The following is a 67,857-nucleotide window of genomic DNA, read 5'->3' as shown; positions in this document are numbered from 1 at the left end:
AAAAGGTAATCCATGATTGTGCACACCTGCGCGTAGTGAATCACGATTGGCTTTTGTGCTCGTTTACCTTCAGCCCTGATTTAAAATGTGTTCATATTTATGTGGAAATTAATTGGCTAACCATTGTGTGCATCGACTTTTGAATTGGTCACTATTGGCTAAAGATTTTTTGAAGCCAAATTGGTCATGACATTTTTTTTAATTTATTTTTTTTCCAAACCATGCCCTTAAAGGTTGTCACGGATTAATGACTATAAGAAAAAATTTGAAATAGGCTAAGAGCGGTGTCAGGAGCTCATGGAAGTACTGAAAATAATCTGACGAGTCTGTTTACTTTTAAAGGGGGGTAATGAGGCCAAACAGACCGATAAACTGAAGATTGTCAAACAATGCAGGAATGCTTTTAGGCGTATTTTCTTTACCTGTTGGCTTTTCATGTGTTTTGGAGTAAAAATCTGACACAGTGGGATTCACAACACTTTTGTGAGTAATAACATCACCATATTTGTGGGGTATTGTGAGCTGACTCCCAGGAGACGTTATAAATTATATTTCCTGTTTTTATAGTTTTTGGGTATCTTGTTTTAGCCCGATCATGATGTTTCTCTGATAATTATATTTTGGAATGGTCAGCATATCTTGAAATCCAAGAGTTTAAGCTTTCCAATTATATGTAGCATGACGGATTTCAATGACTTTGCCGGAATGTTAAGGGGTTGAGGTATTTGTGAGTTGGTTCAGATATACAGGACTGTATAGAAATAACAAAAAAAGAAACTATCATTGACCTGAGAAAGGTGTCATTCCTTTCCAGTCGAGCTATCCAATCAATCCGGCCTAAAAATGTTTAACAAACTTTAACAATGTTTGACCATTTGAGCACAAATGATAACCAATAGTGAAATGTTGTGATTGATTATCTGTGATGGCAGCTGATTTTTCGCAGTCACAATAAGAGAAGGTGTGACGCCTCACAGAATACTTTCAAACAATAGCTTGGATTCGTTTGAGATTAATAAATAAGGCAAATTAATATTTTCATTCAGACAACTTTTCCCATACAAACTTGGAGTCGGTTTGGAAAAAACCCGCAGACTTTAGACAAGTTTTCTTTTGGTGTTTGTTCCAAATTCTCTTGAGTTCCTTCCCTATCACCGTTGCAAGCAAGCACTGCGGTTCACACTTGGGTTATGAGGCGCAGAAATGCAGCGTTCAAAAATGTGCCGTTTCACACGCGAGCAGCTATGCGTCATTCCCCAGAGTCGGTCTGGTTGCGGTAAGCGGACATCAAGCTTCTTTTTGTGTTACCTTCCATTGACTTGCTACGGTCCACGATCAATTTGCACGTGTTGAAAACTATGGTGGCTCACGGCCCGGCTAATACGAGCCACAAACGCGTATCGTTTGCATATCAGGAGCTAAGCCTGATCGCTGCCATGTGCCTCCGAAACTGCGGCCTAAAACTTGTTATTGAGTCTTCCCGGGAGTTCAAAACCCTCCGGCCAGTCTTCCGAGTTTGATGAAGAAAGAGCAACAGATGACCTCATTTCTATCTCCGAGCTTGTACAATGTGTCATTTATCATCACTCTTACGGCCGTCATGTAACTGAGTTTTTGAACTACACCATATCCTCAGAGCATTTGCTACCCAACCCGTTACCAAGACATGCCAGCGGGTCACGCTTTCATGCATTCACACATGCATGTACTTATGCACACATGATCAGAAAATGGAAAAATCTTCTCAACACTGACCATTCACATCTGTCAACACCGCAGGCATCATAAATGTAGCATTTTCTTTGCAACATTTTCTAAAAGACAAAGAAGCCAGCCTCTCTAAACCTTGAGAGAGGGCTCTGTTCTTTGGAATGACAGCTAACAAATTGGCAAAGATGGTATCAAGTGCCTTGACAATACAAAAACAGAATAAAAGTATTGAACATGATGATTTGAAATTTTCTTCCGAAGAGGGGATCTTTAGACTGCAGCAACTTGCTCCCGGCAAACTTTTGAAGTAAATCTTAAATATGATTACTGGTTAGCTACTCTTTGGAGGTTAATACAGACAATGTATTGGGGCGATTTTGTGAATGCTTGCCCTCTAGAGTAGGCAGATCAATCCAAGTATCGATTTTAGCGATACTGAGCTAATATTTGGATCGGCTTGATGCTTACTATTGTTTTGTAATCAATACTGTCTTCCTAATTTTAATGTTTTTTTTTTGTTTTGTTTTTTTCAAAAGCTGACCATGTGCCTTATAATACATTCATCCATCCAATATCTGCATTGCTTATCCTCATTAGCGTTGCAGAGGTCCTAGAGCCAATCCCAGCTATCTTCGGGCAGTGGGCAAGGGACACCCTGAACTGTTTGCCAGCCAGTCGCAGGGCACACAGAAACAGACAACTCACTCGCTCATTCACACTTAGGGACAATTTGGACCGGCCAATCAACCTGCCATGCATGTTGGAAAGTGGGAGGAAACCGGAGTGCCCGGAGGTAACCCATGCAAGCACGGGAAGAACATACTAAATCCACACAGTAGGGTTTGATCCCATGACCTCAGAACTGTGCCGCACACGGGCTAACCACTGCACTACTGTGCTGCCCCCAGATAATACAGTGCACCTTATATATGGATCAATAGTAAGTTTTAAATTTAATTCAATTCAATTCAAAGTGTGTATCGTCAAATGCGCAGTAAAGAACCAAGGTTCCCTGAACGATCAAATTCTTACTTTGCTGTCCACACAGTTGCCAGCAGAAAAGAAAATAGAAACTAAGAAATGGCATGACGCATTTGAGTGATTGGTGACATCGTACTGACACAGTGTCCGTAAGTGTCTGAGACACGTATTTGCTTCTTTGCGAGCCGTCGGAATGTTAAAGGGTTAATAGGTTTGACTGAACTATCTGACTGTTCTGTTGTCGTTCCCACTGTAGTGCCTTATAGTCCGGTGCACCTTATGTATGGAAAATATATGACAAACAACTATTTTTGGGGGGTACTATAATAATGTTGTTAGTGGGGTTGAAAGACTATTCATACATTCATTATAACTTTCAAATTTGATCCAATTGTGGTTATTCTTTATTTGCACTATTCATTTAATTTTCTAAATATTGTGCAATGAAAGGTACCGTACCGGACTACAAGGGGCATCTGTTTACAATTTAACCTTCAAAAATACCTCCTTGTGAAAGATTCATGTATGGAACAATTTTCCATCAAACTAGGAGATAAAAACAGAACACAAAAACGTAATACATAGAACATGAATATTCGGGTAATCTTTTCACAACTAAAATTAATCCTGTTCATAAACTTGTTCAAAAATGGTCACTGTATGTAAAAACATTTGTTTATAATGATGCATTTCCAGATGTAGTTATCGTATCTCTGGCTCTGTAAAGGCGCACTGATAAGGCCCACTTTCAATTTTTGGGCAGATTAGGGGTTTTGGGGTTTGCCTTTTAGTCCAGAAAATGTTATTTTAATTGTCTTGCTGACCATGTTATGCATGTTACATTGCTGCTTTTTTGGTTTGACTCTTTTGACTTTTGTTCTGATACAGTTGTTGTCATTAAAGTATTTTATTTTTATACTGTTAAAGGTTTGTACATTGAATTTTTTACACAACTTGTAGTTTGACTTGATTTTCAAAATATTGTTCGTTAATGGTATCACAGTTTTTATGATGGCTTTGCTATATTTGTATTTTGTTCCATACTAGCTTATTTTGGTTTGACTCTCTTTACTTTTGTTCTGGAACAGTTTTAATACCCATCCATCCATTTGAGAGAAAAGTCTGTAATCCATCCATTATCTGCACTGTTTATCCTCAGTAGGGTCGCAGGGGTGCTGGAGCCCATCTCAGCTATCCTCGGGCAGTGGGCAGGGGACACCCTGAACTGGTTTCCAACCAGTCACAGGGCACACAGGGACCGACAACTCACTTGCTCATTCGCACCGAGGGAAAATTTGGATCGGCCAATAAGCCTGACATGCATGTTTTTTGGAATAATTTCTACACCCAAAAGTAACTTAAAGATCAATCGATATTAAAGAGTAGATTAATTTGATAATTGAATCAATTTAATCCTTTGACGGAATCACTATCAGTGACATGATTTGTGAATGGTGAGGCAAATAAATGAACTTACATCTTAATCATCATTTGATTGGCATTGTAAGAGACGAGTATATAATCTGTAGCATAGAAAACATGTTTTATTGTCCTACCATAACTCCTAAATGAAGTCTATTTGTTGCTACTTTTGAATAAAAGGATGAATAGATAGGTGATCATTCATTTAAAAAAAAGTCCATGCAACGAAAAGAGAAATACTGGATGACTTGACTTGACTTGGCTTTTTTGCTTATACCATCACTAATTCTATTGTTTGGGGAGGAACTATACGCCAAATCAGAATCCTTTGTCTCACTATCGCCCTCTGCCATCTGGCAAAATAACTGCGTGCCTCACTTTGCATCTCCAGAGGCTTAGCACGTTAATGCATCATATACTAATTGTATTGATGATATTCATAATGTAATGTTCAAATTTGTGATAAAGAATGAGAAAAAATTTTATAACTGAGTGAATATAAACATTTGATATCCATCCCTCCGTTATCTGCACGGCTTATCCTCAGTAACGTTGTGGGGGTGCTGGAGCCCATTCCAGTGGGCAGGGGACACCCTGATCCGGTTGCCAGCCAGTCGCAGTATAAACATTTGATGTAGTTTTACTGTCATGTTTCCAAGATGAGGCTGTGCCTCACCTGCCTCCCCTGACTGGACGCCCCATAGGGCCCGGTCACACAGCGGCTGAATCACGGCCAGAAATTTCTGCCTGTGAGGCAGACGCTATTGGACGCTTTGAGATCGCCATAGAGACGAGATACAGCAGTGCTTTACACGCGGTCGGAAATTCGCACGCGGGTGGCAGCGCGAAAAAGTTTTGCACTGCTCAATTCTTTAGCGCGCGGGTACACAGCCTATCACGGGCGAATCGAGGCTGAACCATGGCCAGAAATTTCTGTCCGTGAAGCAGACGCTGTTGGGCGCTGTTGGACGCTTTGAGACCGCCATATAGACGAGATACAGCAGTGCTTTACTCGCGGTCGGAAATTCACACGCGGCTGGCCGCGCGAAAAAGTTTTGAGCTGCTCAAAACATTGAGCACGTGTTAACCGCGGGCGGCACACGAGGTAATGACGCGGAAATGACGCGGAACGACGTGCTCTGGCTGCGGCCAGGGCGTGGTTACACATGGGTAGGACGGGAAATTTCAGCGGGTAATCGTGGGTGGAGCATGGTAATAGCATGTTCTGCGCCTTTATCGCGGTGTTATTACGTGAAATTAGCGTGTTACGCGTGTGACGGTCAAACGCCTTTCTCCGCGTATATACAGCGCGATTTGCCGAGAACACGTCAGTTGTGCTCGAGATGTCAAAGGGTGAACATGGATCCCCGTCACCGTAGTGACCTCGTCTTAATCCATTTTTATTTCTTGACATTTCTTTTAATTTCATAACAAGATAATAAAATAAAAATGAAAAACTATTACAATAATAACATATTGGCTTCTTCGGTGCCATAGCTTGAAATCTTGATCTTTACGGGACTGTGTCTTGAGCGGTTATGATTTCTACAGCCCGGTGTTATGCCGAGAAATACATCCCTGCCGAGATTTGCATCCCCTTGCTACTACAACCACTTTTACCTCGTTTTATCTCACTTTTATATCACTTTTAGGGAATGTAATGGCGAACATATAACCAAAACCACTTCGTTTTGCATTTGTTGGGAATGTAATACAACTTAAACCATTCCGTCTTTGTTTTTGTTGTGAACGTAATCGAACAGTAATGCACACCGTATATAAAATCCTCCCCCCCTCGCGTGAACGCGCATTCTGCTGCGCTTCCAAAAAAGCGATCGTATTCTATATAAAACGCTTATTAAAACAATAAAGCGAGCTAATTATAACAATTGGGAGATCCTAGTCTATATAACGCGTTTATTTAAACAATCAAGTGCGATCGTATTCTACAAAATGCGTTTGTTAACGCTGATAAAAAAGTCACCAACGTCAATGCACGCTTCCAACAAAAGCGATCGCAGCATAATGCGCGTTCACGCGAGGGGGGGTGGGGGTTGCGTAGGAGTCGTATTTGGGCACAACACCGGCTCGGGAGCTTTTATACCCGTGGTCCACACGAGAAAATGACGCGGAAATGACGCGATGAGGAAGCGGAACAGTCGCCGGCGTCTGTTTTGCGGGCATACCACCGATGAACAGCGGGTTGGCCAATTTTGCGCATTTTCCATCGCGGGCAACCACGGGCAAAAAAAAAACGCAACATTTTAGCCGTGATTCAGCCGCAAACGGCTGTGTGAACAAGAGACCAATACATAAAAAAACAAGGCCAGTTTTTCAATGAAAAGGCTTCCTTGAAAAGCTGCCAGAAAACTGTAATATGAACGTTTTGTATACCTCTAGTATTCTAAACAAAGATGAACTCAACTTTCGCGCTCTGAATCAATGTTTTGGATAAGTCCAAACACAGTTTAGACTCTCTTATTCATCTTTTGGATTAAGGATCATGTGTTTTTGACTTGTCTCTTTTAATTGAGTTTTTGAGATTTAAAAAAGAGTCCTTTATTGTGTTCTTTTTTTTAATTCAAAAGACAAACACACACCGGGCCAACTCTTTCGCCGGGCTTTGGCAGGGTGCTCTCTTCACTTTCAAACTGTACTGCTCCCATCTGAGCTTCACCACATTTACACTGACAAGGTTGATTTGAGGTACAGCATTTCGCGACACACCCATAACTTTGACATTGTTTTTAAGAATCATTTCCTTTTTTGATTGAAGTATCTATGTTGCACTGCTTTGCTCAGATTTTCCTGGCCTCACTTTTTGAGTGGGTATTACTATTTTCAACTTTGCATAATGGCTCGCATCCTTGTGTTCCCATTGCCCGATACCTTCTCCCTGTTCAGTCAACCAGCGCTGTTCCAATTGTTTTTGACGTCTCATTTTATTGTGATTAGTGTGTTTTGTTGCCTTTTTTCCTGATATAAAGGGGTCCCAAGAAAGTTAGTGATAAGGAAAACAGTGTCAATAACGCTCGAAATACAAAAATGTGTAGTTGTGTCCGTTTAAAGGTAAAGTACAGGGTTCACAAATGTTTTATTTTTATCATTATTAACGAAATTGTAATGTTCATCATCGTCACATTTGAATAAGTATCATTTTTCGGGTACATGTTTTATGAACCACTTAACGTTCCGCTGGTCCGCTGGTGGGCCGTCAGACTTTTGAGAAAAAAAAGACGTGTTGTCATGATGTCATCAGTCCCTGAAATATGTCCTGCCACATATCATTGAAAAGCTTAAACTCTTATGATTCAAGATTTCAAAAATACTTATCAGAGAAACATCACGATCAGTCTGAAGATACCCAAAAACTATAAAGCCGGGAAAACTCACAGATAACATGCTCTGATTTTCAGCTGATTATACGATTCTCTGCATACATGGTCTAGTTACATTCACGACAGTCCAGTAAATCCAACTGTGTAAAATATCCATCCATCTATTATCTGCTCCACTTAGCCTCAGCAGGGTCGGGCAGGAGGGGGTATTGTTGCTGGAGCCCATCTAAGTTATCTCCGGGCAGTAGGCGAAGGATAGCCTGAACTGGTGGCTAGCCAGTTGCAGGGCACACAGAGACAGACAATCATTCACTCGCTCATTCGCACCTCGGGACAATTTGTACTGCCCTAGAATCTGACATGCGTGTTTTGGGGATGTAGAGGAAACCGGACTCCAAGCACGAGTAGAACATGCAAACTCCACACAGGAAGGCTGAATCTCTGCACTGCGGGGATGCGCGCTACCCACCCAGCCCCTGTGCCGCCCTGTGTAAAATATTTACAACAAAACGCACAATAATGTCAGCAGATCCCCCTAAAAGCATTTCTGCATCGTTTGAAGATCCTTGTTGTAATCCGTTCGTTTCTCCCCATAATTCCCTTTTAGAAATAAACAAACACGTGAGGTGATTTTTAATATGGCCTTTAGCCTTCGACCTTTCGATTGACACCACTTAACCAATTGCAAGCTTTTTTCAGGCTCTTTAGCCTGTGTTAACCTATAACCTGTATTGAAAAAATCTACACGCATAACTTTGGCTCTAATTATCATCAGCCGGTAGTGACGAGTTCAAATTATGATTGCCATTTTGTTTAGTCAATGACATTTGAATTTCCCTTCGGGGATGAACAAAGTATCTATCTATCTATCTATCTATCTATTTCCAACATAAATGTATGCATATTTACAAAGTGTATTCAAATCAGAGCCGAAAATAAACATACGTAATGAAACTCAATATTTACGCGCAATTGTGCACAATCAGTGATTGACTTCACGAAAGAGAAGTCAAACATTTACAACTCTTTTGCCATGTCTAAGAATTGGCCAAATTAAAAAACACGATTGCAGAGGTTTTGGAGCTGTAAAATGGTCATCTTCAAATGGCCACATTTGGAAACGCAATGACATACATTTAGAGAAATGTTTAATTTTTAATGTTTAATTTTTTCAGATTGTGATCAAATTTGACTCAGGACAAGATAGGGCTTCATGCTATTGTCCCAGCTGTTTTTGAGCTAAGTTGCCCATGCTAAAGTCTTCTGCAGGCATGTGATTGTAGAAAAAAAAAATATTCAGGCGAAAATATAAACCTTTTATTTCTGTGTGTTCCAACTTAGATTACTGAATGTTGGTGGCACTTGCAGTAATCATTTCAGCGTATTCTTTCGACAATATTCTAGGTATAGGAAATAATAAATCAAAGGTTGTTTATCTACCTTTTGTACTCTGGTACATTTCTGAGTTCATACCTTTCTACATTAGGGTGTACTGACTCCAGTGCTTTTATCAGAATAGTTTTTGCAAAACATCCTGTATTTAAGTACTGAACCCTACTAATTTTGACATCCTTGATTTAGTCAAATAATATAAAAATTGACTTCGGATGTTACGTACCCATGGCACTGACCTTGTTGAGTTTGTACAAGAGTGTTTTTCTCAACTCAAAGTGTTCACATTACTTGATGCTGGAAACACAAAGTGAACAACAAAAGTAATGAAACAACAACCCAAGTGGGTGGCAGAAATAAAAGCCAGACTACTCGCTAATGTCTGAAAATGTCATAAATTTAACATAATTACTTCACAGTAATTAAAATATGAAAGGGTGGAGTTATTTTTAGAATGTACACATGTAAAAGGAAAGTCCAGACAATATATTCCGGTTTTAAAGAAATGGGTTGGAGGTGGTGTCTGAAAGTTAGGAGCTGGTTGTCTTGGCAACCACACCATTTAAAAAAGAAGTCACAATCATTTTTGAAGGGTGAGGTGATATTTGGGTAAAGTGCGTGTGGCGTCTCGTAAAGTTAACTCTCTCAACGTACAAATCGCACATATTTATGATCCTCGGTGATTCATAAGAGTGAGAGAGAGTGTGCAATAAAGCCAATTCGCTGATACCCTTTCATCCTAAAACTTTAACCCAAAAAATCTTCAGAAAAAAAGTAAGAACATTTAAAAAATCTGTCTGATTTCTTACAGGGTGCAATTGGTCAGTAGGACGTTTGACTTTTGATTTCTACAAATGGATTACTGACTTTTGATAATATAATTTATTTATAAGACTTTTACGCGATGTGCTCTCAACCGGTGGATGGGACTCTAATGTTGGTTTTGGACCTGTTTTCAGTGGTTTTCAGGACTTTCCCTTGTCAAAATAAAGAAGGATAAATGGACGGTCAATGACACTCCTTAACAGTAGAAGGCAATATTGCCCTGATCAATCTCTTCTTTATGTTCAGTCAATCAGCGCCATCCCAATTGTGTTTGAGCGGGACCATATCTCATTTTGTTACGATTTTGTCTGTTTTACTAATGGGTCCGAAAAAAGTTAGTAGTAGGGGAAGGAAAAGTTAAAAAGGTAACAATAACAAACACATCAAAGAAGGAAATTTTTACGAAATACAAAATATTGTACGTGTCACCATTGAAGCGCGGCTTTAAGGTACAGTAAAGGGTTTAAAAATGCTATTTTTCCAGCTTTTTTACCATATTGATTTTTATCATCTACACATTTAAGCAACTAGCATTGTATAGGTACACGATTTTTTTAACATTTTTGGGTATGAACTCCTTCATTTTGTGGCTATTTTAAAGCAGTCGTAGGGGTCGCTTGGAGGCTTATATGTGTCTTAAAGCGATACTTCGAGTCATTTTAGTTTTGCTAGCCATTTTGATTTTTTAAAAAGGTAAATATATTTTACTGTCTCTGCTCCAAAGTGCGCAATCCTTTCATTCAATAAATTTGAAGAGAAATTTAACATGGGCCGAATGAATAAAAGCATTTCAATATATCTTTTTTTTCAGGGCTATGCTTAATTATTCAGTCTACATTTGTTGCCTACCCTATAAATTCTAATCACGGATGATAAGTTACATTTTTAAGCACAGCACATTTATTCATAAACAATGGAAAATTCATTTTTTATATTTAGCATTGAAACTTTTTTTCAACAGTTGAATTAATACAGCTTTACATCTGAACCAACTCACTATAAACATCACAGATATAAACTCAAATGGGAGCTTTGAATAAAAACATGTTTGCATCAGTATCATACTCCTTTCAAATAAATAAAAAAGGCAAACAAAAAAGGGGTCTTAGCAGTGAACAGGCAATAACATCAGCTCAAACTACTTGGCCGAGCCTACTTAAGCTGAGAAAACACCGCACAATATAGTCTTTAACATGAAACCAGACTAGGCGTCAGGTCTTTTAGACTTTTGCTTCTCTCCAGTGGCGGAAATGAGCATTTGGTTTGTATCTATTTAAAAAAATCTGAACTTTTGATAAAAATGAGCTAAAGACTTGTTTTTTTCACAAATTCAGAAATATACGGCATGCCGGATCAACGGGCTGGATCTGACTCGCGGGCAATATGTTCGACATGCCTGGATTAGATCCTTTACTCAGGTAGAAACATTGGATTTAATTTATTTTGTATTTCTTGCTAGAAAATGTTCTATGTGGTGAAAATATTTGAGAAAACATTGAACGTTTTCTTTGCAATCAGACAGAGGCCAAATGTTGATGTAGTAAAGAGATTTAACGACTTTGGTCACACAGTTGATTCATGCGAGATGGATGACAGCATTTTATCAGAACATCTGCAAAGCCCTCGGTTGGACAATTGGGCTTGTGCGACCGAATAAATCCATGAACTTTTTCTAACACTGCGCAGTGAGTGTCATCCAAAAATATCACATAAAACAAAATCTTTCTAATAAAGCTCTGCTGTCCCCGAGGCCCGTGTTGGGGGCTTCAGCTCATAGAAAGGTAATACTCGGAAACCCTTCAAGAGTTCCGTTGACTCCGGGTGAGGGTAACAGCTAATTGTTCCGTGTGAGTTCTCGATAAAAATCGCGATGAGCTCATGAATCAAGCACGGAACCTATGCATCCGGCCCCTTCTCTCCACGAAGTTCATGGACTATGATTTATGGCTGGACAGTGGCCTGAACAAAAGGTGTTGGATTCAATCAAATACATGGGAGAACATCTGGAAAGCCCATTTGCTCCAAATCCCAGTGTGGACTCATTTGATAGCGATGGCTAAGGCAAACCCACGTTCAGCACGCTCGCAATCTGACGTTTGAACCTGGCTTTTGTGCTTTTGACATCAATCAATACTAATGATCATCTCTTAAAGTGCCAGGTGAGCAAGAAAAGCCTGTAAATGGGGCACCTCCCTCTGTCTTAATATTTCCCAGATGGAGGCTACTTGGACTGGGAGCCAGAGTAACTCCTAATTAGCTAAATTATAAAAGCCTTGATAAGACCAAACATCGACTCTTAGCCTGCAGCTGGCAGGTGTGGACGATATTGCAAATATTGCTGTCGGTCCGATCCAAGTAAATGGATGGTTGTATCGATACGGATTTGATAAAAGATAATTGAATAATTGAACCCTCCCCCCTTTGAGTTAGTTTAAAATTATGATAAGCACAGCACAAAGATTTTGTGGACTAAAACAGTTTCATTATTTTCTAATTACTACATTGCAAACTTTAACGGTATACAAAAAAAAGAAAAAAAATTCAAGTGTTTCATAATAAAAGCCAAGACAGTCAAAACAAAAAAGCAGCAATGCAATGAAAGTATGAATATTGTAAAACAATGTCAACTAGAGAACTAAAATAACCTTCATTGCACAATATTTGGAAAATAAAGTCAGGGATGCTAATAAAGTGTCCATCGTCTCTCATTGGCTCTGTTGCCCAAGTGACAACAGATTTACAGGTTTTTGTTAACAGTAACATGTTTACATTTTTGGTTGCAACTAGTTTCTTTTTGCAAAGTGAGCTTTTTTTTCCTGTTGTGTTTATGTAAATGTGTGGTGTTTCCACAGTAACGGACTACGTCACCACATGGATTACACCTGGCATAGTCTTTTTACTGCGTTTCCTGTTTTCATACATCATTTTTAGCATCTTGTAGGAGTCTGCGCACATATATGGCCCTCTCTTCTGCTCAGGTAGAATGCAGCAGCAGGCCAGCTATGGATAGGTGCTGAAAGTGTTCCTGTCAGTCAGGCATAAACTGAGAGTGTCCGATGGTGCTGGGTGAGGGAGGCTGCGCTGACTATATAGAAATCGATGCTTTGAGGAAATTGGTGGGGGAGCGAAATATCGATCCTAGGACAATAGTATCTATCCGATCCAAATACTTGCTTAGTATCGATATTTGGATAGATCTGCCCACCCCCTAACAGCTGGGGTGAGATCAGTCATTTCTGTCCGAAATAATTGGAGGGGAGTAAAGGGGAGGACAATGGCCACAACTATTACCCTTATAAGGACATCGTAAAACTAAAAACAAAGAAGACAAAAGTCCTGTAAGCTAACTGTACAGATTTAACACTTAAAACAATTCAAAGAAGCTTATGCCATGTTTTACAAAATGTTACTATGAACCAAAAACATTTTTCAAGTAAACACAATAAATCTCATACTTACATACAATTATTGTCCAAAGAAACAACAAAAGAGGATTTGCAATGAGCATATGAAAGTTGCCGTCTAAGCAGACGTTGACGTTCTGCACTTTCCGTCTTTGGTTTCCTTTTTAGGGACAAACAATTAACATATTAACCACATGAGTTTACTCAAAGACAACATTATATGTTTCTCAAAAGCAAAACAGTTACCATTTAAAGTATTATTTAATTCTTCTGTAACAATGCATTTCCAGTTTTATCTATCATCTTTTTGAAATATGAGTCTCACCGCATTATGAGGCGCACTTTAAATTTCTGGCTGATTTGCGGTTTTTAGGTGCGCTTTATATACCAGAAAATACAGTAGAAACCTTTTACCTTTCATACCTGACCCATAAACAACTAGCACGTGGTCTACTTTTCATTTAACAGAATTACCTCCGGGAGGCCAGCAGACATCTCCTGAGATGCTTTGTGGGTGTTCGCATTTTCTTCCATGCAGAGCTGTCTCATTCTAGCAACCTCACTAACAAACAGCCGCGTCACTGTCTGGTCTGAGGGATCAAGCTTTTTGCAAAAGAGCTGAAACTAATGATTCACATATTGCCAAGTCACATCACACAAGGCACAGTTGTCGTGCCACTCTGCCCAGATTAATGTGGCATCCTGCAGCAGAACCTCTCCAAAGAATCAAATATATTTACCATAACGAGACGAACAAGAACAAACAAAGTAGTGAAGTGTTAAGTGAAATAAAAAGGGAGATTTCTAGCTTCCAAAACAGAGTAGTCTTCTTTTAAGGATAACACAGCTTCCCTGTATTCACGACTGCCTTACGTCCTTTTAACACGCCTACTGATTTAAAAGTAAAAAAGGCCACCGCTTTTTCAATCTTAAACAACAACAAAAAAATCTTGACTCAAAAATAGTATTTTAGTCTATGCTTGCTTTTTTTAAGCGAGACTAAGTCTTTGTGCCTAAATAAACCGCTGCAACGATCGCATTCGAGTTCCGTTTTGTTAAATGTTTGCCGCTCTTGGCTTTAAACAAGCACATTGTTTTGTGTTTTGTTATCTAATAATCTGGAGACCGATTATGTTTCATGAATGAAAATAGAGTGCACTAAAAATATGCAGCTTTTTAACATAAAAAAGTTGGTATGTATGCCACCCCCAAGTGTCTAAGGGAGTGGAGGTTAGGGGATGAAACCACTAAGCACGTGTGCTAGCAGCATCCTTTAAGTTGTAAATAACGACTGTAGTTAACTTAGAAGTGAGAATGTGCAATAATGTACCATTAGAGGAGCCAAAGCATATATATATTCCAACAGTGATGAGCCATTGGGGCCAAGGACCATGGCCTTCTTTGCTGTCTTATAAAATAAGTGATGTTAATTATTTTTTGCCCGTGAATATCAATCCAAATAGTATGTCAGCTTCCTTACATTGCTTTCCCCTGGTTGCACCAGATATGTGCTTTATATTTTATCGTTTACTAATCACATTTAGGCCATTACTTGTTGACAAAAACAGAAATATGCCAAGAGAGCTTCACAACCTTTTCTGCAGGACGTGAGGCATAACATAAGTGTCAATAAATCTGTTGGTTCGATCAATAAGCTTTTGAGTTGGCGGAAGAGGGCTTTCTAGAAGGAACAAGGAAACATCACCAATTTCACAAAATATGATTGGTTAGAGGGCAGTAACAGAAGTATCGCAACAAATTAATGAAAAAAAAAGCCCAGTTTCCACTGCTTCTGTTGAACTGACTTTTTCAGCTCAAATGCAGATAAAAACTCATGCCAGAAATAAGACAGGACAGGCCTGACCTTCAGCATTAGCTTCGTTGGCGATATAAAATAACTTCTTGATGGAACTGAAACGTACGGATAATATGTAATGTTTTTGAGTAAAGAAAAGAGGATGGATTTTGTGCACAAATAAAAAGGATTGTGATGTCTCAAATGTAGCTATATTCCTAAATATCCATCCATCCAATCCATTTTTTGCACCACTTATCCCCACCAGAGTCAGGGGAGATCTGGAGCCCATTCTAGTCTTCTTTGGGCAGTGTGCAAGGGACACCCTGAAATGGTTGCCAGACAGTCACAGGGCACACAGAGACATCCAATTATTCACACACTCATTCACACCTAGGGGACAATTTAGACCGGCCAATTAAACTGCTTTGCATGATTTTGGAATGTGGGAGGGAAGCGCAGTGCCTGGAGGATACCCACACAGGCACATGGAGCACATGCAAACTGGGGTAGCTGGAATTGAACCCTAGACCTCTGCACCGCGGGGCTGTGCATTAACCACGCAGTTGCCAAATTATGAGGTTATTATTGATGCAGTTTTATTTGTGTCGCAGCTGTAGCTGCAGTTAATGTTTTATAGCCATACAATAGGTGTTGAGGGTTGGATTGATTCAGACTTAGCACTACTGAAGACCTAGTTTTGCATTGAAATAAATCGCATTAAGAGAGGCCTTCGGGATACCATTGTCAAAAGTCATTAGCCTAATTCCAAAGTTTGTTTTGCATCAGCAAGGATTCTTTTTGGCGATATTTTAGACATGAAGGCAAGTGTTAATCCCTGCGAGAGACTATAAAAGAGTGAGCTGGAATGACTGTACACAGTATCGGCTGAAAAGGGCAATTAAATGATACAGCTCTGAGTAGGTCAGAGCTGTATTAACCCGCAACCAATGGCTAACTTCAAGAGCTTGTGGTGGAGGCTTTTAAAAGAGCGAACCAGAAATGGTCAAGCCCAGAATCATGAAAATCAGAGATTTTGCATTCCCAGCCGAGGAAATTAATGGAATTCAGAAGAAGAAACAAGCTTTATATTCTTGAAGAAGCCAGCAATAGTGGTTACAGTGCCTAGCGAAAATATTAGTTATGTTAGACACAATTGTGAAGTGGAACCAAATTATTTCAACATTTTGTATTATAGAATATTTACAACGAAAAAAAAAACAGAAAAGTCAGAATTGTAAAAATATTGGCCCTCAGATCTCTCGGCTCTGCCAACTGACTCCAGAAGATCCCTGTTGAATTCTGAATGACCCAATGTCAACCCAAATGACTAACAATGACAAACAGAGTTCAACTGTGTACCATTGAGTCTCAGTTTAAATGAAACTGCTCTGTGACGGGCTCAAAAGAGAGCAGGCAGCATTATGAAGACAAAAGAACACAACAGGGAGGTCAGGGAAAAAGTTGTGGTAAAGTTAAAAGCAAAAATGGGATACAAGATTTGAGTTTCCCATTCTGCATTCTGCAAGCAATAATTTCAAAATGAATAAAGGATAAAACCACTGCAAACCTCCCAAAACCTGGCCGTCCTTCTAAACTTTCGGCCCAAACAGGGGGAAAACTAATCAAAGAAGCAACCAAGAAGCCCATTATTAGATTGAATCGCCTGCAGGGTTAAAAAGGTGGGACTTTCTGTTTATAAGCTAAATATTAGTCATACTCTGCATAAATCTGCACTTTATGAAGGAAGAAAGCCCTTTCTTAAAGAATACCATGAAAAGGCTCGTTCGGCATTTGTAAGAAGCCACATGGGAGACACAAATAACATGTGGAACAAGGTTCTCTGGTCGGATTAGACCAATATTTAGCTTCTTGGACTGAATGCAGAGCTTTACCTTTGATGTGAGAGTAACACTGCATCATGCTCTAGAGTTTTTTTAAGCAGGGACTGGGAAGATGGAAGGAGTGAAATACAGAGCAATTCTAGCAGAAGATGTCTTGGAGTCTGCAAGAGACCTAAGAATAGGGTGCAAGTTCACCCTCAACGATCCTAAATGTAAAGCAAAATCTACAGTGAGATGGCTTAAAACTAATATACAGGTGGTAAAACGGCCAAGTCAAAGTCCAGACCTCAATTCTATAGAACATTGGTGGAAAGATCTGAAAAATTCTGTGCCCAAACAATCACCATTAAAACTGTTTTGTAAGGAAGAATGGGCACATATTTCTGTTCCAAGATGTACAAAACCTATAGACATACCCCAAAAGACTTGGCTGTGATAGCGGCAAAAGGAGGTTTTACACGTTATTATTTCAAATGAGGCCAATATTTTTGCACCAAACTTAATTCGTTAACACAATGTAAATGTCAAATACATTTGGTTTCTTTTTACATTTGTGCCTAACATGTTGATTCTTGGAAAATATTTTCAGTTATTCGAAACCTGAAAATGGCAATATGTCAAAAATTTCTTTGGGGCCAGGTACTTTTGCAAGGCACTCTAGCAGCAAGGCATAGGCGGCCACTGGCTAGCAAAAGTGTATAGCAAGGGAAGTTCCTGAGAAAAAGGGTAGTTAAAATCTTTAGAGACTAAGCAGATGACAAGCAGTGGATGCCTGAATTAACAGGACTCAGCAACAATGACATGCACACTACAGCTGTGGAACATAAATGGCTGTTTGCCAAAAGCACTATCCGACTAACTTTGAAAAATTGTTGTTTTTGCATCTGGACTAGAAAGATGGTGCTGTAACATATCAAACTCTTCAAAGGATGTTTAAAGACAAAAGGAAATATAAATAAATATACACATTTTTAGACAAAAGAATATCATATTTGTGTCATGATTACCAATTTGGATCACATGTGCCCGCTCATTTGGCACCAGCCGCTGCGGGCGATCTGGTTGGTTCCCTGTCTCTTTTTTAACCCAGTCCTGTCACTCTCCGGTGGTCAGTCCGTATGCAAACCTTTGTTGTTACAAGGCAAGCCTTTTTGACCCTGACCCCTGCCTGTCCCGTTTTTGCTCCCATTTTTCCAACTGTCCATTCCTGATCTCCCTGTTTGTCTCCGGCTATGGCATCTTTTCGATCCCGACCACGTCTGCTCTCCCATCCCAACCTACGACCCGGTTTTGATCCCGACCACGTTTTTGCCACCCTGTCCCGGTTATCGACCTGTTTTTCCGTCCCTGACACCGCCATCTCCCGCTATGGAAGATCCACTTCCGTATTTGGATCACGATCCGGTTGCGAGAGCGACTTGCTTCCCGCGTCTAATGAGCACCGCACGTGCTGGCCTTCCTCTCTCCATCTCAATAAACTTGTGAGAAACGTTACGCAACCCTTTGTTCTGGATGTGACAATTTGTGAGATAGTACATGTCTTATTGCTTTGATGTTTTAATTCAGTATTTTACACAATAAAGGATCACTATATCCCTAGCCAACATTTTTTGACTTTTTTAAGTATCATCTAAATTTCTACAACTAATTTATACAATTTGTACAATCCGGAATCAGAAAATAGCATCTGCTTCTCTCCATCAGGTAAGGTTTGTGTGCGAAGTTGATTTTAAAAAATCATCCGACCGAGGACAACAGTATCGATCTGATGTAAGTACTTGCCTGATTTCAGTAATATCGATATTTGGATCAATCCACGTATTTTTGTGGAATTATCAGCTCATCTATGTCAACACAATCAATCCGTCATCTTAAATAGTTTTTTTTTTGTTTAAAAAAATGTTGTCAAACAATAAGCAGTAATCGCTCATTTATCGCAAGAGTTAGGTCCCAAAAAGAACCCAATATAGGTGAAAGCCCTGTAGTAGAATTATTGTATTTTTTCCCAATTATTATACTATAAGTGAAACCAAAGAACAAACCCTTTTATAGACTTAAGCATTTGTACGGCAAATACAAATACAGTGTAGTTTTTTTTAAACAAATAACTACTTTACCTTTTTTCTCATTTTATATCTTTTTTCAAATTATTGTAAAATTCATATGGAGTTTGAAATGTCATTAATGTGTCAACCCTAAGATAGCTTACAGTTTTTTTTGACACAACCAACGCCAGTGATCAAATTTGTATACTTAAAAAGGCCCTCATATCTCACTCTTGCCTAACTCTGATTTAAGGCAGCATGCAACCCGGACGTGGCTCATGGTAACGTTTAGTGGCGGGCTGTGTATATCACACCTAGGCCCCAGTGATGTCCTACTTAGTCCAGCTTACCTATCAATTCAAATACCATCAGAGTTTCACAAATCCTACACAGAAACAGACTTGCGCAGGACAGGGGGGCACAGGATATATTCCGAAGCCATTAAATATAATTAAGGTCGGCAATCAAAATGTATCACTATGGACAAAAATGCAAACGTTTTTAAAAAAATAAATAAATAATTAATCATCCTCAAATTTTTGTCTCTTCACAAGATCTTGCTTGCTTTTAAAGGTCTATCTTGAAAATGGCTTTGCAGGTACATATATCTGCAACCAAATATTGGTAGTCATCTCCTTCAGCCATACAATTTTGACAAGAAACATGAAAAAAAAAGTTTGGCATCATCATTTCAGTGTATTACCGCCCCCCCTGCCATGTTCAACATTAGGCCTTCTAGCTGGCCTTACTGTCGCTATCTCGGGATCTGATTGGCTATTGCTGTCTATAAGCTACATATGCCATTCACTTACAGTCCTCAGATGCCAACACTGTTGATTCTGAAGGCCGTGGGCAGATTTCATACATGCTGATGACACAGGCTAGTTGAATTCTGATTGGATAAAATCTCTGACCCAAAACAACTGGAATGACTGTAACCAAATGCATGAACATATCATAAAAAGTACAAAATATGAAAAATCTTTTTTTACATGTACAGCATACATTTAAAAAAAAATACATTTAACTCATTCAATTGCAGACTTAGGCGGCACGGCGGAGCGGTGGTTAGCGTGTGTGCGGCACAGTTCTGAGGTCATGGGTTCAAATCCAGCTACCAACCTTCCTGTGGGGAGTTTGCATGTTCTCCCCGTGCTTGTGTGGGTTTCCTCCGGGCCCTCCGGTTTCCTCCCACATTCCAAAAACATGCATGTCAGGTTAATTGGCCGGTCAAAATTTCCCTGGGTGTGAATGAGCGAGCGAATTGTCTGTCCCTGTATTCCCTGCGACTGGCTGACAACCAGTTCAGGGTGTCCACTGCCCACTGCCCGGAGATGGCTGGGATGGGCTCCAGCACCCCCGCGACCCTACTGAGGATAAGCGGGGCAGATAATGAATGGATGGATGGAATTGCAGACTTTTCTCTCAAATGTGAAGTATGGGTGCCAGCCAATTTAAATTTATTGCCATTTTATACAGAAAATTTAGTTCTAAGGTTATATAGGTATAGGACATATAAAACAACTTGAACCCTCGAGCTTTTTCTATTTTTTAGTAAACAACAGTTGAATATTGCATAGTTTTTTGAAAATACCTTATTGTAAGAAAACTTTTGGGAAAAACGGCTTTTTGTGAAAGAATATATTTCAAGTGGAACTTTCACTTTTTTTGTTTTTGTTTTTTTGCATTTGTGATACCTCCAATATCTAAACAATGCACAAGGACACTTGGCTTGCATAATGACATTTTATTGCAAGAACACTTAACTTGCATGAACGATGCATAGACTTTGCGAAAACTTTTCAGCGCCAATGTTTACGGTGACGTGTTCACACAATTCCCGCCACTCCGGGCAATAAACACACTCCTAATCGCTGGATAGAGGAAGCTAAGTCACACGAACAAGTGGGGGCTCCTCGACGTGAAGACAAAGATGTAATCAATGGCATTCCTGTCATCTAGTGGTGAATTATCCGACTGATATCATTCCCAGAGGCTTGATACACACTGATTAGCAGCAACCAAAGCCTTCAGAATCATAAAAAAAACAAAAACATATTGTTACGTTTTGGCACCCAGGAAAACGTGAAATGATAATAATGGTAATGATGTTTGTTTAATGCTGTCCAGCAGAAAAGGCCTTGCCTGTCCTGACAGCCCACCACTGGTACGATTTCAATCCACATATTTCTCTGTAACCACAGAATCTTTTTGACGCAAACTCATGAGTGTGTTTTTCTTTTTTTTTTTGGAGAGGGGCGGGGGGATTAGATGTGTCACCCATCAGAAGCTGTCTGAAGACAGGATCCAGACCCTCGGCCCAGAGAGGCCAGGCCCGCCAGCTGTCACCTCTCTGACACACGGCTAAAACCATCCATCTGGCTAGAAAAGGCCCACCAAGGTAGTAAGGCAAAATATGTTCTTCTCCTAACGTCAACTTGCGCTGTAAACACCTAAGCCAGTATAAAATTTTACTTTGGCTCTTTGTGCAAAAGATCCAATCTGCATTGCCGTCAACATGAATCATTTCCTTGCCCCCAGAGTGTGGAAACAGAAGTGGCAACTCTGTCAAGTTGAGCAGATGCAAACAATTTGGCTGTAAAAAGTTGTGCAACACTGTTTTCAACCTCTAAAAACAGCCGATGAACTGATACTATTTTCTAAGTGACTTGACCGCTTTTTTCTGTTTGGTTTTATTCGTTACTGTCCCATCATTGCAGCATTTGAGCGAGAACTACAGGATTTTCTGACAATGACAAGCAGTTGACGTCTCTGTTTGAAGTGGCATTGCCATCTAGTGGTGCAGTATGCATAATACAGTCTGTTTCCCCTGAAGGTGCATGCAAAATTTCTAAAAAAGGGATGATGGTCTTTACAAGAAAGTTGTTCATTTTATCATTATTCAGAAGCAAACATTTCATATACAAAGTTTTCTTAAATACGATTATTCCGTTTTTAGAGATGAACCCCTGCAAATGAGATTGCACAAGATGCCAGTTCGTTATTTTGGCTTTATGGGCACTTTGTTCATTGTTTTGACTCATGAATTATTGACACCATTGTCGCTATCATGTAAATCATGTTGCTGTTCTTTGATTTTCCTCACCATTTGGGTCGGCTCTGCTTTTGTAACCTAGGAGATTTAAAAAGATAGGGTCTAAGCAGCTAGAATTGAACCCTGGATCTCCACACTGTGAGTCCGCGCGCTAACCACCTATTCACCGTGCCGTTTCCAATGATGTCATCAGTCCTTAAAAATGTCATTGGTCCTTATTTTGATTGTCTACTGAATCTTAAACTTAGAAAAAGCACGAACAGCAGGAGGGGTCTTTTCATTTATGTTATTATACATCATTTTAAGCAGCGATCCCCAACCATCTTTGTACCCGAGTCCGGTTTATTGTCCGACAATATGTTCATGGCCCGGTCCGATTGCGCCAATGCGGCATTAAGCTTGTTTCTACTTTTTCAAAAACAATAATTACAATGATAATAACAACAATTATAAAATCAACAATAATAGGCATGGTGTACTGAAAACAAATATTTTACAAATAAAACGACCAAAATTTTGCACACATTTACTGTAAATTCAGAGATTGATTCCCCGTCGGTTTTTTGTTAGTGTACGTATAAGCTACGACCCCTTCCCCATGCGCTGCCTACCATTCTCTTGTGACACACAACCAAATATGTGCATATAAGCTGACCCACCGCTTGAATAATTTTATTTTATAGTTACATGTGAATATATACGTTTGGGAGAATATCTCCATTATGAAAAATTCTGCGTTTCCAAACTGCTTGTGAAGGCACCATCATAACTGTATTTAGTTGTAAAAAACACACCCACTTTTCATTCAATTTTGCTGGAAGATTGAAGGATGTAGTTGACAATATGTGACGCAGAAGTACATTGTTATGCATAATCTGCATTAAAAGAGTAGGGGAATAATGCAGTAATGCACTATGTAGTAAGGACAATTTTATTAAAATCCCGTTGCAATACTTGTTATCGAGAAAAATAATTGCGTTGACGTATAGATTCATGCATTCTTCAAATCTGTAGTTTTTCCATGGAGACAAGTTTGTGTACAATCTTTACAACATGATGTAGTGGGATGAAGTTGTCTCTTATTGAATGTAAGTGCAGAAATTTGGTTTGATTCAAATCAACCCTCACTGAATCTTCTGTTAGCGGGGATTCTCAATTTATTCGTAAATCAACCACCCCGTCCCAGCCCCACAACTCTCCATCCCCCTAGCCCGTGCAAATTCTACCGATTCTAGTTCAAACGCATCGCCTCAAACCCCCTGTTCACGTTCAGTTTGAACATAGCAGTGTCAGTAAAAATAATAAGCAACGATTAATGGAACATATTTTTCTTCTCATGAGGGCCGGTTCCAAACGACCCAAGTCCCAGTACCGGTCCGGTATGGAACCAAAGGTTTGAAGGAATCTACATCTACAATTTTTCTATGGGCAGTAATGCCAAAGACTTCCAAGATGCCCACCTCAAGCAGGTTTCCGGTTGTGATGTTCAAAATAAAATGCTGTATTTACCCCAGCCTGTTGAAAGAAGCGGGGTCAGGGGCAATGCCAGACATATGGAGAGCATTTGGTGGTCCCAACTGCACCAGCTGCAAAACCGAGTACATGTTGTTTTTGGTAACTTTTCACTTTCATGTAAATGGTGTTATACATTTGGTTTTGGCAATAACATGATTACCATGGAAATGCCAAACAGCTGCATCTGCGTGCCCCCATGAGAGAACTTTTTATCTTCATTACCGTTCTGGCTTAAAATCCTGTTTAATGTTTTGACACGTGGTTTTTTATGTGATTAGAAACTAAAACATCATTTGGGAAAAGATCCTAATAGTTTTTTTTTCATTTGTTTCCAGAGGAGTTGATGTTACAATCTCATTAACTTGTCGAATATCCAGCCAAAATAATTGACATCCTTTCCATTACAAAACTGCTCCGCTTTTTTATGTGTCTCTTTTAGCTTATTGGTCTCAAGCGGTGAAACACAAAAGCTTTTACCATTAGCATATCATTTTTTTACTATCAATGTTAGAAATAAATAAATACATTATTTTTACATTTAAAAAGTTATAATCATCATGATGGCTATCTCTGCGGCACGGCAGCTGAGTGGCAAAGTCCTGAGGTCATGGGTTCAAATCCAGCCACTTGCCTTCCTTTGCAGAGTTTGCATGTTCTCCCCCTGGTTGCTTGGGTTTCCTCCAGGAACTCCCACATTCCAACAACTGTCTGGCAACCAGTTCAGGGTGTCATCTACCCACTGCCTGAAAATAGCTGGGATGGGCTCAATACCACAAAGTTTGTTCTTTAACCAAAATAGAATAGAATAGAAAAGAATAAAATACAACAGAATAGAATATACCTTTATTGTCATTGTTACAAAATGGGTTAACATATTGTGACAACGAAATTGGGCATGACACTCCAGTTTTACACATTCACAGTGAGGTATGAGCCAAAAAGGAACAGAGAAGATAAGATTATAAAACAAGGGGGATAAGGCTATAGTTATAATTTACATGGTATTTACACAAGAAATGTCGGCATGTGGGATGTTACATACAGTGTTATCGTGATACCGTTGGTATCATAAGGGTTGTGCAATATTGCATTTGGTGCAAAAGTCATCATAGTGCAAAAAATAATAGTCAGCATGTGCATTGGTGCAAACATAGTCATCATAGTGCAGAAAACAGAAATGGTCAGACATTGTGCAAGGTGAGCAGTAAACATAGTGTTGGGAACACTGCACTTGAATGAGCCGCAAATACATATTATACATGGTTACACATATTTACAAAGAACAACGGTACACCGAGAGAGTTTTCAAAACTTTAATAATAATATTATAACTTTTATCCCAAACCGTGCCTGTTAAGGGTAGCAAAACGCTACTAGCAGCACGCTCGCAACACAGTAATCAGCTCTGTTAAGTAAACATACCGTTCTTGTAGTAAGCACGGTTAACTGTCCTAATCTTCCTCCTCATAGCTGACGTCATCAAAGTCGTCTTCCTTCAGTATGGGAAAGAGACTTTGTCACATAGACGTCGTTCCACGCTCCCTTAATCAATGACACGCTAAAGTAAAGTCTACGTGCGGTAGCTCTGTTTCCTTCTATATCCGACTGCTTGAAAGTTGCGTCATGTGCCTTTCTTTTTGCAATTTGCATGATGTGTATATGTCTACGCTAAATTAATTTGTGCACAAACTAAGAAGATGCAGTCCAAATCTTACCTTTTGTACTCGAGCGCCGCTGGCGGCCGTTAGAAAAATTACATAAATTGGCCGCATCACTGAATAAGCCACACGGTTGAAAGTTTGGGAAAAAGTAGCGGCTTATAATCCGGAATTTACGGCATTTCATAAAATGCACATATTTGTTTTATTTACCGTTCTACTGCTGTCAATGAGTCTATTTTTGGTTCTCACGGATCACAAATGTTTTACTTGATTTTAATGTATTTGCCTGTCCCTAAAAAAATGATAAAGGTTCATTTTTGGATTTATGTCTATACTGGCCGAGCACATCGTCCAATTGGTTTTATTAATTTTGTATTAATTTGTGTACAAATCTGCAGCATGTTCAAAAAAAGATCCATCATTTTTCCATATCTTCATGCTAAATTTAAGAGAAAAAAAAAATAATTTGACCAATAATTTCGATAGTCCTTGACTAGTCGACATGTGCAAGAACATAGACATGAGTACCATTATATTCGTATGAGGTAGTGTTGGCAAGAGTTTTCAGTTTTTTGTGCTGTGTCTGTTTTGAGCAGTGAACAAACATAGTGCAGTCAGCATGTACGTGAGTACCATTTTACATTCGTGTGAGGTAGTTTTTTGCAAGAGTTTTCAGTTTTTTGTGCGGTGTCTGTTTAGGGTGGTAATGGCTGTGGGGAAGAAACTGTCTCTGAGTCTGTTTGTTTTTGCTTTGTGTGACCTGTAGCGCATGCCGCAAGGCAGCAGGTCGAAGAGGTGGTGGCCGGGGTGAGAAACCACAAGTGAGCAGTGAGTATTGTATGATGAGTCACTCAGAATTTTGGACCAAAAACGGATTTTGGATTTAGTATCAGTCCTCGACTTCCCTCGCCCGGACGCGGGTTACCGGGGGCCCCCTTCTGGAGCCAGGCCTGGAGGTGGGGTCCGCTGGCGAGCGCCTGGTGGCCGGACCCTTACCCACGGGGGCCGGCCGGGCACAGCCCGAAGGGACGACGTGGGACCCTCTTCCCATGGGCTCACCACCTGTAGGAGGGGCCAAAGGGGTCGGGTGCGCAGAGAGCTGGGTAGCAGCCAAGGGAGGGGTCCTTGGCGCGACGATCCCCGGCTACAGAAACTGGCTTTTGGGAACGTTACCTCTCTGGCAGGGAAGGAGCCCGAGTTGGTGCGTGAGGTTGAGAAATTCCGACTAGATATAGTCGGACTCACCTCTACGCACGGCTTGGGCTCTGGTACCAGTCCTCTCGAGAGGGGTTGGACTCTCTTCCACTCTGGAGTTGCCCGTGGTGAGAGGCGCAGAGCCGGTGTGGGCATATTAATTGCTCCACGGCTCGGCGCCTGTACGTTGGGGTTCACCCCGGTAGACGAGAGGGTAGCCTCCCTCCGCCTTCGGGTGGGGGGACGGGTCCTGACTGTTATTTGTGCTTATGCACCAAATAGCAGTTCGGAGTACCCACCCTTCTTGGGGTCCTTAGAGGGTGTGCTTGAGAGCGCTCCCCCTGGGGACTCCCTCGTACTGCTGGGAGACTTCAACGCTCACGTGGGCAATGACAGTGAGACCTGGAGGGGTGTGATTGGGAAGAACGGCCCCCCTGACCTGAACCCGAGTGGTGTTTCGTTATTGGACTTCTGTGCTCGTCATGGTCTGTCCATAATGAACACCATTTTCAGACATAAGGGTGTCCATATGTGCACTTGGCACCAGGACACCCTAGGCCGTAGTTCGATGATCGACTTTGTCATCGTTTCGTCGGACCTGCGGCCGCATGTTCTGGACACTCGGGTGAAGAGAGGGGCGGAGCTGTCAACTGATCACCACCTGGTGGTGAGTTGGCTTCGATGGTGGGGGAAGATGCCGGCCCGACCCGGCAGACCCAAGCGTATTGTGAGGGTCTGTTGGGAACGGCTGGCAGAATCTCCTGTCAGAAGAAGTTTCAATTCACACCTCCGGCAGAACTTCGCCCATGTCCCGAGGGAGGCGGGGGACATTGAGTCCGAGTGGACCATGTTCCGCGCCTCCATTGTCGAGGCGGCTGATCGGAGCTGTGGTCGCAAGGTAGTCGGTGCCTGCCGCGGTGGCAACCCTCAGACCCGTTGGTGGTCACCGGCGGTGAGGGATGCCGTCAAGCTGAAGAAGGAGTCTTATCGGGCCTTCCTGGCCTGTGGGACTCTGGAAGCAGCTGGCAGGTATCGGCTGGCCAAGCGGAATGCGGCTTTGGCGGTTGCCGAGGCCAAAACTCGGGCATGGGAGGAGTTTGGCGAGGCCATGGAAGCCGACTTCCGAACGGCTTCGAGGAAATTCTGGTCCACCATCCGACGTCTTAGGGGGAGGAAGCGGTGTGCCATCGACACTGTGTATAGTGCCGATGGGGCGCTGCTGACCTCGACCCGGGACGTTGTGAATCGGTGGGCGGAGTACTTCGAAGACCTCCTCAATTCCACTGGCACGTCTTCCTCTGGGGAAGCAGAGCCTGAGGACTCTGGGTTGGGCTCTCGTATCACTGGGGTTGAAGTCACCGAGGTTGTCAAAAAACTCCTCGGTGGCAGGGCCCCGGGGGTCGATGAGATCCGCCCAGACTTCATTAAGGCTCTGGATGTTGTGGGCGTGTCATGGTTGACGCGCCTCTGCAACATCGCGTGGACATCGGGGACAGTGCCTCTGGACTGGCAGACTGGGGTGGTGGTTCCCGTCTTTAAGAAGGGGGACCGGAGAGTGTGTTCCAACTACAGGGGAATCACACTTCTCAGCCTCCCTGGTAAGGTCTATTCAGGGGTACTGGAGAGGAGGGTCCGCCAGGAAGTCGAATCTCGGATTCAGGAGGAACAGTGTGGTTTTCGTCCTGGCCGTGGAACACTGGACCAGCTCTATACACTCTTCAGGGTCTTTGAGGGTGCATGGGAGTTTGCCTGTCCGGTCTACATGTGTTTTGTGGACTTGGAGAAGGCATTCGACCGTGTTCCTCGGGAGGCCCTGTGGGGGGTGCTTCGGGAGTATGGGGTACCGCACAGTCTTATCCGGGCTGTGCGGTCCCTGTATGCCCGGTGCCAGAGTCTGGTCCGCATTGCCGGCAATAAGTCGGATTCGTTCCCGGTGAGGGTTGGGCTCCGCCAGGGCTGCCCTTTGTCACCGATTCTGTTCATAACTTTTATGGACAGAATTTCTAGGCGCAGCCTTGGCGGGGATGGAGTCCGGTTTGGGGGCCTCAGCATTGCGTCACTGCTATTTGCAGATGACGTGGTGCTGTTGGCTTCCTCAGCCCGTGATCTTCAGCTCTCGCTGGAGCGATTCGCAACCGAGTGTGAAGCGGCCGGGATGGGGATCAGCACCTCCAAGTCCGAGGCCATGGTTCTCAGTCGGAAAAGGGTGGTATGCTCCCTCCGTGTCGGGGAGGAGGTCTTGCCCCAAGTGGAGGAGTTCAAGTATCTTGGGGTCTTGTTCACGAGTGAGGGTAGGATGGAACGGGAGATCGACAGACGGGTCGGTGCAGCGTCTGCCGTCATTCGGACCCTGTACCGGTCTGTCGTGGTGAAGAGGGAGCTGAGCCGAAAGGCAAAGCTCTCGATCTACCGGTCGATCTACGTTCCTACCCTCACCTATGGTCATGAACTTTGGGTCATGACCGAAAGAACTCGATCCCGGATACAAGCGGCCGAAATGAGTTTCCTCCGCAGGGTGGCTGGGTTCTCCCTTAGAGATAGGGTGAGAAGCTCAGTCATCCGGGAGGGACTCGGAGTAGAGCCACTGCTCCTCCGCGTTGAGAGGAGCCAGTTGAGGTGGCTCGGGCATCTAATAAGGATGCCTCCTGGACGCCTCCCTCGGGAGGTGTTCCGGGCATGTCCCACCGGCAGGAGGCCCCGGGGGCGGCCCAGGACACGTTGGAGAGACTATGTCTCTCGGCTGGCTTGGGAACGCCTCGGGGTCCCGTCGGATGAGCTGGAGGAAGTGGCTGGGGATAGGGACGTCTGGGCTTCCCTTTTAACGCTGCTGCCCCCGCGACCCGACCTCGGATAAGCGGAAGACAATGGATGGATGGATGGATATCAGTCTTATCACACGCCTCTGCGCGTCAATGCCTAGGTCCAGCTCATCTTTGATGATCGGGATGAAATTTTACACTGAAATGAAGGTGCTGTATCTAAGTCAGATCAGAAGACTTTTCCTGCTACTGGTAACCATGAAAACCAAGACTATCACTGACATGTGGGGGTGGAAATTCCCCCCCCTCCCAAAAAAAAAACGGTCTGGAGAGGGATGGGCACTACCAGGCTGTACTTGCCCAAGACACACCACAGGAAGTGAAGCCTGGTGGTTAAGGGATCCATGACCCGTGAACAAACTCAAAATCAATAAATGTACCAAAATCGAACATAAACAGACTTTAACGCATTGCTCTTACTGTAGAGTCATTTAATCAACTGCGTCCAAATTGGCTGCAAAACAGGAAGTGATTTTATCCACAGAGGCCAACAAAATAGTGATGGGATGTACACAAAAGAATTGGCTTTATGAAGTGAACGACGGCAACCGGCTACCCACAAATCAAGCGCCCGCTCCCTTCGATTTACTTTTTTTCTCTTGATGTCGCTCTTGATTCTTCAATATGCATATTTTTCAGTGATTCTTTTTTGTTGACTTTAAAGGTGATGGGTACATGAAAATATTGATGAAAACATTTTGTATTATACAAGAATATTAGCGAGAATTGAATTCTACTTGGGCGAAGTTGTTGGGGCCATGATTTGTCGAAAAACCGCCAGGGAGCCACTAGGGCGTGTCAAATTTTTGTATGGTTGCATGCAGCTCTAGAGCCGCTGGTTCACGAAAGCAGATGCTAATTAATTCCGTTGGTATTATTTGGGGGGTGCCTTGAAATAATATCTAGCTAAAGAAACTCTCAGAGGCCAAAAGTACAACTGGGTACATTTTTAAGAAAATCGGTTTAGCCGTTTCAGAGCCCAAGATTCTCTCTTTTACACACACACACACACACACACACACACACACACACACACACACACACACACACACACACACACACACACACACACACACGCGCACACACACACACACACACACACACACACACACACACACACACACACACACGCAAAGCCCTCCACAACCTGCCCCCATATTAGCATTTGCTGTGCTGTGTTCAGAACACAAAGCACGCACAAATGAAAATCCACTGAGTATTCAAACTGCCAAAAGTAAACTGCAATTCAGGGAAGGATTACTTTATATCGCTTCACATCCACAGCAAAAGTCTAATGTTAGAGAGTTAAATGAGCTAGCTCTTTTTAGTGTGCCAAGTTAAAAGAGCCGGAAGGAAGGTTGAAACACGCCAATTCAATTCATTTAAAGGGTAGCATTTGCAATCATACATGTATCCACAATTCCCATTGTTACATTCCAAAAATAATGAAAAATGAAAACTACAACTATGTTTAAAATCTTCGAATAGCTAATTTCTGCCGTAGCTAGCTATCTGATGCAGCAAAAAAAGTTGATGCTAAGGTTTCATTTTACTCTTGTTTTAATGTTCGTTGAAGCACTGTAAATGTGTATACCCATAGTCATCCAGTAGGGGTGTTTAAAAAGAGCATACTGTACCCAGGGAGCTGGGTTATAAAAAGTCAAATGCCAATAAGAGAGTAATAGAGTCATTTAATAACAAGAATGACAAGCATTGGTCTGCAATTATTCCAGCAGCAAACAGACATAGTGTGTTTTAACACAGGACCTTTAATGACACTGAAAGGGATATTATTCAGTTATATAGTTTCTCCACTACACTATTTCATCCACATAATTACAGCGGGCGCCTTACGAGCCATGTCGCAGAACAGTATTTGGTTGTTATTCATCGATTTGTCCCAACTATAACAGGTCTGGCCTCTCGAGGCTTCCTTTGTGGAGCGAAGCCAAGGCTCTACCTGTACGCCACATAAAAATAAATGAGAAGTTAGGCTGAGCATATTGTTCGATTTCACTTCAGTCCCCCCCGGGGAGGCAATTTAAGTCAGGCAGGATGCTAATCAAAATAGCATAAAAATAACTATGGGGTGTGGCCCATTTCTCTTCATTTCCTTTCTTTGTGCTTGTGCTTCAAGACCATTAGGACCTCAACTATCAAGGGGGGAAACCTGTAATTGGACCCACTATATGAAAACTCATTATGATACTGTTGTAATATTAATGATGTGTCATTCCCGAACGAAACAGCTCTTTAAAGGGAACGACAGGAGCTGGTTCTCTACCAATCAAGAGCCGGTTCCCTTCTTAAACACTTTTTTGTTTAATATGCATTTTTTTGTAATAGATTTTGTGTACAGTACTTGAATTTAAATGTGTCAAAAGTGTGGAATCAGACTTCTCAACATCCCTGATAAGGTCTATTTAGGGCTACTATTCAGGAAGGTCAATCAAGAAGTTGAATCTTGGATTCAAGAGAAACAATGTGGTTTTTATGTGGGCCGTTGAACAGTGGACCAGCTCTACACACTCTGCAGGGTCCTCGAAGGTGCATGGGAATTTGCCTATCCGGTCTACATGTGTTTTGTGGACTTGGAGAAGGCATTCAACCGTGTTCCTGCTTCGGGAGTACGGGGTACTGCACAGTCTTATCCGGGCTGTGTGGTCCCTGTATGCCCGGAGCCAGAGTTTGGTCTGTATTGCTGGCAGTAAGTCGGATTCGTTTCCAGTGGAAGTTGGACTCCGAGGGGTTCCCTTTGTCACTGATTCTCTTCATAACTTTTGTGGAGAGATTTTCTTGGCACAGCCTTGGTAGGGAAGCGGTCCTGTTTGAAAGCCTCAGTTGCATCTCTGCTTTTTGCAGGTGATGTGGTGCTAATAGCTTCCACAAGCCAAGCCAAGAGCGGTTCGCACCCGAGTGTGAAGTTTAGCACCTCCAAGTCCGAGCCTAGGCTTCTCAACCGAGAAAGGGTGGCAGCTACTTCTGGGTTGATGATGAGGTCCTGCCTCAAGTGGAGGAGTTCAAATATCTTGGGGTCTTGTTCATGAGTGAGGGTAGGATGGAATGGGAGATCGACACACGGATTGATGCAGTGTCGGCGGTCATGGGGACCCTGTACTGGTCCGTTGTGGTGATGGTCATGATTGAAAGAATAAGATACCGGATACAAGCGGCTGTAATGAGTTTTCTCAGCAGGGTGTCTCGGTGGCTTAGAGATAAGGTGAGAAGCTCGGTCATCCTGGAGGGACTCAGTGTAGGGACGCTGCTTTTCCACATTGGGCGGATCCATTTGAGGTGGCTCGGGTATCTGATAAGGATGCCTCCTGAACAGGGTTGGTTATTAGCCCAAAAGCAAGGCTTGTGACTGACCCTACCTGATTGTTGTCAACAAACATCAAATCATCAAAATATCTCTCAGGTATGTTTGATGTATACAGGGTGTCCCGAAAACATTTATAGACATTTTAGCAGCTGATAATGCAATTATTTATTTTTTCTTTAAAGACAGAACCCATTGAACCGAGTGGTGGCAACCAGAATTGACTTTGAAAAAAGGACGTTCATTTAGTAAAAGTGCAAAGACAATATAGAAGGAAGTTTAACACTGGACAACCTACACGAGTTACTATCACTCAAATTAGAGATAAGTTTGAAAATGATTGAACTGTTCGGGATGTCCATAAGGAGCATTCTGGAAGACCATGTACAGTACAAAAAACAACTCCACAAAAAAGAAAACATACTGGAAACATTTAAAAGTCAGGGAAAGTCTTTGTGGCAAACTAGTTGTGATGTAGGCATTTCAAAATAATCTCTTCATCGCATCATGAAACGTTATCGATGGAGAAGTTATTGCCCAAGAATAGTCCATGCTCTTAATGACAATGATACAGACAAAAAAGTACAGTATCATGACTGATACTTAGGACAATGTAATGAAGATGCACTTTTTTCCACACTTTCACTTTTTGAGTGAAGTGATGAGGACACATTCAAATTAAATGGTTTGATTAATATATACAATTGCACCGACTGTGAATCTGAGAGTCCACGTTGTGATCAACTACCATGTTAATTTACCAGGAATTAATGACGATTTCATATTTCTAGTAGCATTTTAAAATACATTTGTTTTATTCAAAGTCCAAGTCTGGTACTATCACTCGGTTCAATTGGTTCAGTCTACAAAAATAGAATACATAATCAAGTTATCAGCTACTAAAAGCGTATACCTTATTTTTTCTGATTTATAAGGCACACCTAAAACCCCATAAATTGGTTAGAAATGTCACGGTTGCCCACTGCCCTCACTTGGCCCCGCCCATTTGGCACCAGCTGCAGCTCGTTGCCTGATTGGCTTCCCTCCTATTTAAACTCAGTGCTCTCATTCACTCCTTGTCAGTCTATCAACAAACCTCTGTACTTGCAAGACTTGTGTTTTGACTCTGTCAGGTATCCTGCTCGTGAATCCAGTGTCCGGTATCGATCACGCATGTCTCGTCCTGTCCGGTATCTTGCACCAGTATCCGTCATCGATCCCGTCTGTCTACTCCTGCCCGGTATCTTGCTCCAGTCTCCAGTATCCGATATTGATCCCGCCTGTCTCGTCTTTACATACCGTAAAATATTGTGGCTACAATCGGAAACACATAGTTACCACTAAATTATACAGAATACGGTCATCAAGTGCCCTCTGGTGGTTAACATGTTAATCGTTGCTAATAGGTTACAAAAGAGAAGCGCAGAGCTTTGATGGTAGTTTAGACGCCAAATTTTCAACAATTTGATTGTTGTTGACAATAATTGTACCTGAGTATAAAATATATCGTGATTAAGTAAATACAGTTTTTTGTTTATGGTAGTGTTTTGTACTCAATTACGTACTCTTGTTTGAACAATTTGATCTTTTTGTACATTATAATTACTGGTGGCTGGTGGTGATATGAGGGAGAAGGACTGTTTCGAGATGAGTCAGTTGACCAGCGTCTGGATCTGAAGCATGTCAACACTTGCATCGACCAGCCGGCAGAAATGGGAAGCTGCGTGGTTGCTTTCATGGACTTTTTGGACAAATTTTAACATGTTACCTATTGTTCTCTTTTATTGACATTCATTATGTTTGTGTACTGTTACCCTAAATCTATTCCACCCTGGTCATCCTGGAAGGGGAATTACCACTTAGTTTTTCCTTGCCCGCATGTTGGTTTAAGATCCGGCGATGGTGTAAATGTAATCCTGTGCAGTCCTTAGAGACTTTTTTTGTGATCATGGGCTATTAAAAATAAATGTGACTTGAGTTAACTTTTATGGTAACTTTGTAAAGGAAATAGTTGAGGCATTTGTTCCAATAAACAGCAAAAAAGGAAATAAGTCTGGTTATTCAGGATGTCGTTCACTAGCTCTGTAGCTAGCGAGGGGATATGTTAGAGAGTGTACAGCAAGTCAAGTCATATTTAAATGTATAGCCCTTAATCACAAAGAGTCTCAAATGGCTGCACAGACCACAGAATATTGCAAACCACAGACTATTATTACACCATCCCCTGATCTAAAACCTACACGAGGGCAAGGAAAAACTCAAAAACCTCAACATGAGGAAAATGAAGAAACCTTGAGAAGGGACCGCTCATGAGGTAATTCCCCTTCCAGGATGGCCAGGCTGCAATAGATGTTGCAATAACAAATAATACACAGATATTGTGAACAAGACCCCAAGATACTTGAACTCTCCCACTTGGGGCAAGATCTTCTCCCCGACCCGGAGGGAGCATACAACCCTTTTCCGACTGAGTACATTGGCATCGGACTTGGAGGTGCTGATCCCCATTCCGGCCGCTTCACACTCGGCTGCGAATCGCTCCAGCGAGAGCTGAAGATCACGGCCTGAGGAAGCCAACAGCACCACGTCATCTGCAAAAAGCAGTGACACAATGCTGAGGCCCCCAAACCGGACTCCATCCCCACCAAGGCTGCGCCTAGAAATTCTGTCCATAAAAGTTATGAACAGAATCGGTGACAAAGGGCAGCCTGGCGGAGCCCAACCCTCACCTGGAACAAATCTGACTTACTGCCGGCAATGCGGACCAGACTCTGGCACCGGGCATACAGGGACCGCACAGCCCGGATAAGACTGTGCGGTACCCCATACTCTCCAAGTCCACAAAACACATGTAGACCGGACAGGCAAACTCCCATGCACCCTCAAAGACCCTGCAGAGTGTATAGAGCTGGTCCAGTGTTCCACGGCCAGGACGAAAACCACACTGTTCCTCCTGACTCCGAGATTCGACTTCCTCGTGGACCCTCCTCTCCAGTACCCCTGAATAGACCTTACCAGAGAGGCTGAGAAGTGTGATTCCCCTGTAGTTGGAACACACTCGCCGGTCCCCCTTTTTAAAGACGGCACCCACCACCCCAGTCTGCCAGTCCAGAGGCACTGTCCCCGATGTCCACGCGATGTTGCAGAGGCGTGTCAACCATGACACGCCCACAACATCCAGAGCCTTAATGAACTATGGGCGGATCTCATCGACCCCCGGGGCCCTGCCACTAAGGAGTTTTTTGACCACCTCGGTGACTTCAACCCCAGAGATACAAGAGCCCAACCCAGAGTCCTCAGGCTCTGCTTCCCCAGAGGAAGACGTGTCGGTGGGATTGAGGAGGTCTTCGAAGTACTCCGCCCACCGATTCACAATGTCCCGGGTCGAGGTCAGCAGCGCCCCATCGACACTATACACAGTGTCGATGGCACACCGCTTCCCCTCCTAAGACGCCGGATGGTGGACCAGAATTTCCTCGAAGCCGATCGGAAGTCGGCTTGCACGGCCTCGCCGAACTCCTCCCATGCCCGAGTTTTTGCCTCGGCAACCGCCGAAGCCGCATTCCGCTTGGCCAGCCGATACCTGCCAGCTGCTTCCAGAGTCCCAATGGCCAGGAAGGCCCGATAAGACTCCGTCTTCAGCTTGACGGCATCCCTCACCGCCGGTGACCACCAACGGGTTTGAGGGTTGCCGCCGCGGCAGGCACCGACTACCTTACGGCCACAGCTCCGATCAGCTGCTTCGACAATGGTGGCGCGGAACATGGTCCACTCTGACTCAATGTCCCTCGGGACATAGGCAAAGTTCTGTCGGAGGTATGAATATAAACTTATTCTGACAGGAGTTTCTGCCAGCCGTTCCCAACAGACACTCACAACACGCTTGGGTCTGCCGGGTCGGGCCGGCATCTTCCCCTGCCATCGAAGCCAACTCACCGACGAGGTCCGACGAAACGACGACAAAGTCGATCATCGAACTACGCCCTAGGGTTTCCTGGTCCCAAGTGCACATATGGACACCTTTATGTCAAGTCAAGTCATTTTTATTTGTATAGCCCTAAATCACGAAGAGTCTCAAAGGGCTTCACAGATTATTACACTATATTCCACAGACTATTTTTCAGCCGACGAGAAGAGTAGGTTATTCATATGCTATGGAGTAGAAGTGAGTTTTAAGTTTAGATTTAAACATTTCCACTGAGGTTGCAGATTGGATCTCAGGAAGAAGAGCATTCCACAGCACCGGTGCCCGGATGGAGAACGCTCTCGAACCAGCAGAACACTTCTTTGCTCTTGGGATCACCAGAAGACCGGCACTCTCAGATCGTAGGCTTCGGACCGGGACATAGGGGCAAATCAGATATGATAAGATAAGAGGGAGCAAGTCCATGTATGATTTTGTCTGAACATGGTGTTCATAATGGGCAAACCATGACGGGCACAGAAGTCCAATAACGAAACACCACTCGGGTTCAGGTCAGGGGGGCCATTCTTCCCAATCACGCCCCTCTAGGTCTCACTGTCATTGCCCACGTGAGCGTTGAAGTCTCCCAGCAGTACGAGGGAGTCCCCAGGGGACGCGCTCTCAAGCACACCCTCTGAGGACTCCGAGAAGGGTGGGTACTCCGAACTGCTATTTGGTGCATAAGCACAAACAACAGTCAGGACCCGTCCCCCCACCCGAAGGCGGAGGGAGGCTACCCTCTCGTCTACTGGGGTGAACCCCAACGTACAGGCGCCGAACCGTGGAGCAACTAATATGCTCTGCGCCTCTCACCACGGGCAACTCCAGAGTGTAAGAGAGTCCAATCCCTCTCGAGAGGACTGGTACCAGAGCCCAAGCCGTGCGTGGAGGTGAGTCCGACTATATGTAGTCGGAATTTCTCAACCTCACGCACCAACTCGGGCTCCTTTTTTTTTTAAACACACTGCATTGATGTAGAATAGACCATCAGATAGCGGCAATCTTTTGAAGCGGACAAGACAGGGTTCCCCTGACCCTCTTTTCCCTCTGGGTCACAGTGGAAGCACACTGCGACCCTCAATTGAAAAAAGCTACAAATAATCCAATCCTCTAATACTGCCCTTCTATTTGTTGTGACCACTGTAACAGGATAGTGTTGATTACGCCCGTGCCCTGAACCCTCAGGTCAGGTGGCAGCAGATCATAGACCCTCTGGTGACTCAAAGGTTAAAGGGATTATAAAAGACCATTTTCCCCCCACTGCACACAGAACATGTAGTGTTCTTCCCCACAATCATGGAGATATGTTGCAAAACATATGCAAACCTTAGTCTCAAAGAGAACGATTTGGATTATATCCTCTAGAATTGTGACATCATCAAAAGAAAACAAGACTCCTAATAATGACAGATCCTGTTGACACATCCTATGAGGCACCTCTAAAACAGGCGGCGATTGTAGTGAACAGTGATTGCTAAAGCTTTTTTCTGCTTTTAGAAATTGGAACTTGGTTTACCGTGTCGCTAGGGGGCTGTTTTGTCCCAGTCGCGTGCTTTGATCTCCAAAAGCTTTGTAGCGTAAGTTTACCTGCAGCTGTTACAGCATACGTTCCATTTTTGCCTCTGCCTCTTTGTAGGTAGGCGATTGGGGCTTTTCATTTGTGTTTTTCTCCACATGTGGAGCAGTTGGTATAGTGTTGTCCGGCTACCTCCCCGTTAACGTTGAGGCTGCCGAAGGCTTCCAATTTTGTTTGGTCCAGGCTAGCCCCAGTTAACAAACGACTAGCGTGCCGTGTCCATTGATCTATTACCGGCTTGGTTTGTGTTTGTTGCCATATCGGCTTTTCGTTGTTCTTTCCCGGTTAACCTGGCTGCTTACTTTATGTTTTTGGTCAGCCAGCCTCGCGCTGATTGTGCTGGTTAGCTCTCTTTAGCAGGCGGCTAGCCTGCCCTGTCCATTGGTTTATTCTTGGATGGGTTTGTGTTTGTTGCCGTATCCATTTTTTGGCGTTGGTTCCCGGATAGCCTGGCTGCTTACTGCATGTTTTTGGCGAGCCAACCTTCCATTATTCTGCCAGTCGTCCCAGTTAGCCCCCGTTAGCAGCCAGCTAGCCTGCCATGTCTATTGGTTTATTCATGCTTGGTTCGAGCTTGTTGCCAAATCATCTTTTTTCTGTTGGTTCCCTGTTAGCCTGTCTGCTTACTGCATATATTTGGTCGAAGAGCCTCCCGTTTTTCCGTCGAGAAATCCCAGTTAGCCCTCTTTAGCAGTCAGCATGCCTGCCGTGTCGATTGGTTCATGGGCTGGGTTACCGGTTCCGTGTTATTTTTGCCAGATTGCCCCATTCTGGCTGCTACCCCTTAGTTGTACCATTACTGCACCCACCTGTGACACAACGCCAAAGCATTCGCCACATAAACTACCACAACTTGGCTTAAAATAATTAGAATATAACAGTGACATATATGTAAATATTGCATGTGTTAGAAGTTGGGGATACCTTTAAGGCACAGGTGTCAAACAGGCGGCCCGCGGGCCAGATCAGGCCCGCTGAGGGATTGAATCCGGCCCGCCAGACAACACTTAGAGAAGCGCAAGAGGAAAACAAGCTGCAGGTTGAAATATGTCAACTGATGTTGCCAAAGCCAGGTGCCTCCAACAAAGACACTGTACTTGTATTTCTCTCTCTCTCTCTCTTTATTTTTCTATTTCTTTCTCCTACTCTGTCTCTTTCACTCTCTGTGTCTCTCTTTTTCTCTTCCTTTGTTGCTCTTTGTCTCTTTCTCTCTTCATACCTTTTGCGCTTTTTCTCTTTTCTCTCCTTCTGTCTTTCTATTTCTCTTTGGATTTCTTTCTTCCTGTCCCTTTCTTTTCCCCCTCTCTCAAGACTTTTGATCTTTTTGGTTTCTCACGCTCTCTCCCTTTCTTTGTCCCACCCTCTCTCCTTTTCCCTCCCTCTTTCTCTTATTTCTTCATCTCTCATTTTCTTTCTCTTTAATCTACTCGTCCGGCCCCCAAGAGAATGTTTGTTCTATCGTGTGGCCCCCGACTTAAAATGAGTTTGACACCCCTGCTTTAAGCTTATCGAGTGTGACTTTCGTACATGGAGCGATCCAGGATCTGCAAAAACTTGTCAGACAGCAAACAAAATGCTTCTTCATTTACTGTTGATCTCAATTGCACTTACTGTTGAGTGCAAGTAAGCTCCCATCCAAGCAGGACAAGATGGAACATGTCATTCTAGTGGTTTCAGTATCTGGAAGCCTATTTGCTCAAAATCTCTGCTGACTAGATATCACACGTCCACGAGCCACTTTGATGTGAAGCATTATCATAATAAAATGTTAAAACTGTAAGGTTTTAACCAGTAAACATACAGAGAAGAAAATAAGTATTTGAACACCCTGCTATTTTGCTAATAATCCCACTTAGAAATCATGGAGGGGTCTGAAATTTTCATCGTAGGTGCATTTCCACTGTGAGAGAGATAAACTTAAAAAAAAAAAAAAAAAAACAGGAATCACACCGCATGAATTTTTTAACAATTTATTTGTGTGATATAACTGTAAATAACAATTATATATTATCATAAACTGTATATATACATATAACTGAAAACACATATTTTACACTAATTCCAGCTTTTTATGCTTTTGCAGATAGGAACTAAAAATTAAAGTGTTCCGATTCAAACAAGCATCTTAGATAAAACAGAAATTCCTTTTATTACATTTGGCAGATTATTTGTACAGACATTAATATTTACAATTGAAGTACATTAAAACACCAATAAAAAAAAAACAATATGATAAAAGTGACAGTGGTTTTTCCCTATTGTAGGCAGTTCAGTCGAATCTGAATCAATAATTCAATTGTATAAAAGTGACATGTAATTTTTTATACAACAGCAGCATTTTTATTACGGTGTGATCACTTTTGACTCATTCAAATAATTTAGGAATTAGAGTTGTTTGTTTTTTCTTAAAGGAAAAATCATCAGCCCTGAGCTTGAGTGGTCTGATCGTTGCTTTGTTGTGATGGCAGCCACTCCAGCAGCTCCCGTGTTATTTTCGATTGTTCTCGATTGTTCTCAGCTCAGGGATGCTGCTGGAAATGTGAATTTCCCTTCGGGGATGAACAAAGTATCTATCTATCTATCTATCTATCTATCTATGTGTCAGTCAGACAAGTGTTCTCTGTCTTACTCTGATCATCATTTGTGATGATTTCAGCCGATTCAGCATTCTCACTATCTGACTTTGAGTCACCTTCTCGCTGTTCCTCACCTCCACTCTCCAATGCAATTTGTGTAATGTCAGAAAATGGCTCTTGCCCATGAAATCCTTCTTTTATGACTTGTGGGTCCTCCTCGTTTGCAGATGTTAAGGAGGACTCGTCAATATCAGATGAGCCCACATCAATCCATTTATCACTTATGGCATCTCCGGAGACCTTCTGAGATGAGTTATCCTCGTTTTCAGTTGTAGTGTTCAGGTCTGAAGAGGTAAAAAGGGACTGAGGTAGATTGGAAGGAGTGGATACGCCAGTTTTTGCATGAGACTCTTCATCACGAGTTGTCTCTTTGTTAGACCCTAAAAGCAGACATTTTCGCAAATTAAAGTCAGTCTAACAGCTAAACGATCACACCTAATTTGGATTGACTTTACCATTTAATGCGTTGTGCTTTTCTTCGTCGCCGTGAACAGGATCAGTCCACTCACTTGGGAGCAGAGGACGCAGCTTCTGATCGGATGGAAGCGTAGATACTCCACCCAAGAAGTATGTGGTCTCGTCACTCTGACTTGACCCTGCGTCGTGTAGGGACAAAAGAACGGGAGTTACGGTGCCTACAGAAAGTACTGTCCCCAGCCAAGTATCTTTTGACAAATTGCCACATTTCGGTCTTCAGAATTATAGCTAAAATATTTTCTAGAAATCCACATCATGAGTGACAGATGTAAACTGGATCCAAATATTTCCAACATATTATATAATATTTACGACGGAAAAACTGAAAAGTAGGTGTCGTAAAAATATTGGCCCTCTGTTCTCTCAGCTCAGCCAACTGACTACAGAAGTTCCCTGATGACTTCTGAATGATCCAATGTCGAACTAAATGACTAGGAATGACAAAGTGCACCTGTGTGTCATTACATCTCAGTTTAAATACAACGGCTTTGTGATGGGCTGATAGGTCTGTGAAAGGATACAGACAGCATAATGAAGATCAAAGAAAGCCGGGATAAAGTTGAGGGAAAGTACAAAGCAAGAATGGTTTACAAGTGTCATGTCCTGCACGGTCGTCATGGCACCCAGCTCGTCCCGCCCCTTGACACCGGCTGAGACAGATTGACTTGATTGCGTGTGGGATACTTAAGCGCTCCTTTTAGGGCTGCCCGTTGCCAGACCATTGCTTCACTATGAGGAAAACCTGTTCATGCCTGTTTGTTCTGAGTAAATGCCTTGTTTGTAATTTTGATTGCCTTTAAGCCTGTTTTGTTTTGTCTTTGGTCCCTGTGTGTTGGACAACTTTTATTTTCCAATTAAAAGTGACAGATCGTCTTCGCATTTGAGTTCACACTTTCTGCTTCCTGGCCCGTTCCCTGACAACAAGTAGATTTCACAACAGTTACACATCTCCCGGAGCACTGTGTGAGCAATAATACAAAATTGGAGAGAACATAAAACAACTTCAAACCTGTCCCTCTAAACCTTTGGTCCCTCTAATCAGAGATGCAACCAAGAGGCCCATGATCACATTATAATAATACTAAAAATAATACATTCTTCTTCAAAGCATCTTTTAAGACATCCTCGGTCACTGTACACAAAATACTAAACAATAAAAAAATAATAAAAAAATAATAAAACAAGCAAATAATGAATAAATCAAAGAAGAGTTAAAAAGGGGGTGGTATGTATTTTTAGAGATGTGCATAACTGAAACAGACACACCTTAAAAGACTCGTGGCTGTGATCACTGCAAAACGAGGATGTACAAAGTATTAACTCAAAGGGGGGCAATATTTTTGCAATCCTACTTTTCATTTTTGTATTTGTTTGTACAATATAAAATGTGAAAATGATTGTTAAATTCCTTAGCAAATATTTTGAGTTTTTTATCTATAAGTTTGAAGCCTAAAACATGGCAAAAAGCTCTTGGGGGGGGGGGGCAATGCTTTTGCAATGCAGTTGTAGATTACCAAATTTTATGGACTATAAGGCGCAGCTAAAACCCCAAATTGAAAATTTGAATGTGCGTCTTATAACCGGGTGTACTTTATATACAAAATGTGGTGGATACTATTGGAAATGTACACAGTATTTATGTGTGTGCGTTGCTACACAAGGTTTCACGGTATGTTACCATGTTTATATGATGATCGATCAAATGAATAACATTGCTGACCAAAATCGCAAAACATTGTATGGAACAGGATTTAAAACCAGGTTGCGGTGGCAAGCTCGCCGTGTCTTACCCACTACATCAGCAGAAGCACAGGTGACATATGAAAAGGCATTAGAGTTAATCTCATTATCACACTATTTGTATATTGCCAAATACGAATGTTAAAAATTTGTGGAAACAAAGTGTCCTGAAAGACATAAATAATAACAAAGTCCGATTCATCATCAGATACACTAACAAGTTGTTTCCTTAATCGGGCTTTTTTGCGTATATTTATATCTTTCAGGACAATTTTCTGGTTTCTCCATTCTCTAACTTCCATTTCTTAGTTAGGACTAGTGTGATAATGAGATAAAATCAAATGCATTTCCACATGTCAGATCACTAGTGGTGTTCTCACCGCCGTGGCCCAGGTTCGATTCTCATTGCATACAAATGTTTTGCAGTTATTATCAACAGTAATTGCATGCATATATACCATTAAGTATAATAAATGTGCAATGTTACACACTAATCAATCTGCTAGCTCTTAGTGTAACCTTTATTCCATGCGCATTATAGTCCAATCCTCCTTTTATCTAAAAATTATATGTCAAAAGACTATTCTTTGGGTGTGCACCTTAGAACCCAGTGCGCCTTACAGTAAAGTCGTTTTATGGACTAGTGTTGAAGATTCCTACCTTCTGGTGTACTTTGTCGTCTTTTAAATATCCCTTTATTTGTGTTTTCAAAACATGCTGGGGGGAAAAAAGAGAGAAAATTACCATTTTTTTTTGCAGAAAGAATTTTGTGCACCAATTATACCAAAATGGAAGCAGAAAGCAGTCAATTAAAGGAACATTGTATATTATTCAGCGCCTCCTAAATGTGAAACAAATCTAAAAAAACAAATTGATTTAAACCACAAGTAATAATAAATGAATCGTTATATGAATGTGCTTTTTTAATTTACTTGAATGGTAATAAATTAGCATCAATTGAAACATAAGATGAGCTTCACCTAAAGGGAGTTGACATAATTGTCTGCCATCTTGCTTCTACAGGTACCCAAGAGCCTCAAAAAGGCTGGGCTAAAATAATAAGAAGTAAAACGGTTTGTTTGGGTCACTTTGACTCATGTAGTTTGTGATCTTCTTTGTGCTTTATATCACTCATTTTCAGTTGCACTACATCATACAGCGACATTTAGAAGTAAAATAACACACACTGTCTTTTCAAGAATAAAAACACCATTTTACCATTTTGTAAATGTTTTGGTTTTACCAAATATATATATATATATATATATATATATATATATATATATATATATATATATATATTAATATTATGTACACACACCGGTATATATTTTCCGATTTTTTGCTGATTGTATCCCTTATTTTTCAATTCTTTTAGTCTGTATCATATATTTAGACATCATTTTTCAATATTTCCTTGTTTTCTTGTTTATTTCCCTTTTCTGATTATATTTCGATTCTTCTCATTTTATTTTATGTTTTTAAAAAATATTAAATAGTACACTTAAAAAATAATATCCAGGAAACGGGGAAGCAATATTCAATAAAATAGTATCATACAGTAATACTGTATTTAAGTTGAAGTCACAGCCTCGCGCCAAATAACGTATAGAAAAATCAAATATATGTCCCAACTTTTTTGTACAATCTAGTTTGTTTTCAGGGTGTATTTGAACAGTTTTTAAAAACATATTTTAAATGTAATTCATACATTTTCAATATTTCCCAGCATTTTTATTTTTCAAAATCTATTTCCTTTTTCTAAACATGTTTCAGTGTCTGTTCTTTTAGCAATAATAAATAGGAATCATAAAAAAAATGTTCAGAAAATAGGGAAAGAATATTATATAAAACAGAAAGATAATATCCATATAAAAGTAACGTCCCCCCGTGCCCCCCTATAAGGAAATAAGAAAATTACAATCAATGTATGTTATTGATTGTTTTACCACATTTTTTTTTCCTGTATATTTTTAAAGAACAGATTTTGCATGTTATTTATAATATATACATTTTATTCTTTTGCTTAATATTTTCCCATTTCAGAATACTTTTTGTTCTCCTATTTATATTTTAGATTTAGATGAGAATCATGGAAAAAAAACATATTAAACATTTAGTAAAATCTAACATCATATCTAAAACAATCAAATAAAAACGAAAGCCTACCTAAAACATATTCAGGAAATGTTTTTCAAAGTATGCAACACACTTCTGTATTAATCAACTTTAAAAATGGGCGACTTCATGTACTCTCATTGTTTAAGTAGCTTTTGTCTTTTTTGTTTTTTTACCTGTACCCTGAAGTTTTCTGCGAAAGATGCAGCCTAATAAGACGAGCAAAATGATGAAAACAGCTAGAAGCACAGGAAGGATGATGGCGAGTAGAGCAGCAGATTTTTTGTCTGCAAAGAAATCCGCACAACTCTTTTGTGAATCCTTAAAGAGGCACTCACATGATGTTCAATGTGAATAAACCAGGTGTTAAATACCAAGGAAGCAGTCTTTTGCAGTAAATTCAGTCGTTTGATTGGTCAAAGGGTTGCTCACGTCGCAGCGGTAAACCCGATCGTCACGTTCATCCCTGAGGCTTATCGTTAAATTGGGACCTGGCTGCTTCTTTCCAGCCAAGATCCAAATGAACTTTACTAAACGGGGATGTTTGGATGAAGTTGAGCACATCAGCGTTGCGTGGTTAGCGTCGGACATTTCACAAGTGATGCTGGGTTTGGGTACTTTGTCTGGAAGCAAATACATGAAATAAAGCAAGCAACTTATATAATAAGATGAAACCGATCTCAAAATACAGTGGTACCACTTTATATGAGCAACCCTACACACGAGATTTTCGGTATGCGAGTTTGGTTGGCAACAACAATTTTGCCCGCGACACAACTGAAAATAGAGTTCGCGAGCAGTCCCAGAAGCTACCACTGGAGACCGCTTGTGACTGCTCACTCCCAGCATGGGCTCGCCCAGTTTTACCCATGCAAACTGCTACAGGCAAAAAAATGCATAAATGATTTGAAAATAGATACAAAAATATATGAAACGTAAAGCAGCAGAGTTTCTCAACTGGTGGACAAGGACCCAAAACTGAGTCACGGACCTGTTTTTTTAGTAAGTTCCGGGTCTTTGCCTTGGCAAACTAATGCTAAGAAAAAGAAAGAAAAAAAAACAGAGGGTCGATTACATTACCTAACAGTAGCCCTGCTTAATCTCTGCTAGCTGTTAAGTCAATTGGTGTCGTCCCGATTGTGTTTGAGAGGGACCACATCAAATTTTATTGTGATTTTGTTGGTTTTATTTCCTTTTTCTGCCCATCATAATGGGTCCCAGGAAAGTCCCAAGTTCGTAATAAGGGAAAGGTGGAAAACAGTGACAACGATTACATGTTTAGCTTTTCACCAGTGTATTCATATTATTAATGACATAATTAAATTGTTATGGATGTTTAAGTACACACTTTAATTAACATTTTCATTTCTTTTAGTATGTGGCGATTTTAAAGCTGTTTTAGGGTGTCGCTTATATGCGATGTAGGCTTATATGCGAGTATTTACGGTGCTTAAAGTCGTTTTGGTTTTGCTGGTTATTTTTATTTTATTTTTTATTGAAAAGGTGACAAAAATCTATGAGCTCTGCTTTAAACTTTAAATTTGAGAAGAGGATTTTTTTTCTTGAATTTGGTCACAACTTGTCATTAGGGTGCAACGATGGGTCCTGAAATCAGACCAGTTGAGAACCCCCAGCGAAAAAGCCTCTGGGTTTTCATTTTTGGGTAACATCATCAAGTTTTTCTTTCAAGAAAATTTTGAAAGCCCCAGGAGACGCAATCCCAATTGTGCGATGTAAAATGAACAAAACAGGCAAACTCTAAATTTTTAGAACGAAAGAGTTTTTCCACAGTGATTTTGAATTTAGTATCGTATTGTCACACGCACACCGCTAGATCATTTTTGAAGAGCAAAATGATGTCTGCTTCACACCAGAAAAAGACAGCAACCAGATGATGAAGTCTTTTAAAAGACTTTTAAAATCAAATTTAAGACCAAGTTGACCAAAAAACGAATGGAAAAAACAAAACACGCAAAGTTGCAAATAAAGTAAATCGGTGAGTTATAAAAAAAATGGGAACAGATAAATGTCACCAAATCTTCTTAGTTCAAATAAATCAAAATATTTTAATGTCGCCACATTTTCAAGACTTTCGAAAATTGAATTTAGGACATTTTAATGCCAATTAAATCCTTATTTTTGGGATAATGAATTTAATGCCTTTTAATACTTTTCAAGGATCCCTGGGAACCTGCGTATCTGGGTCAGATTAAGACGCTTTTCCATCTAATCCCTAATAACCCCTATAGGCAGGTAGGTGCCTTGCATGGCTGTCTCTGGCTATCGGTGTGTGAGTCTGTGTGTGAATGGGTAAAGTGTAAAGTACACTGTGAAGCGCTTTGGAGGTCTTCAGTGACTGAATAAAAGCGCTATACAAATGCAGTCCATTTATCAGTTTATCTACTGGTAACCATAAAAAACAGTACTATCTGTTTCATGTGGGGGAGCAAACCCCTACCCAAAAACAGCTTAGAGAGGGATGGGAGATGCAAGGCGGTACTTACCGAAGATACACCACAGGAAGTAATGCCCTGATGACCAAGGGATCCAGAAATCATGAACTTTAATTTTAAGTGTACAGTAAGTGCTCACATATCATCAAGAGTCTCCTGTTCTCATACCAGTCAAGCTCCACAAATTGCTCCCATTATTAAATATTGCAATTCCTACTTGTTAAGTAGTAATACACTTGAGAAAAACAACACGGCACCTATTCACTCAAAGCAAGACTGACTAAGTAGAACCCTGAGAATTTTTTTTTTGCCATTTATGATGACATCAGCTGTTAAGGGTGACCTATACGATCCGAATTATTTTTTAGGAATGAAAATTGGAAAGGACTTTAACAAGGTGAGACGGGTGTGGAGGAATTATTGTATTTACTTGTGTATAATAGGTAAAAAAAAATCGGTACAAAACTTTAGTTTGACTTTATCTCAGCTCAAACTAAGCATTGAAAATGACAAACATTAATAAATACATCCAGCCATGATTGAAATAATTTGTGGACGACAACTATGAACACAATAGCGCCATAAAGCTTTTAATGTATTTACTTAATGTCTTTTAAAGTCAAATTCATCATCAGATACATCAGAGTTGTTCCCTTCGTGGTGCTTTTTTTTGCATTTATATCTCCCGGATGAAATTTTGTTTTTTTCTTTTCTTTAAAATTTGTCTCTGGTATCGTGAAAAAATAGCGCGAAAATGACGTAAAATCATAAGTGTTTCACACAAAAATATTCAAACGCACCACATCAAACGCCCAGTTCACTTTGGAAAAACTCAAAACATTTTCTCCTTGGATCTTCCAGGGGTCCCCCTAAAGTTGAGATATTTTCATGCCTGATTTTTGTTTCCCATATGAAAATTGTTATAATCTGAATTTTAAAAAAAAAGGAACACGTAGAGGTTGAATGGTATGCGAGCTCTATCACTCTTCCTTGCAAACGTCCCACCTAACCCTAATCCATCCACTTCCTCCAAACACAAAACTTCATTAATAGACAATTCCCTCGGCAATTGCGAGAGTTGGGGCTGGAGCTGGCAGTTCTTAGCATGTAACTATAAGCTTGAAGCAGGGAGTAGTCTTTAGCATGTAGTCCTTAGCATGAAGTATTCAACAAGTAGTCGATAGCATATAGTCTTTTACATGAAGTTTTTAGCATGTAAAAATATTAAAACATCGGAGCTTTAGAAAACCAATGCAAAAGTGCCACAACGAGTAATGCTGAAGACAATATGATTACTTCTTAACAATGTGACAGTATATGTGAATTTAATCATGTGATTCCCATAAATATTTCTAGATTTTTCCCCCATATAACTTTTTAAAACAATTTGAAATGTTAAAAAAGGAACAAGTACAAGTTGACGGGTATACGATCCCTGTCACTCTTCCTTGCAACGTACCACCAAACCCTGACACATCCACTTCCTCCATACACAAAACTTCATAAATAGACAATTCCCTCGGCAATTTTGAGAGTTGGGGCTGGAGCTGGAGCTGTTGGCATGTAACTATAAGCTTGAAGCTGCATTTAGTCTTTAGCATGTAGTCGTTAGCATATAGTCTTTAGCAGGAAGTTTTTTGCATGTACAAAAATATTAAAACATACTGGAGCTTCAGAAGACCAATACAAAATTGCCACAACGAGTAACGCTAAAGACCATAGGATTACTTCTCAACAATCTGACAGTATATGTGAATTTAATGATGTGATTCCTATAAATAGTTCTAGATTCTTCCCCCATTTAACTTTTTGAATTTTTTGTTTAATGTTAAAAAAAGGAACACGTACAGGTTGACAGGTATGCGATCGCTGTCACTCTTCATTGCAAACGTCCCTCCAAACCCTTACCCATCCAGTTCCTCTATACGCAAAACTTCATTAAGACGATTGCCTCCGGTTAAAGTGCTCATAGTAAACTCGGTAATATAATCTTATTTATCATAATACAGTGTTGTAGAAAATAAACTTGCATTCGTAGAATATATTTGCATACATTTAGAAAGAAATGTAGAAAGACTTGCTTACAGTTGGGAGAAATGTTGTTTACATCTCGGGAAGGTCTCAGCGGACGAATTAGTATAAACAATCCTCCTTAACGGAGGACAACAGATAACGGCAAAGGGCAAGGTGACATAAACTGGCATGAACTTAAAAACACTTCCAAATAAGGACGGAACCCTGGGCATCTACGCCTTCAGGCGTGAAAATGGACGGGGCCAAACCGGGTACACGTGCTATGTTGAAAACTATAAAGACACACGCATATCTTTGATTCGCTGAGTCTCTTGTTGAAATTGTGTATCAATAAAAATAACTCCCTCTTATGTCATTTTGATTTCTGCATTTCTTTGAACACGTATGAGACAATTCAACAAATTGGTCTTATCTTCAACAACAGTATTCTTTGTATCTTTAATTACCATTTTAATGTGATTTTGAGGATCAGGAAAATATGTTTCAGAGCCTTTTGCATAACGTTGATGCTTTTGGGAGGTCGGGGACAGTCCAATTTGTTTTTAAATATTTCACATGGGGAAAATTTGCTCCTTACACTAGCACGATCCTGGAATGAAGAAAGCTTTTATAAGGGGGTACCACTGTACCATGCTTGTTATTTGTTTTTAAACATGTGATAAACTGACCAATAACCTCCCATTTATACTTTGATCGATGCACTTGCTTGTACACGTCCACTTCCAGTTCGTACTCTCCACTGTCTTCGTACGCGGCGTCTTTGATGGCCAGTTCTGCGGAGGCCCAGTCCAAGGTGAGCCTGTTCTCATACGGGGGGAAGACAAATTCCTCCATGCCGTCAAACAAAACCACTTTCTTGCGTTCGTGAGTCCAGAGAATTCCATCTGGTTGTCCAAAAATGGATGGCACCAAGTTTATCACTTGACCTTTGAGTGCATAGTTTGGACTCCGAGCACAAACTGGGAAAAGAAGTGAGGGAGAAATCACACTTACAAATAAGGGTAGACTAGAGTTAGATACCTTTTATTCTTGAATCCTTATCTTCAATTCTTCATTTGCCAAAAACATCGTTTTCTGCCTTCTAACTTTGGTTTTAGACATCCCTCAAGTCTCTATGACATGGGTGTGCAACTTTTTGTAGTTGGGAGCCACATTGGGTTCCAAACATGTGGCTGAGGGGCCAGTTCCGGAGACTTATCCAATTTCTTTTGTTCATGAATAGATATATTCATGATACATGTGATATTTCTTCATATTTGTCTTTCAATAGTATAGTTTTACACTCACAATTAAAGCAAGATCATATATTTGCTCCCTGTTGTAAGCAGCATATTGGATGTTTAGTTTTGTGGTATTAAGCAGTTATAATTTTGACGTTTTTCTGGAGTCGTATTTCCATTGTAGTTTTTTTTCCAGTATATCCGTAGTATTTAAGTAGTATTACTGTAGTTTGAGTTTAGCAGTATTTCTGGGGTAATATTTCTGTAGTAGAATTTTGTAGTATTTCAGTTGTAATATTTCTGTAGTAGTATTTTTGTATTATAGTATCACAGTAGTGGTATTTTTGTACAATTTGTATTACCGTATTTTCCGCACTATATGGCGCACCATGTTATAAGGCGCACCTTCAATGAATGATATATTTTAAAACTTATGCCATACATAAGACGCACCCCATTATAAGGCGCTATAAGTGCATGCTGGTTTAAGATCAGGTAATTGTGCAATTTTGTAATTGTAATCCTGTGCAGTCCTTCGAGACATTTTTGGGATTAAGGGCTATTTACGGTAAATAAATGTGACGACTTGACTACAGTAGAGAATGTAGTTACTTTATGCAACCTCTAGATGTTGCCACGCTCAAGGGAATGTCAACAAACCATTCAAAAAGGTCAAACTTTATTAACAAACAAGCTTTCCACAACTCCATTCACTCCCAAAATAAATAAACAGCCGTTTTATTATTTTCTCTGAGGTAAAGCATTTTCGTGACACATCTTTAACATCTTTGAACAACATCGACATATCATTTTATTTTTTGTCCATTTAGTCAACACGCAAAGAAAAAAACGTCTGATACTGTTATTTTAAATGAAACGTTAGTGCAATCGCAATAAAGTGACACTCGTAATGTGCAAAAACAACGAGTGCAAAGCAATAACATAATAACTGTAAAATGTAAAACGTAAACACACAAAAGAAAAACAAAGATCACTCTATAAGCTCCTCATCGACGAATCCCTCGAATTCTTCTTCTGCTGTGTTCGAATTGACCATATCTCAGTGAATGGGCCATCCAACACGTCCGGTGTTTTTGTGCCAGCGCTGTTGCCTTCATACGTATAGTTATCGTACTGACACTTCTGCTTGCCGCTCTTTGTTGAACAACCCACTGTTCAAGTGTCTCCTCTAACTCTGGCCATCTTGCTTTATTGCCACGGAAACTTTGTTGAGTTTTCCTTACTTGACGGAGCTTATCTTCATCCTTTCTCCACTTCCGTACCATCGATTCATTTAAGTTTAACTCTCTCGCTGCCGCTCTATTGCCGTGTTGTGCTGCGTGACTGATCGCTTTGAGTTTAAACTCGGCGTTGTACGCGTGTCTCTTAACAGGAGCCATTTTTTATACAAATGCACGTATGAAAGAGAATCTCGCTCGCTCTCTCTCTCTCTCGCTCTCTCTCTCTCTCTCTCTCAAACGTGACATTCTGAATAATTCTGCGTTTGTTTAAGGTAAATTGTGCTTTACATCTTCACCAGTCATAACCCTGGATTCAGACAAATACTGTATTTGTTGAATATGAATTAAGCAGTTTAATGGGGTAGCCATTTTGCCACTTAGTAAACAAATACAACACGAGCCCCGGCAACTACCAATCGTTTAATATTTCCCAGTATGCACAGCGCGAAAAATGGAGTCGGCGGCTGTTTCTCGTAGTTGCGAGACCTTGCGAATTTAATATTGAGCCATATATAAGGCGCACTGTGTTATAAGGCGCATGGTCAGCTTTTGAAAAAAAATAAGACTTTTAGGTGCGCCTTATAGTGCGGAAAATACGGTACTAATATAGTAGTATATGCAGTACTTGTTTTTTTTTTCAGAATGAAAGCTATATATATATATATATATATATATATGTATCCATCCATCTATTATCTGCACCGCTTATCCTTAGTAGGGTCGGGCTGGCTTTTTTTAGGCTGTTGTGATAGTGAACTATTGTACAATTACTGGACCCCATATGTATTATATATTAATGGAAGTACGAATACCTTAGCAAATGGTTAAAAACACTTTTAGCACCTAAAAAAGAGAAACACGATGTATACTTCATAACAATTACAAGACAAAAAAATATCAACAACAGAACTCACCTAAACTGTAAGTACCGAAGAAATACACCAGGAGACTTTGGTGGGCCATTAATAAACTCGACAAAAACATTGCCTTTTATGCAACTAATTCATTGTTACTTAATATTCACCCGACTTTGTGGTTACAAACAAAACACGAACATTAAGTTTAAACGCGAGATAAGATGTAAAACGTAAAACTGTCCTGCCCAGGTATTGCGACACCTGAATTTCAGTTGTGGTCCATTTTCACTGCAAGAGAAATAATCCAAACCATAGAAGCTCGAAATCGAGTTAAATACTTTAAAAAGGTTAGATGAAGACGTTGATATTTATATTATCAATAAAACATAATTTATTATCTACATACTAGTTGCTTGTAATTCTTGTGTGTACAAACTATTTTAATTTGAAGAGTCGTTAAATAAGTTGCGTCACAAAGCTAGCTGGTAGTTTGGGAGAATTTGTTGTAAAGGGGAAAAACATGTTGGCTCGGTGAAAATTCATTATTATGTATTGAACTACATGATATTTAGTTTAATAAAGTTGATATTTATCTCATTTAAAGCAATTTATTTACATACCTTCCCCCCTTCTCCATGGCACAAAATGGTTCAACACTGCTTTCTACTGACAATCAAATGTTATTACAGTTTAGTCTCTGGATATCATGCATACGTGTTTGTGTTACCGTGTATTATTTTGAATTATTTAAAAACAAGAATTTCGAGTAACTGTAAAATCCAAGACACTTTGTAATTGGAAGTCGATAAATTAGTAATATTGGTGTCTGTATGTTTGTGTTTTTTGTAACGCTGTCCCTTTAAGCGCCCCAAGAAATGTATGGTGGGAGATTGAGTCCTAGAGAAGAAGGAAGAAAGGAAAACAACCGATCCGGTTATTCAATAAAATATTTTTCCCAAAACAATGTTGAAAGTGATTCTTCTGAGTAATTTCAAAGGGGCAATATTGTCACTGTCAGTGGACCTGCGACTTAAGAGGTTGCTTGGGGCCCCGCAACCACTATGAGGCCTCCAAGAGCAGGTTAACTTTGTATCTACAACAAAATTTACTTCTACAGAAATACAACAAAAATTCTACAATACTAAATTTCAAATACAGTTCTTGAGGACCAGGCCCTCATAGATTGTTTTGCTTTCAAAAGCAAAAATGTACGATAGAAATACTACAGAAATACTACTACAGTAATGCTATCACACAAAATACCACTACTGAAATATTACCCAGAAATATTACAAAAATACAACCCAGTAACACGACAAAAATATAACTATGGAATAACTAACACATCTGCTTTGGAAATACATAAAACATACTTCTTCAGAAATACTACAAAAGTACCACCACGTAATACACTACTAGAGACATTCAGGGTGGGTAGGGTTACTTTAACTGGATTACTTTCAATTACTTTTGGATTACTGCAATACCAAATATGCTGATAAAAGACAAAATAAACTAAATATGAATAAAATGATGACTCACAACACGTCGTAAGCTTTTTCTCCTGTCTTTGATCTCTTTGATCTCCGGCAAAACTAACATAAAATGCGACAGAAACAAAATAAAAATGAATCCAAACATTTTGCCAACATCATTTTTGCCGTTCCATGTATTCCGTTACTCCCCAAGCCTACACAAAATTTAGTAATTTTATTCATATTTAGTTTCTTTTGTCTTTCATTAGCATATTTGTTATTGGAGTAATCCAAAAGTAATTGAAAGTAATCAAGTTAAAGTAACCCTACCCAACCCTGGAAATATTACTACAGAAATACTACTACAGAAGTATCACAACAGCAATACTGAAAACATACAACTACAGTCTCATCTCTTCCCATTAGCCGTACCGCTTATCCTCATTAGGGTCGCGTGATACTACAAAAATTTTACCATGGAAATTCGACAAAATACTACAAAAATAAAACTACAATAATACTGTACTACAAAATACTACAGAAATATGGCAGATATACAAAAAAAATCCACTTTGGAAATACAAAAGAAATAGTTCAAAAAAACTAAAATAAAATAATAGTAGAGTAGTACTACAAAAATACTAGAATACTAAAACAATTTCAACAAAATCTACCATAGAAATACAACAAAAATAATACTAGATTAATACTACAAAAATACTACAGGTGTGAAACAAAAAGGATGCTGTCAAAATGCAACAAAAATGCTCCAGAAATACTTAAAAAAATACCACTATGGAAATCACACTGCAGAAATACTACAAAAATAAAACAATAATAACAGTTTTAGTACAAAAAAAGGGAAAAAAACAGACTCCAGAAATACATTAAAAAAATACAACTACACTAATACTTTAAAAGAAAATATCAAATGAAGTGCTTAAAACCAGGACCTAATAAATGATTTTGCTTTAATTGTGATCGTTTTAAAACCAATTTGATGAAACTAATCCATTTCAAAAGAAATATAACATGGAAATATTTGCTTGTATATTTATTCATAAATGAAAAAAATTGGATGGATCTCCAGGATGAGCCCGTTGGCCAAATTTTGGAACCCAGTGCGGCCCCAGACTCCAAAAAGTTGCCCACCCCCTGAGTAGAGCATAGAATAAGTTCTTGTAGGTATGCAAATGATCAAATAATAGGGGGTCGCCAAATTTAATCTGCGTTTGGCCCAGGTAATCTTGGTAATATTTGATTTTATGGAGTGGTTCACTTTAGATCATGGCTTAAAATGCTCGGACAAAAAATGTGCAGTGTTATCTGCAGGATATAAAGGGCAAAAATCAATAATATGCTACCCTCTACTGATATAAATATGTCATTACAGTTTATTTTGTGCATAGCATAGGTTTCAATTATTGGTAAATCGTCTGCATTTATATAGGACTTTTCAAGTCACTGACGACCTCCCAAAGTTCTTTACAATTAGCTTCATTACCCAGAAATACTACAAAAATACAACTCAGTAACACGACAAAAATATTACTATGGAAATACTAAAACATCTGCTTCGGAAATACATAAAACATACTTCTTCAGAAATACTACAAAAATACCACCACATAATACAAACACTACTAGAGAAATATTACTACAGAAAAACTACTACAGAAGTATCACAACAGAAATACTGAAAACATACAACTACAGCAATACTACAAAATACTACAGAAATACGACAGACATACAAAAAAATTCAACTTTGGAAATACAAAAAAAGTAGTTCAAAATTACTAAAAAAATAATACTACAGTAGTACTACAAAAATACAAGAATCATGAAACAATTGCAAGACTACTGTAATACTACAAAACTACTACAGATATGTAACAGAGTTGAAATTTGATTGTTTTGTGTTTTTTTTTAATTGAAAAAAATACATCATAGACATTATAGAACCTTTTTCACAGACGCCAGGGTAGCTGGAAGTCAGGACCTGAGATTTTCAAAAACAATTGTTAGCAAGACATCACTTTCAAGAACCAAATCTTCTCTTTTCTTCGTTTTGACTCCATCTGAGGGCGGTGTGATTCACAATGGACGGAAAACCTAAAATTAGACAAATTTTGGCCGGGTTTTTTTCCCTCCCAGGAAAATTCCTTGCTGTTTTAGACGATTGGAAATCTTGATGACTACACAGAGCAAGAATGGGACAAATATTTAACATAAAGCTCCACATTGATATCGCAGAATAAATTAAATCATTCCTCTGATCTCAACTGTGGACTGTTGAAGGTTGAGGAACAAGTTATACCCATAGATTTGGGATCCCACAAATTAAAGAACTTCAGAACAGTGTTTTCCTTGATTATTTGATGAACCTTTTAGTGATTTATTTGAATTACCACAAAAATGTCAAGTGTATTATTGTAAAGCTTGAAATTCTTACACGAAAACAGATTTAGATTAATTCCTAAAACCAGTTGGTGCGCATATAAATACATTTTGCGACTAATAATATGTTCATTGACCGAAATCAGTCAAGATGAACAATCACTACACTGATATAGAAATAAAACAGGGCTATTAAACAAAAACCAAACTGAGAATTTTGCATTTAACATCCTTAACCAAGTTCGAGTGTTCTTGTTTTTTAATTTATGTTAAATGTATTTTATTGTCTTGTCCGTTGTGCATTTATTTTGCTGACCTTTGTTCAAATTTATTTTGACTCTGGTGTTTGTAATTAATTAGTCTTTTGGTAATTTTTAGCACTCATCAAACCTGAAACTAGTTAAGTGGCTTTTCTTCCCTCGGGCTAAAAGCATTGGTGCTACATTTGCAAGAATACTGCTTTTTGGGACACCGCTTTTTAGGGGCTGACTATATGATGTGTTGTTATCACGTGATAGTGCTTCAAACGTTGTCAATAAAATGCCCTGATCACCGGAAAATCGCTGAGGTAGTGTCAGTGCTTGGTCTTGCTTTCTCACGCATTGTTAAAATCAAGCCCAAGAGTCTGTTGTCTTTGTCAGTTTGGAACGATCAAAACAGGCCTTTCTCTAACAAACCATAGTGTGTCGATTCAATGACAATAATACAAAGCAGGGAGAAGCCAGTCAACAGTGCTCGATGGACAACATATCTTAAAAGCTCGTTTTCCATTAGTCCACCGGGCAGATTATCATCAGGCTTTTGCAGATCTTACTGATGAGCTGATCATATAATTTAGGTGATGAATGAGACACACATTCAAAATTGTCAAATATGAGAAAAAAGGATCCAGTGAGATTAGAATTCATTTATTATTGTCACAGGCTGGGTAAAAGTCATTTGCCAGAGTTGTGCAAAATATGTTGATGAAGAGTTCCTTGGAATGTTTTGTTATGATTGTCTAGTCAAAATGTTCTGTATGGAAAAAGAGAAGTTAATTTACATTTTGGGTGAAAAAGAGCTCGAGAATTTGACATAATGATCATTGCTTGACAAAGGGAAAGTGTGAATAAGAAAAACGCATGTAAACATTTGTGGCGTGTGAAAAAAATCGAATCATTCGCGCGTTTTTGTGCTGTTTCGTAATAAATACCTTGGTGTATAGACTGAAAGATGAATAAGATGACGAAAGCTAAGATCACATATACCACAACGATGATGAATATGTCGCGTCCTGTAACTGTTTGTCCTGCATGGATACAGAATTCAATCGTCTCATTAGACACTTCAAAGAAATAACAAATATACATTTTGCAGTATTACCTTGGAAGCAATCGCTGGCTCTAAAGGAGGCCGATTCATTTGTCAGAGGGTTGCTCACGACGCAACGGTAAATTTGAGAATCGTAGCGATCGATCAAGGTTATTGTTAGGTTCGGGCCTTGGTGTTTCTTTCCACCTGTGCTCCAAAAGAACTCCAACAAATGCTGATTTTTATAGTCTGTTGTGCACACAAGCGTCGCCTGGTTCGCACTAGTCATCACACAGGAAATGTTGGGTTTTGTTACTTTGTCTGCAAATAAACATACAATATTAATTGTTTCACAATATGTTTCTTCTCTATTGCTATGGATGGAATAAACAAGGGTAGCAGAGAAGTAAATAGACCTTAATAGTAACCAATGATCAGTGTTTGGACTACCGCATTACAAAGGATCGCGTTCCTCCAACACATTTACTTTTATCGATAATCAATAATTTACGGCGCTATTAATACAATTTTGTAACTCCCGTCGTTTCTACATGATGCATTACAGCGTTATATTCGCCACCTATTTTATGCAGATCATGAATTGCATTGTCCAGTGACCCCCTCATTATACCTGTATCACTAATGTTTTCACATACAACCATGCAAGCCATGCAAGCTGTGTGTTGGGCATGTTTATTTTTACCAACCTAGCACACAACTGAATAGTTATGGCAGCGTGGTCTTAAGTACGAATATGATGAAATTCTCCTCGAAGAGATATTTTGTCTTCCAGATATACTCAAATCTAAGCCGAATGTAGAATTATAATAAAATGATGAAATTGCGGATAGGGTATGTCACATAACATCACTGGAAATTGCACCATAAGGCCAAACATGCATATAGAGCACATAAACAGTACCCGGAAATGGAAAGTCAGATCTTAGAGTTTGGAGCTCCGATACGAACTATATATGGACTGTCAAGAAGTGTTCAGTTGTAAGCTCTAAAAATTGCACAAGCCAAGAAAAATAAATAGTTTACTGTTTCCACAAGTTAGTGCACAAATTGTCTTCTATCTTCTATTTCCTTTATCATGTGTCTATTTCAAAGAAGTTTTAGGGGGTCAGCTTATATGCAAGTCTATCCGTCTATCTATCCGTCTATCCATCTATCTATCTATCTATCTATCTATCTATCTATCTATCTATCTATCTATCTATCTATCTATCTATCTATCTATCTATCTATCTATCTATCTATCTATCTATCTATCTATCTATCTATCTATCTATCTATCTATCTATCTATCTATCTATCTATCTATCTATCTATCTATCTATCTATCTATCTATCTATCTATCTATCTATCTATCTACCCTGGTCATATCCCTCGAGACAGCAAGACAAACATACAAAAACAAAAAAAATAAAAAAGGGAAAAAGTAGAAAAAAAATACACATAAAATTTTTTGGGACCATGCCCAACCCAAATGCCCAAACACCCAAACAAGTTAGGCACCTCGGCACCCAAGTCCGTCATGCTTTCGTCCCTCCAGATGAAACGGTACACACGAAAATGACCATTTCACTCGGGTCTGGGTGACACAACACACTCTTCAGTTCAACAGCGGGGCCCGACAGCTTTCACTGGTTTACCCCTGCCGCATCATACAGGTGCCCTGCCCATCCCTTGGAACACGTCTAAACATCCCACTATCCTTTTAAAACACCTCTCCACTCATTCCTATCACCAACAATATTTAGACCCATTTCCTGCAGTACACTTATAACACCATCCATCCACGTCAATCGCGGCCTTCCTCTTGGTCTCCTTTCATTTACTTCTGCTCTGTAGATCCTCTTCAACATTTGCTCCTCATCCATTCTCTCCATGTGTCCAAACCAGAGGTCAGCAACCTTTTCGGTGCGGAGTGCCACTTTCAAATGTCCTTGTAAATCTCGCAAAACATTTATTTAATATCCAACTGAGCTGTCATTTTACACCAGTCCAAATATACAACATGGATAGACATTTTAATCATATAACTCAGTGTTTTTCAACCCTTTTTGAACCAAGGTACACTTTTATTTACAAAAAAGTTCTGTGGCACACCGTCTGTCGAAAATGTTTGAAAATGAAGTTGTGTCAAATATTTCACTGTACTACCTCATAAGCAGATAATTAGTATATAAAAGGAAGAATATAATATTTAATATAAAAAAGAATGATGTGCTTTATTTTTTCATTTTTACAGTACAATCGTAAACAATTTAAGTTATTAAATGTAATGTGATACCTCAAGAGCAGATAATTAGTACATAAAAAGTATATAAAAAGTGCAAAAATACTGAATACATTTTTGGAAAGATACAATTCCAGCGGCACACTGGTATAAATGACCTGTTTATCTTCCACTATTCTTGTAACAATTACCGTATTTTCCGCACTATAAGGCGCACCTAAAAGCCTTTATTTTTTTCAAAAACTGACCATGCGCCTTATAATACAGTGCGCCTTATATATGGATCTATATTAGGTCGCAAAGTCTTGCAACTGAGGCAAGCAGCCACCGACTAGATTTTCCCCCGAAGGCGAAGTCGTCCGCGCTGTATGATGGGATACATATGCCGGCGTTTCATTTCCAAGCCAATGTGTCAATCATCATTAGAATCGATCACTATTGGCTAAAGTTATTCGGAGGTAAAGGAGGCGGATCCTTTTTATCATTTACAGGCTCGCATAGGCTAAAGGGGCAAAACAGAGCCTGCAATTGGCCGAAAAAGATGAATGTGAATAGCATGTTTGGTTGTCTACGGCATAGATAAAACACGTTTTACTATTCTGTATTAGTAAATATTTTACTCTCCTGGATTTACTACACTCACGGATATAAAAGGACCATGGTTGCACATTATTATTAAACTCAACAACTTCGGTGAGCTACTCCGGCTATATATTTTCCCAGTATCTTGTTTTAGAGTGATATCGATGTTTCTGTGATGGGTCTTTTTTAAATCAAACTCAATTCCAAGTGTTCATTGTCATATGCACAGTAAAGTTGCGAGCGAAAAAGAAAATAGAAACTAAGGAATGGTTGGCATTTCTTGAATCCCAAGACTTTAACCTTCCGAATGATATTTGGAACGATGCATTTGAGTGACATCGTAGGGACACCGCATCCGCACGTGTCTACGACACGTATTTGCTTCTTTGCAAGCTTTCGGGATGTTAAGGGGGTAATAAATTGGACTGAACTATCTGACTGTTTTGTCGACGTTCACATTGTAGCGCCTTATAATCCGGTGCGCCTTATGTATGGAAGATATAGGACCAAAAATCTTTTTGGGGGGGTGCACCCTATAACCCGGTGCGCCCTATAGTGCGGAAAATGCGGTAACTAAAATATGAATGTGAACAACATGTGGAAAGGCCTGTAGCCATTCTGACTTCAACTTTTTAACACAACAATTAACCAGAATCAACCCTTCTTCATCAAATATAAACTACAACCAAAAAAAACAAGTAATATGGTCAGCTACTATACAATTCATCAATGATATCTTGTTGCAGAAAATATCAAAACTTGAAATAACAGCAGCAATGCAGATGGCGAGCGCGCACACACACGCACACACACGCTGGAGAGAGCGCGATCTTTTTGCTTCAGGAGGCGTGTTATGGCGAGAAATGCACCCTTGCCGAAATTTGCATCCCGTAGCGGGAGCGCGCACACGTCACTCCCGCTACTATAACCACTTTTACCTCGTTTTATCTCACTTTTATATCACTTTCGGGAATGTAATGGCGAACATTTAACAAAAACCACTTTGTCTGCATTTGTTGGGAATGTAATACAACTTAAACCATGAATGCAATCGAACGGTAATGCACACCGTATATAGATCACTTTTGAGCATGTAACGTGTTTATTTAGCCTTTTTCTACTCAAATCGCTCTTATTGAAACTGTTATGCACTCTACCATAAAGCTTATTATGCTGAAATGAACTGTTAAATCATCAACAGATAAACGGGAGACGAACGTGTTTGATTTCTTCTCATCGACAAACGAGAGGTAAGACGTCAATAATTGTATTTTGTATTTTATTTGTGCAAACAGATCTTCCTCTGCCTAACATTGGCACAGCAACTGTGTCATTTATTTCTAATAGAAATGATCCAATGTCATGGGATGCAAATTTCGGCAGGGGTGCATTTCTCGGCATAACACCGGGCAAACTCACACAGAAATACCTACGTAAAGCCTAACGTAAATCCTTTACATGACATGGCGCGCAACTGAAGATGTCTAAATTTCAGGTAAATGCGCTTTTAAAAATATAAAAAACAATCGTTATTTGGCCTTGCGCTCGCGTGCCACTGGTTAACCCACTGGTTAACCAGTGGCACGCATGCCAGCAGTTGCCGACCCCTGGTCCAAACCAACTGAGTACTCTCTTATCCACATGCTTGCTCAGTTCCACTACAACTCCAGTTCTGTCTCATTTCTCAATCTATCCAATCTTGTCACTCCTAACATAGTCCTCAATCACTTCATCCTAAAAAAATTGTATTTCCTTCTCAAATCTGCATTCAGGCCCTAAGTCTCTGCACCTTACAACACAGTCAGCACAATCACACTCTCATACAGTCCCCTCTTAACATCCATACTCATACTCTTGTTGCTCATCACTCTCCTCAGGGCTCCCAAAACCTTGCTTCCTTGTTTCTCTGCAATACCTCGCACTTCATTCCACCAACTGCAGCCGCATCACAACCCAAGTACCTAAAGCTTTCAACCTTTTCCAGCACCTGTTCATGCAACCTTATTTCCAACATCATGCCAACTCCATCACGTGAACACTTCATCACCTTATTCTTCCCAACATTCACACATAACTTACGCCTATCACACTTTCTTCCAAACTCCATTACCAACCTTCTCAATGTTTCCTCAGAATCAGCCACCAGCGCTGTGTCATCTGCAAACAACAACTGACTTACCTGCCACACTGTTCCACTGTTATTCATCATCTCTACACCTCTGCCAAATACTCTTGCATTCACCTCTCTCACCACACCATCCATGTACACATTAAACAGCCATGGTGATATCATACACCCGTCTCACACCAGTCAACACAGGGAGCCACTTACTTGTCTCACTCCCTACTTTTACACATGCTCTGCTGTTCACGAAAAAAAAAAAACGCTTCAATGCTTCCAACAACTTTCAACCCACTCCATAGATTACCATCACCTGCCACAACCCCTCTCTATCGGCCCTGTCATACGCCTTTTCCAAATCCATGAAAGCCAAACAAACATCCTTGCCTTTTGCAAAATATTTTTCACACACCTGTCGTACTGCAAACACCTGATCCACACATCCTCTTCCTTTCCTGAAACCACTCTGCTCCTCCATCACTACCTCATCCGTTCTTCCTCTCACTTTCTTAACTCTCTTAACCAAAAATCATTGAGGCTATTGTAAGCACAGAATTGACGATAAACGTGTGCTGAATTTAGGCCTTTTTTGTACGTTGTTTTTACAATACACCATACCAGCAGGGAAAAAAAACGTCTTGGTCTGTAACCAGAAATGCAGAAGGACATCTTTAAATGGTGTGAGGCCCAGAGACAATTGGATGTGCAGTGTCTCGGCTAAAAAATTGTTTGCAGCCACCCAAGATTGATAAGCGAATAAAAGTGAATGGATCACCACTTCCAGTTGTCTTTGTACATGTTTTTTATTATTTATTTAATTATGTGGCTATTTTTGACCTGTTTTAGGGGTTGGCTTCAATATGAGTATATACAGTAATTGGTAACTAGATAGCTACTTTCAGAATAACGCGTTACTTTTTGGTGTCAGTAATCTGGGGGGTAACTCAATTACTTTTTAAATTAAGTAACTACTAACTGTAACTAATACCAGTTCTTTGGTAACACGTCCATAATACTATTACCCCAATGCTGTAAAACAAATACCTGTAAAATAGTCTGGACTGAATATGGAAACTTTAAGATCAATAATGTGAGGTCCTTTCTCAGGGTTTTTCTTTTTCCTCATGCTGGGGTTTTGAGTTGTTCCTTGTCCGCATGTTGGTTTAAGATCAGGTAATTGTGTCATTGTAATCCTGTGCAGTCCTTTGAGACATTTTTGTGATTAAGGGCTATATGAATAAATGTGACATGACTTGACTTGAATCACATTTAACAGGTTAATAAAATAATTTTCACTAAACCAAATTGATGACAAACTTTTTTGGCTTGATCCCAGCTCAGTTGGAAAATTAAACTTACCTATAACCACAATGCTGAACTTTAAGTGATGATTGTTGATGGTCGACCGTAAATCATAATCTCCACCGTCTCCATATGTGGCATTTTTGATGGTGAGTTCTGCTGAGTTGGGGTCCAGAGTGACCCGGTTTTTGTATTCAGGGAATATTAACTCCCCCACATAATCAAACAAGACCACGGGTTTGCCATCATGTAACCACACAATGTAATCAGGTTGTTCCCAAAAAGGTGGCGCCAAGTGTATCTCATGACCTCTGAGTACAAATTCCGGAACCTGTTCGGAATCTGTAAAGAAAGAGCCTGGGTAGACAAGCATAGACAAAGATTTTAAAGAAGATTTTTTTATATTATCCGCTTAACATTCCAACGGGCTGTCAGACTGCTGATGAAAAATGTCCTGTCATCATAATGTCACATCACAATCAGTCTGAAACTATAAAGCAGGTCAAACTCACCCAAAACTCTTACAATATTCCTCACCAACATAGTATTTTTATTTCAGGGAATCCAATCATGTAAAATATTTACTCCAAAACACACAAAAATGTTGACCGATGAAAAAAAAATCCGTCTAAAAGCATTCTTGCATCCTTTGACGATCTTTGTTGTAATCCATTCAAATCTCCTCCAAGTTGTTTTACGTCTAGATATCGGATCATGTCACCATTCATATTAGCGACTATCATATAGTTAGATAGCAAATTAGCAATTATGAATATAGTATTTAATAGTTCCCGAAAGAAAAGGGGAATTCTACTTCACCCATGCACTTCGCAAACGCATCTCTATGAGGCGGCTCTTGGAAGTGAACGAAGGGAGCCGGCTCCCCACCAACGAACAGCTGGTTCCCTTCAAGACACCTTTTTTCTCTTACGACTGGCCAATATGCAGTTGTTGATTTTAATTTGTTGAGCATTTAAAAAGGTTAAAATTATTTGGTATGTTCTTTTTTTGTTGTAAATTTATGAATATTTGAATTGTATTTTCGGTGTTTTACAGTGTTAATGTGAGGGTATGCTTCTTTCTTCCTGTAGCTCTCTTTTTTCCTTTTGTCATTGTATTTTTCCTTTTGTTTCTTTTTTCCCATTGTTTTTCTTTATTCAATTTGTTAAACTCACTTAATATTGTTCACTGCTGACCGTTGTTTTATAATATTGCTTACTGTTTATTTTTGTTGCACTTCAAGTGCAGGAAAAACCTGTTGCAATAAATATTACAAGATTTGTAACACAACTACAGTATGTTTCTGTTCTTTTCTATTCAACTGACTCAAAAACTGCTCATAAAATATTAAATCATTTGACATACATACACTGGTATTGGGAGAAATTGTTACTTTCCCTGATAACTGGTTACTTTTGCGATGGAGTAATTATTTTACTGATTCAGTTACTTTTCGGAGGAAGTTGTGAGTTACTATAGCTAATTACTTTTTTAAAAGTAACGTGCCCAACACTGCCCGCCAGTAATGTTGATTCCAGTACAAAATAAATTTGGCATAAGTCATCATTGCAGCCTCTGTCAAGCTCCCTTAGTGGCCGTGCATGTACGTGCAATTCTTAGAAGCGCTCGAATAAACTTTTTGGGGGTTTGGGTTAGTGTTTGGACTGTAGTTGAGACAGGCATTTTCTTACCTTTGTCATTTTCACGCTACACTAACAAAAAACTGTGACGATGAGTTTAAAATGAACGCCCCGTCCTCCCCTTTTTTTAATGTGTTTTGCAGCTGGAACTCCTTAGCTAAAATAAGGTAAAAGCAGATAGGGGCGGTGAAAAAGACAAATTGTCGATGCTCTTCAAACTCAGTTGGGCATTGTTAAAACATACTTAACAGTGAAAAGGTTTCACTTTTTAAAAGCTTCTCAATAACTAAACTAGTATTTAACATTTTTTTAAGAACAGATACCTACTATGACACCCAAAGAGGCTATATAATATACATTAATTATGTGTCTCCCAAAAATGTTTTTTTCTATCTGTTCACCTTTCGTTTCACGTATTACATTTCTAAAAAAGGTAAAAAGGAGTCTGCTAAAGCAAAAAAATAGTAATAATAATAAAAATTCCAACAAATGGCAAACACTAACTTTCAACTAACTGACTTTATAAAATGAGAATAAAATCAGCAGTAGGATTATTATCATTGTTACTTTAAATAATTTTTAATAGTAAATTTAGAAAAAAAAATATTTCACTTAATTATTACTTAGTTTTTCCAATGGACTTTTTTTTCATAACATAAAACATCCACCCATCGATTATCTGCACCCTTTATCCTCAGTAGAGTCATTGGGGGTGCTTGAGCCCATCCCAGCTATCTTTGGGCAGTGGGCAGGGGACACTCTGAATTGGTGGTCAGCCAGTTGCAGGGCACACAGAGACAGACAACTCCCTCACTCAGTCACACCTAGGGACAATTTTGACCATCCAATTAACCTCACAAGCATGTTTTTAGAATGCGGGAGGAAGCCGGAGTGCCCGGAGTAAAACCACGCAAGCATGGGGAGAACATGCAAACTCCACACAGGAAGGTTCAAACTCAGGACCTGAGATCTGTGCCACAGCCACTCAGCCGCTGTCCTGCCTAACATAGAACATTAAATTCAAATTAGTAATACGTCATATGTTTAAAATCCTACTTTTTAATGTAATTAATGTATTTTATTTATAAATTTTCACAATTAGATTCCAGTTAAGGGGTACTCGCCTGATAAAAATAAACAAATACGTCGCAAAGGGTTCATTACCTAAAAAAAGGGTATGACTGCATTCCTACAACATCTAATGTACCTTCCCTAAAGATCTAGGTATGTTGGAGCTAGACCAAACCCACAAGATTGTCATCTGTGAAAGGTTTGTAACAACACACCTTCTTTCATTTATGAAGTAAAAATAAATCATATCTTAATCCTTTTACAATATTTGGGAATTTAACATTTATTTGTTGAGGCACTATGCTAATAAGTTGGCATTTATTTAATTTGCTTCCTTTGTTTTATCTGCAAAATATCCGGCTCAAATATCCCAGTTTTAAGAATTTAAATAACTTAACGTAAAAAACTGATGAGTAGGCATATTAAAATTAACCTAATATCTTGATTCAAATAAATCAGAACAACAAAGATGTTTATGTTTATGAGGTTAAAAGCTTCGACAGAAAGTAAATGTAATAAATGAACGATTTTTGACATTGCAAGAGCATTGCAAGGTACCTCAAAGAAACAGGACAATAATGAAAGGCTTTTCACACTTACAAATAAATATATAACTGTCCATTCTCCAACTCTACGAGTCGACAGGTATAATGAATTTTGCAAAGGCTGGAATATCACTTGAAATAAAGAAATCAAGACATTACCTACAAAAAAATGTAGATTTCCAAGAAAAAACAGCAGAAGCCATAAAGCCATTATAAAGGACTATCTTGCAACGTGTATATCTAAAGATGAACAGTTTTCTTACTTGTAAGCAATGTTTAAAGTGATTCCTGACGTCTCTTTTGAAGAGGTGGCGCAGGTAAAAGCTCGCGTCGAAACAATTCTTCGGCCGGTTGGGCTTGTTTTGCTGAAATTGAGCGTGACGAGTACGCTGCAACCAGATGACCTGTCATTGAGATACAGTATATATTTATAAAGCTGATTTATGTCCTCATAGGAAAAGTTTCATCTCATTTAATACATTACGATGCATTGCACACGCCCTTGCAGAACAACTTCAGAGAAAACAATCAGGAATGTTATGTTTTGTG

The 67,857-nt window shown here is 40.1% G+C and overlaps 1 protein-coding gene across 1 annotated transcript; it reads right to left on the bottom strand.

Annotated features, from left to right (window-relative positions):
* Positions 1-40,453: 40,453 nt before the first annotated feature.
* On the bottom strand, positions 40,454-67,636 carry LOC148353153 (uncharacterized). The gene is made up of 12 exons (XM_088353519.1): positions 67,468-67,636; positions 64,110-64,409; positions 57,873-58,121; positions 57,664-57,798; positions 57,519-57,630; positions 52,693-52,748; positions 49,986-50,276; positions 45,205-45,453; positions 45,007-45,117; positions 43,373-43,429; positions 40,951-41,091; positions 40,454-40,875 (listed from the first exon to the last, which is right to left on the bottom strand). Exons 1-12 carry the CDS (start codon positions 67,517-67,519, stop codon positions 40,454-40,456), a joined length of 2,175 nt encoding a protein of 724 aa, XP_088209645.1. The 5' UTR covers positions 67,520-67,636.
* Between the last annotated feature and the right edge of the window lie 221 nt (positions 67,637-67,857).

Source organism: Urocampus carinirostris, chromosome 14 (genome assembly GCF_059441175.1).
Source record: "Urocampus carinirostris isolate Australia breed hairy pipefish chromosome 14, RoL_Ucar_1.0, whole genome shotgun sequence".
Classification (NCBI taxonomy): Eukaryota; Metazoa; Chordata; class Actinopteri; order Syngnathiformes; family Syngnathidae; genus Urocampus; species Urocampus carinirostris.
Note: the sequence above shows the minus strand (reverse complement) of the source record. Positions and strands in the feature narration are given on the sequence as shown.

Excerpts from the sequence above, each read along its gene's own strand:
- LOC148353153 (XM_088353519.1), bottom strand. The coding sequence starts at position 67,519 with ATGGCTTTATGGCTTCTGCTGTTTTTTCTTGGAAATCTACATTTTTTT. Across the intron at positions 64,410-67,467 it reads AAATCTACATTTTTTTGTAG|GCTCTTTCTTTACAGATTCC; the intron begins GTAATGTCTTGA and ends TTGTCTACCCAG. Across the intron at positions 40,876-40,950 it reads AAAGCACAACGCATTAAATG|GGTCTAACAAAGAGACAACT; the intron begins GTAAAGTCAATC and ends GTCTGCTTTTAG.